This window comes from Prunus mume, linkage group LG6 (genome assembly GCF_029339155.1).
Source record: "Prunus mume cultivar Tortuosa linkage group LG6, ASM2933915v1, whole genome shotgun sequence".
Lineage (NCBI taxonomy): Eukaryota > Viridiplantae > Streptophyta > Magnoliopsida > Rosales > Rosaceae > Prunus > Prunus mume.
The window spans coordinates 454,883-526,378 of NC_142703.1; the positions used below are offsets into that span (position 1 = coordinate 454,883).

The 71,496-nt window shown below is 38.3% G+C and overlaps 6 protein-coding genes and 2 pseudogenes across 14 annotated transcripts; 4 read left to right on the forward strand and 4 right to left on the reverse strand.

Moving 5' to 3' along the window:
• Window positions 1-13,224: 13,224 nt before the first annotated feature.
• On the reverse strand, window positions 13,225-17,832 carry LOC103336038 (forkhead-associated (FHA) domain-containing protein). The gene is given in 8 exon segments (XM_008239075.2): window positions 13,225-13,654; window positions 13,742-14,127; window positions 14,229-14,258; window positions 14,261-14,366; window positions 14,509-16,743; window positions 17,050-17,252; window positions 17,377-17,557; window positions 17,559-17,832. Coding segments are annotated over 8 exon segments (3,501 nt in total). The 5' UTR covers window positions 17,685-17,832; the 3' UTR covers window positions 13,225-13,420.
• A 1,074-nt stretch (window positions 17,833-18,906) lies between these two features.
• Window positions 18,907-21,820, reverse strand: LOC103336022 (Tmem18). The gene is made up of 4 exons (XM_008239057.3): window positions 21,475-21,820; window positions 21,276-21,381; window positions 19,317-19,465; window positions 18,907-19,212 (listed from the first exon to the last, which is right to left on the reverse strand). The coding sequence occupies exons 1-4, from the start codon at window positions 21,613-21,615 to the stop codon at window positions 19,117-19,119; spliced, it is 492 nt and encodes a 163-aa protein (XP_008237279.1). The 5' UTR covers window positions 21,616-21,820; the 3' UTR covers window positions 18,907-19,116.
• Window positions 21,821-26,216: 4,396 nt separating this feature from the next.
• Window positions 26,217-27,992, reverse strand: LOC103336039 (GRAS family protein RAM1-like). The gene has a single exon (XM_008239076.2). It carries the CDS (start codon window positions 27,730-27,732, stop codon window positions 26,326-26,328), a length of 1,407 nt encoding a protein of 468 aa, XP_008237298.1. The 5' UTR covers window positions 27,733-27,992; the 3' UTR covers window positions 26,217-26,325.
• A 4,092-nt stretch (window positions 27,993-32,084) lies between these two features.
• On the reverse strand, window positions 32,085-36,552 carry LOC107881312 (uncharacterized). Of its 8 annotated transcripts, XM_089054870.1 has the most exons (6): window positions 36,393-36,552; window positions 35,981-36,204; window positions 34,616-34,676; window positions 33,613-33,774; window positions 33,180-33,270; window positions 32,085-32,642 (listed from the first exon to the last, which is right to left on the reverse strand). In XM_089054870.1, the coding sequence occupies exons 4-6, from the start codon at window positions 33,749-33,751 to the stop codon at window positions 32,174-32,176; spliced, it is 699 nt and encodes a 232-aa protein (XP_088910996.1). In that variant the 5' UTR covers window positions 33,752-33,774; window positions 34,616-34,676; window positions 35,981-36,204; window positions 36,393-36,552; the 3' UTR covers window positions 32,085-32,173. The 8 variants fall into 8 exon arrangements, with proteins under 8 accessions (XP_088910996.1, XP_088910995.1, XP_088910997.1 ...); XM_089054869.1 differs by lacking the exon at window positions 34,616-34,676; XM_089054871.1 differs by lacking the exon at window positions 34,616-34,676 and having other exon boundaries at window positions 33,224-33,270; window positions 33,608-33,774.
• Window positions 36,553-41,271: 4,719 nt separating this feature from the next.
• Window positions 41,272-42,741, forward strand: LOC148915743 (uncharacterized). The gene has a single exon (XM_089054173.1). It carries the CDS (start codon window positions 41,272-41,274, stop codon window positions 42,739-42,741), a length of 1,470 nt encoding a protein of 489 aa, XP_088910299.1.
• Window positions 42,742-44,704: 1,963 nt separating this feature from the next.
• LOC103336040 (uncharacterized) lies at window positions 44,705-45,951 on the forward strand (annotated as a pseudogene).
• A 2,832-nt stretch (window positions 45,952-48,783) lies between these two features.
• On the forward strand, window positions 48,784-49,844 carry LOC103336023 (NADPH-dependent aldehyde reductase-like protein, chloroplastic pseudogene; annotated as a pseudogene). Its single transcript, XR_016128177.1, has one exon. The product of XR_016128177.1 is annotated as an NADPH-dependent aldehyde reductase-like protein, chloroplastic pseudogene (transcript).
• Window positions 49,845-58,466: 8,622 nt separating this feature from the next.
• LOC103336088 (NADPH-dependent aldehyde reductase-like protein, chloroplastic) lies at window positions 58,467-59,548 on the forward strand. The gene has a single exon (XM_008239123.3). The coding sequence runs from the start codon at window positions 58,591-58,593 to the stop codon at window positions 59,407-59,409; it is 819 nt and encodes a 272-aa protein (XP_008237345.2). The 5' UTR covers window positions 58,467-58,590; the 3' UTR covers window positions 59,410-59,548.
• Window positions 59,549-71,496: the final 11,948 nt, after the last annotated feature.

Consider the following 71,496-nt stretch of genomic DNA (forward strand, 5'->3'; position numbering starts at 1 on the left):
GGAAAATTTATTTTACGACGGTTGTGGGAAATGTTGTGACGTAGTAGGTGTCAATAACGTCGTCTATTATGATTGTAAAGACGTCGTATTTATATTTGTCATCTGTTTCCTTTTTAACGACGTTTTTTTTGTTGGAGTTGGTCGTCTATTCTCATCCTCGACTATTTTTTTATGTCTTTTTGCAGCACAAAGACGTCGGTTTTTATTTTTTGATGACGTTTTTTGTTTTAACAACGACGGTTATTCACCGTCGTGGTTTTGTTATGGAAAAGATGTCGGTGGATTCCACGACCATTTGAAAACAGAATACACGACGGTGAATTCCCGTCGTGGTTTTCCTTTTTTGTAGTAGTGCGGATTGAGAGACTATGAACATTGTGGAAATTGTGATGTTGTTCTAGGGATTAACTTGTTGACATTAAAGTTTGCTCTATCTTCTGTAGTGGGCTCCTACAGTCTACACGGTTTCCTACCTACTTGGATTTTTGGATGAGTGTGGACTTGGTCAAGATCAGTTAGTCATAGCTCATGGCCCGGTCGAAGAAAGCAGATGATTTCTGTAGTCTAGTATTCCCATTATATCATATGCGCGTATATGTTCATGTTGATTTCTAGGTTGGAAGAGGAATTCTCCATAATCTTGGATTGGATGTTTGGTCCGACCTCAGACACGAAGATGTTGAAGAAATTTCGAACCAAAGAGCTTCATAATCTTGGATTTAAGTTCGCACAATGCTTTTAACATTATATAACTGTTAAGAGTATTTGTCCCACATTGAAAAATTAAGAGACTAAATCTGGATTTATAAGAGCAACTCCAGCAATCAGGCCAAACTCGAGGTCGGGGAGCCCAAGCAAAAATCCAATTCCAGGCCATTTTGCCCGAGTGGAGGCGGGACCCATGAAGACGGGCTAGCGAAGGCCCTCTCGCTCGAGGGGGATGAGCGTCAGCCCTGCACTCCACCAACAACTAGAAGACATGTGTTGTCGTGGGTGCTCCGATCGCCAACTCTCCTCCAATCCAACGTAGGGTTTTTTTGCTATAAAATTATGAAAAAAATACCCAAAAAATTTGGAATTTTTTTCTATAAATACCTACCAATACTCTTCACTTTCAACACTAAATCCTCATACATTTTCTTCTACTTCTACTATTATTCACTTTTTACTCAACATTTTATTCACTTTTAAATTATATTTTTATTTATCATCTTATCCAAAAAATTTATCCGATTGATATATGAATTTTATAATAAATATTTACATGTATGAACCCAAAAATATTATCCAAATTAATTGTTTAGGTAAACAAATTTGTGAAAAAAAACAAAAAAATGAATAGTATTTGCCATTTGCCATGACAACGGGCGGAAACACACATTGCTTTTTGTAAGGGCAGACACTATTCACGTGAATAGTAGCTGTCCTAATTCCCCATTTCCCATATCAAATGAGTGGAGTTGCTCTAAGTCGTTGGGCTACTTCCCCATTGCCAATTGCTTTTGAGGTCCCTCAACTTTCTTCAATAACAACTTTGCATATCATTTAGTTTTACCTACCAATATGCTTCACCCTATCAAAAAAGCAAAAGTGTAGTCAATTATATGACATCGGACCACTTTTATTTATTTATTTTTTTTTCTAACTTCCTTCAATTAACTAACTACTATCAGAAGAAAAAAAGTGAAAAGCCAAGTTAAAGACTTGTTAATGGTAATCATATTCATTTTCATATGACGCATAATCTATAGATTGAGAATTTAATTTTCTAAAAAATTAACGTGATGATCTCCTTAGTGGTGTGGATAATCTTTCAAAATTTAGTTAGAAAATTTGCATATAGTGATTGTATTATACACATATTTACAAATTATTCACATTTAATATATGTATCTTTTTACCAAATTTTTAATAATACAAGTAAACTTCATGTATTATACACATATCTTTGCACATATTATTAAGTAAAAAAACTATACTTTAAAATTTTGAACAATTAATATTGAAATACTCTATATTTGTTCTCTTTTTTTTGGTTAGATAATATGTGTAAACATTTTATTCGTATTGTTTATATCCCATATTTTACTAACTATGCTTTTAAATATGGAAGTAATTCCAACTATAGATTTATATTAAAATCCACGTGATTGAGAGCCAGTGCTAAAATTTGGATTCTAATGCTCGTCCAAATATTTTGTAGAGTTGCATCTGTTGCCGTTGTAACCATGATTTTATTGGCGGTGCTTTATGCATTGATTTGTTGACTTTGAAGTCTTTCTACTGGGCCCGGCTACAATCTACATGTTGGTTTCCAGATTTCGTAGTGAGTATTGACTTGGTCCATTTCACCAAAAAAAGAAAAAAAAAGAAAAAAAAAGTATTGACTTGGTCTCTAGTGGAAGAAAGCAGATGATTTCCGTGGCTTGTGCTCTTGTATGATGTTGATTTCTGGGTTGGAAGAGGAATCCTCTATAATCTTGGATATACGTTGAGGAAATTTCCAACCAAAAAGCTCCATAATCTTGGATTCAAGTTCACATAACAATCTTGCATGTCGTTTAGCTTTACACACCAACTTACTTTCAGTCTTTTATCATCCCTACTTACAATTAATACTGAAATTGAAATTATATAAAGCGAAAGACAGAGAATGGTGAAACATTCAAAATACCGAAAAATATCATTAGTTAATTCAAACATTAAGAATTGAAATTATTAATTAAATGAGGATAATATGATAAATTCACATTTTTCATATTAAAAAAATTAAAATTAAACAAAATAAGATAATAGGTCCTACTTTTATGGAATATAACTACCCATATTATCTTTTCTTAATTCTAAAATAAAATAAACGATAAAAAAGAAAACCAATTGGCACATGCATGAGCATGTGCCAAGGGGCCAGTTCATAGTAAATAGAAAAATTAAAAATAACATATTAATTGTAGGTTTTGTTGCTCCCAAAAAAATGAGCGGGTTTAATACACTAGTGCAATATCAACTTGCATCATGCATGCAGTACTTCTGCTTACTTCCCAACCACCCAAGGGCGGAACCACACTAAGGGCTATAGTGGGCTGTAGCCCAGTGTGGTTTTTTAAGAAAAAAATATATAACTTATATATATATATTTAACTTATTTTGATTAGTCAATTGTACAGATTACCTTATTTCTATTTTCAACATTTAAGTAAATGTCTTTGTCATTTTACTTTTATTTATTTTTATATTACTCCATTTACTTAAGTTTACAATGTAAATAAGGAAGTACCCCATTTGGATTCAAATAAAAATACTAGAAAATCAAATTCCCGAAATCAAAATATGAAAAATCAGTTTTAGTGCCAAATACGATTTAGGCTAAAAATGATGGCTCATTAAGTCAATATATACTTCATACTAAAATCCCATAAAATCAAGTTTTCTTATTTGATGTGTGAGGAATAAAAGCCGCCAAAAATTATCTTAAGAAAATGATTATTTCGAAAACCCATTTTTCATATATAGTCAATATTTTTACATAAAATAACTTTTCATCTATAATATGAATGCATGAAAGAACCTAAGGTCAATCTAGGTAAAAAAACCTTAGATGTTCAATCCACTATGGTGTTAAACCTTATTTGGTTTATGTTGAAACTTATTGAAAATTAGTCTATGGAGCTATGAACTAGCTTGGTTTATATATTTAATGTTTACTTTTATTTCTAGAAAGACTATAGAAATTGTAAGTACCAAAAACAAATAATCACTAAATTTTAAAGCTAATAACATTAGCTAGCCCACCCATTGAAAAATTTCCGGTTCCGCCCTTGCAACCACCAGATTTTAATCCATAAATTTTCAGTGCAATGGACCCGGCTACAGTCACGGTTTCCTAACTACTTGGATTTTTGGATGAGTATTGACTCGGCCAAGATCAATAGTCATAGCTCATGGCCCAATCGAAGAAAGTAGATACTTTTTGTGGTCTAGTATTCCCATTATATCATATGTACGTATATGTTCATGTTGATTTCTGGGTTGGAAGAGGAATTCTCCATAATCTTGGATTGGACGTTTGGTCCGACCTCACGAAGATGCTGAGGAAATTTCGAACCAAAGAGCTCCATAATCTTGGATTTAAGTTCACATAATGCTCATTATATTATATAACTGTTGGGAGTATTTGTCCCACATTGAAAAGTTAAAGACCATGCCTGGGTTTATAAGAAGTTAGACTACTTCCCCGTTGCCAATTAGTTTTGAGGTGGAACCTCAACTTCCTTCCATAACAACCTTTTTTTTTTTTTCTAACTTCCTTCAATTAACTAATTACTATCAAAAGAAAAAAAAAATTGAAAAACCAAGTTAAGGACTTGTTAACTAATTACTATCATATTCATTCTCATATGACGCATAATCTATACATTGAGAATTTCATTTTCCAAAAAATTAACGTGATGATCTCCTTAGTTGTGCGGATAATCCTTTGAAATGTAGTTAGAAAATTTGCACATATATTAAATAATACAAGTCAACTTCATCTTTTTTTTTTTTGGTCAAAGCAAGTAAACTTCATCTATTATACACATATCTTTGCACATATATGAAGTAAAAATACTACACCTTAAAATTTTGAATAATTAATATTGAAATACTCTATATTCCTTTTTTTGTTAGATAATATGTGTGAACATTTTATTCGTATTTTTTCTGTGTGGTATTTTATTAATTATACTTTTGAAATATGGAAATAATTTCACATATAGATTTATACTAAAATCCACGTGATTGAGAGGCAGTGCTAACAATTTGGATTCTAATTCTTGTCAAAATATTTTATAGAGTTGCATATGTTGCCCACTCGTCTGTAACCATGATTTTATTGCGGTGCTTTATGTATTGACTTGTTGACTTTGAAGTCTTGCCCTATCTTTATTAGGGGTGGCATTTTAAACCGAAAAACCGAAAAACCGCAAAAATCAACCGATAATTTACCGCAATGAAACCGCAATCGAGGTAAACCGAACCGCATTTGCGGTATTAAGAACCGAACCGCATTTGCGGTTGCGGTTGCGGAATTTGATTTTCAAAACTTGCGGTTACCGCAAACCGCAAAGTATAGCCGCACGGATAATGAGGTTCTACAAGGAAATGGAACATATGACAACTTGTAAGTAATTAGTTTATTTATGTTAATGTTATTTATGCTTCTTCTTATAATAAAATGTATTAAACTATGTTGTTTTATTTGTAGATAACATTGGTGCTCAAACAACACAACGGGGTTCTTCAAATCCACTCACCACCAACACTTGAGTTTGTAACATTGGTGCATTACATTTTCCTTTTAGTTTGTAACTTTAATTAGCTTTCAATTGGATTTTTCTTTTTGGTTGTAACTTTAATTCATTTTGCTTTACATTTTCCTTTTGGTTTGTAACTTTAAAGGATTTGGAATTGGAATGCTTGAGAAGTTTAACTTTAATTGGAATGCTTGTAATTGTAACTTTAATTTTCTTAGGTTGTGAATGCTTGAGAAGTTGAAGAGATTGTGAATTTATATATGCTTGAGAAATTGAGGTTGTGTATTTATTTATTTAGGTTGTGAATTTATATTTTTGTGAATGCTTGAGAACTTGCGGTTTTAAACCGCTAATTTGCGGTAATCGACCGCATTTTGCGGTTTACAGTAATGTAGTAAACCGCAATACGCGGTCGGTTTGCGGTTTCAAAAATCACTAAATCGCAAATAGTCGGTCGGTTTGCGGTTTGAGTAAAAATTCGCGGTTACCGAACCGCAACCACCCCTAATCTTTATTGCGATGCTTTATGTGTTGACTTGTTGACTTTGAAGTCTTGCCTATCTGCAAGTGGGCTCGGCTACAGTCTACACGTCAGTTTCCTACTTGGATTTTGTGGTGAGTATTGACTTGGTCCATTTCGAAGAAAAGAAAAAAGAAAAAAAAAAGAGTATTGACTTGGTCTCCAGTGGAAAAAATCAGATGATTTCTGTGGCCTCTACTCAATTCATGTTGATTTATGGGTTGAGGAGGAATCCTCTATAATCCTGGATTGGCCGTGAAGATGTATGCTAAGGAAATTTCGAACCAAAGAGCTCCATAATCTTGGATTCAAGTTCACATTATGTAACAACCTTGCATGTCGTTTAGCTTTACACACCAACCCACTTTTAGTCTTTTATCATCCCTACTTACAATTAATATTGAAATATGATTGCTTCTTTTTTGGTCAGATAATATGCGTACATTGTACTCTTATTTTTTGATTTCTTGGTTGGAAAGCAGATGATTTCGCTCAAATCAAAGATTCCGCGTCCAAAGAAAGAAAATGCACTTTAGACAAGTGTCCAAAATAATCAAACCTCATCTAAACAACTCCAAAATTTTGACGTACGACGTCAAATCAGGACCAATGACACCCATTGTCCAAAAAGTCACTTTGGGCCTCGCCCACACGTCCAACCGACACTCTAAAAATCTCCCTCGAGCCCACAACCTCAGCTTTCCAATCTGATCACACCAACAGACTCTAAATAGTCCCGACATGACCATGCATCAATTTGGGCCCAATTCAATGGTCGGATCATTCTTGATTGCAAGATCAAACAATAATCGCTCGCCTTAACTTCAAAACACAATAACTTCATATCGGGATATACGATTTCTTATCAGTCTAAACCTACAGACTCACAACAACACCAACTACAACATACATAAAATTGGATACGATCCAATGGTCCAGAATTTGCTAGGCTCTGATAGTCAGTCCAACGACAAAATCTTGCAATTTCGAGCACACCACAGTGCTTAGAACGTCGAGGACATTAACCTAACCTCAAAATATGAAATGGCGACTTATACCTTCAAAAATCCACTATTTGAGCAATTTCAAAATTTGCAAGAGAGCCATCGAAATTTACCTTAGATTGTAGAGCTCGTTCTCACGATCACGTCAGCAAAAATGATTCAACAATCCGAACTCAAGAACAAAATATATGAATTTCCAAAGTTTTTTTTAACAAAAACTTCCTTTTCTTTTTTTGTTCTTCGTTGCAGAAATGAGAGAGGAAGAAGATGAAGACGCACAGAGCGGAAGAAGAGGAAGAAAAGGAGAAAAGCAACCCACGTATGAAGCACAGTAACATTTTATTTTTATTTTTGTTTTTCCATTCAGGAATCATAATTTTCTCACTTCAATTCCTCATACGTCCATCGAAAAATCATTAAATTAAACGTAAGGGCAATTTAGTCCAAATTGATTTTAAAAGGTCTAAAATCCATTATTTCCACATCAAACCAACTTCATACAATGCCCACACATTTTAATTAACCTTGTATGATTTTTCGGAAGAGTAATAACAATAAAATCCCGAATTTGAGGTTATTACAAAATCAATCAAATCTCATCATTCGATCGTTCAAATAAAGCCTATGGTTGATCATAATCGATACTTAATAAATTAAATCACTTCATGGGAACGATACTTTACTTGACTCTAAACTATGTGTGATTCGTATGCTTGCAAAATTGCTCAACAAGTTTTAGCGCCATTGTCGGGGAGTGTTTTAATTTTTATTCATATCGATATAGATTGATTCATATTTTAATTTGAATTTTATTATTATTATTTTTAATTTAATTTTTTTTGGTTTTCAAGTACTTCACTTAGTGCATGAGTTTTGGGAGACGTTCGCAGAGTCTTAAGCTTATACTACTAAATCCATAGATCTAACAAACGCTTCACAAGCTTAACAGATTCAACCGGGTGAAGAGGAAGGATGAAATATTGGAAAAGCCATCACCTATGGCTGAGGAACTGAAACCATTGAGGGACTATGTTGTCCCATCTGTTAAAGCATCACCATCGAGCATTTGTTTGTCCAACCATTGATGCCAATAATTTTGAAATCATACCAGCCATAATTTCAATGATTCATCAATCATCCATCTTTTGTGGTTTACCTCAAGAAGATCCTAATAGCCATATTCTACCTTCTTGGAGATATGTGATTCATTTAAGTGCAATGGAGCTACAAATGATGTTGTCGCTAAAGGCTTTTTCCTTTCTCATTAAAGGATAAAGTAAAGGCATGGTTGACTTCTCAACCACCTAATTCTATTACTACATGGGACGACTTAGCTAAGAAATTTTTGGCTAAATTCTTTCCTCTGCAAAGACCGCTAAACATAGGAATGACATTATGTCCTTTGCTCAAAATGACATGGAGCCTTTTTATGAAGCATGGGACATATACAAAGATATGCTAAGGAAGTGCCACATCATGCGCTACCTACTTGCATGCAAGTTCAATCATTCTACAATGATTTGAATAGTACAAGCAAAACAATGATTGATGCTGCAGGTGGAGGAGCTTTGATGGGAAAAACAGAAATGAGGCTCATAATTTGTTGGAAGAGATGGTGTCTAATAACTATCAACGGTCTAGTGAGAGATCAACACCATAGAAAGCTGGAATTCATGAGATTGACACCATATCTGCGTTAAGTACATAAATTTCTACTCTTTCTAAACAACTTGGTACTTCAAATGTTAATCCTATTCAGTCTATTTAAGTTGTGAAATTTGTGCAGGACATCATCATAGCAATTGTGGGAACACATATTTCTGCAACCAATAGATGGGTGACACGTAGAAAAGGAATATTCTTTAGGTCAATTGATCAGCCTAATTAAATCCTATTTAATTAGGGCAATTATCTTTGATTTAATATGAGAATATCTCCCCAAATCAAGGATGAGATTTCCATCAAATCTCCTTGATTATTTCTAAGCTCTTATTTATGGGTAGGAATAATCCTAACCAAATAAGGATTATTCTTCAAACCCTAGCAGATAAGGAGTCTATAAATACATGGCTACACAAGACATTCAAGGTAATGCTTTCTCACCCGAAAAACCCTTTCCTTGCTGCCACTCTCTCTCCTCTCTCTCCCACACGACTAAGTGCCACTCAGCTCTCCCCTTGAGAGAAAACTTCATCCACTTTAGCTATTATCGTATCTTCATCAAGATCTAATCGAACATATTTGGTGCTTTCATTGAGAGATTCGAGATATACTTAATGCAATGCTCTTGAATCTTTATCAAGGAAATCCATTTTCTTTCCATCATCGGTTTCATTTGAAACCCTCAAATTATCATGGTGAGCTGCATCACCAGCGAAATTCTCTCTAACCACCCATGGCCTATCTCAGCCTATTTTGGCTCGGTGGAATTAATTCTGACTTCATCTCCCATCATCCAAGGCCTAATCTTTGAGTATGATTTGTTGAGGGGTGACTGCCTAAGATGACATTCACTGGTTTTTTGCTACTTGGACTAGCAATCAAGAACATGAAGATAAAATTGCAACAACAACAACAACAACAAAACCACGAAGAAGCAGCTTGCTCTGTCACCGGCTCCGATCACCAAGTCATCGCGTGCAGCATGGGCTATCCTACATTGACTAGAGGTCTCCGACCTCCAAACCCTAAACTAGTCGTTCCTTCTCACGACAACAATGGTGTCCACGCGGAGAAGGCTCTTTCTCTCTCTATTATGTGATGACCTATAAGATTTTTCGGGGAATACTTGTTCCTGTCCCTGTCATGAGGTTTTCACCTTAAATTTTCATTTAACTCAGTTACATTCAATTGAATTATAAAAATGAACTCATTGACTCAAAATCATCTTAAATCAATCTGATAAAACTAAATAAATATTATATCATATTACAATCATGGGTTTTTACCTTAAATGGTCCTCAAACTTATACCCGAGTTGCGTTTTGGTTCAAGTGGTCCCCAACTAAATTATTCGTTCAAATGGTCTACATACTCTTTATTATTCGGAAAATTGGTCCTATCATTACATTTTATGTTGTGGGGGTAAATAAGACTTTTGACAACTAACAAAAAAAAAATACAGTTAAAAATTAATACAAAATTTTCTTTATTTTTTAAATGAATTAAAAACCATAAAACAATAAAACAATAACAAAAAGTAACCCAAAACCCAGAGCCTCTCTCTCTCTCTCTCTCTCGATAGAGGGAGATAGGAGACATGGAGGAAGGGAAAGAGAAGGTGGGTTGTGGGGAGATAAGATGGGGCAATGGTTATCGGGCTAGGGGCTAGGAGGTGGGGGAGGGAGAGAGGTTTTGTTTTAGTTTTTAATTTATTTAGTATTTTGTTTAACTGGACTGTTTTACCCTATATTTGATGGCAACATTGACAAAATGTAACGATAGGACCAATGTGCTGATTAATAAATTGTTGGTGGACCATTTGAACGAATAATTTAGTTGAGGGACCAAAATGCAACTCGAGTATAAGTTTAAGGACATTAAAACCCTATAATCATACATGGTTATATTATATTATAAACTACTTAAAAATAAATATATTACTTATTAGGCTCGGGGATAGGAATAACAATACCATCTTCGGCACTTCCCCGATTGAAGCTTTTTAAAATTCGGGGATCCCCATGCGCCCTCAATTTTCCCCCAAAATCTACCCCTATTAGGGTCGAGGACCCGATGAGGACCTAGATGAGAGGACTGTTGGATCCAACACCCTCCATTGGACATGGTTTTTATTGGTGCTTTTCTTAATAAAAACTGAAGTAATATTGCAGATCAACGGTGCATGTTAAATCTTAGTGATTTCAACCGGAAAAAAAAAAAAAAAAAAAAAACCAACAACCCAAATTTAAATCCAACGGTCAAAATAAAATTTTTAATTTATCAAAATCATATCTTAACCCAAAAACTCATCCCAAACTTTACAAAAATTCATTCATTTGTTAAATAATCATGCAAATAGAATTTCAATTTTTTAAGTTAAAATGTTTGAATAATTAAATCACAAAGGTACAAACAAAAACAAACTCAAGAAAAATTAACCACAAAAAATAGGAGTTAAACATTCTTAAACAATTGGGTTTTTCGCAACAATGGTCCCTCAACTATACCCATAGTTGCATTTGGGTCACTGAACTCAATTATTAGTTGCAGAAGTCACTCAACTGTGTGTTTCATTACACCAGTAGTCCTTCGTCAAGTCTAGCTAACGTGGTGTCAATTTCATAAGCAGATTTGTCTTTTGAAGTCTGGCATGTCCAACCTCCCATCTACAGCAACTTCCCTCCGAAAAATGTCAAATCTGGCGCCAAATAAATTCCCAATTCCCATTTATATTCGAAGAAAGCCACATAAAAACAGTAGATGTGCTGAAATTTTGGAAATTCGAAGGAAATCTGGGAAGCCCACACAATGCATGCGCAAAAATGTCGCAGATTTCTTCTTCATCAACAAATTCGAGCCCTAGTGCAAGGAAGCTAGCAGGTGCGGTGGATATATCAAAACCTGGACTTCATGGACTAATTTAAATCCTGGGAGAAGATTTGAGGCTTGGGAGATGAGTCAAGTAAGTTAATCTGTGAAATTTTATTTTGTTGCTTGATGGGTTTAGCTTTGATGTTATGAAACGTACTTTGCAGAGAAACAGAGGAAATGGGCATCATTGGGAGTGGCTAGATGCACTGACCTGTGCAAGAGGGAAAATAACTAATTCTTGGGTTGCTGAGAAGAATGAGAGCAATGGAAGAGGACCTAAAGCTAATATAAGAACAGAAGAAAGAAGTGGAAGATAAGCTGAAAATGGTGGAGAGAGAAAAGAAGGAATTGGATACGAAGTTGGAGAACTAGGCAAGCAGAAAAGACTGTTGGAAGAGAAAAGAACAAGCCAACAACCAAGAGAGAATCAGATTTGGAGGGTTTCATTTCTGTCATTGGGTATGCTTACAAACAATTTCAATGACAATGAGGACAAAGTAAACAAGGAAGACAAAGTGCAGGCATGTGCAAGTGTGAAATCACTTCCATGACAAACCGACAGAAATGAGACCACAGACAATAATAAAGACTCAAACTATATTTTTTTCCACCTTAAAGCCAAAACTTCATTGTTAACAATAGGACCACACATTTTCAATAATATATTGCAATATAAAATGCAAAATGAATATTTAGGTTATAGTAACTTACCATACTTGGGGGGTTCTCCAGACCACCGAAAAATTGTCTCCATTTGAAGAAGCCTCCACACACTGTAGACCCGACACTTTTCTCTGTGATTTCCACGAAACTGAAATCATATATCTGTACTTTATCGATTTTTTAACTCAAAATACTTCGCTACTTAGTCCATTAATGCATAATGTTGAGATAATGTTCCAAAATCCCCCAAAAATCGAAGTCCAATGCCTCTCGATTTGAAAACCCTAGACGCGATTTTCTCCTTTTGCTCATATTGCCATTTCTGTGCAACTGTCGTTCTCTTCAAAACCAAAAGATTCGTTTTAATTACCTGAAAAGTCATATTTGCCCCTCACGAATCTATGAGATTCTCACAGATGTTTGTCATGTCATCATTTTAAACGAAAAAAACTAACGGACTTGACGGAAGGACTACTGGTGCAACGAAACACACAGTTGAGTGACCACTGCAACTAATAATTGAGTTCAGTGACTCAAATGCAACTACGGGTATAGTTGAGGGACCATTGCTACGAAAAACCCTAAACAATTTAATAAAGTTGCTGGCCTAAATTTTGAGTTTGCAGGATTTGAGGAAAAAACTATCTTACATTTTAATAAATGGTCCATATTATCAGGGTGCTATCTAGAACCTATAATGAGTTGTACTGTTGGTTTTGCTGACGGTTTCTCACACACACTACCAAGGTGTGCCATCGGAGTTTGAACCTAAGTCTACTAGTCTACACAATACCATTTCCTATTGAGCTAGACCTTATTGGCAGCCCAATTATATTTTTGGTCTCCACAAAAGCCACGAAATTAGCCACTATTAATTCAGGCTCAAACAAAAAAATAGCAGCAAAACATAAAATTATGTTTTGAATATATCTAGTCTACTATTATACATAGGAAATTATGCAGAAGAATTGGTTGGACATGTAATATCAGGGCAATAGTTTCATTGCATGTTTCATTTTCAACAGTAATTTTCAAATGTTATTGAGTTTTAAAATTTATAAATCGTGAAGAAAAAAACGGGTAACATTGGAAACCACTCCATTCCAGAATAATCAGGATAGGGGGTACAATTCTATTTTCTATTTTAGCATTCCAGCCAAGCAAACGTGCAGTAAAGTATAATAATCAGAGGTCATTCATTTACGCATTGTTTTATTTGAAACCAATGTTATTGAATGTTGCAATACTTCGATGATAACAGAACTTGGATGGCATAACACAGAATTTTGAAGAATTTTGAAGTGATTGATAGAGCCAAAATTAAACCAAAAGGAAATCCAACTTAGTCATCATTTTTCTCTACAGAAAACTATGACACAATGCAGGCTAAATTATTTTTAGTTTATCTAACGGATCTGTCCATAATGAGAATTATGGCGCAAAATGAGCTTCAAACCCTTTGCACCTTCTCCAGTTGATGACTTCTTCAGAGGGCAGCTGCTGTACCTTTCTCTCAAAACTGCATCGGGCACGTATGACCAAGTGCGCCCACGGGGAGAGCTATCAGGCCACATAAACCTCTCAGATATTGGATTCACCAGACTCTCACGGAATTCTTCAGCTGTCTCACAAAGCAAACCCTGAAACAAAGCCACAATCATTTTTAAAGCCTGTATTAATGTGACAAGGGTGGAAGGTGTGACTGGTTATAGTAATTGTAGTGGTACCTCTGCCATGGCTTTGATCTTCAAGGTGACATCATTACTTAGAAGGACAAGTTGTCCATCATTCTTCATCTTTCTATGCAAAAGAGCACAATCAAGGATATGGTCTTCTGCTGTTGGTGATACAAGGTCCATCAAACTCCATCTTGAAAAAGGCAATGAGCTTGTTGCCCCAGAAGGAAAGGCCCAGCTCTTATCACTAGATAGAGACTGCGGAGAAACAGGAGGGGTTGGAGCTATCAGTCTTCCATCTTCCATGGAGCTCTGGACATGGATCCACCAATTTGTTTTTACCATGCAATCTTCAATCCATTTGAGCACCAGACAAGCCTCTGTTTTCCTTCTGAAAAGACTTCCACGTTGCTTCAAGCAATCCAGTTCCCTTAAGACTGTTTACAATAGAAACATTCACAATTATTAGGATCAACTGTAATGAATGAACAATATGATCAGGCAACTGAAAGGATGTACGTAATTCAAATTTTGTTACCCATTCTTGGAATTATTAACCGAGTCCCTTAAGACCTTGTAGAAGCTGCAATGACTTCCTTGATTCCTTGTCAAGAAGGGTAGTAGTGTCTGCAACCATAGTCCAGCCCCTCCTCTTTCCTTCTCCAAAAGATTTATTCTGAAAAAAAGCTTTGAGTTAGATGTTTGTACTTGATAAAGCTAGTTAGACCCATTGAAATTAATTCCTGAACAAATGTAACAGCTAGTTAGACCCATTGAAATTAATTCATGAACAAATGTAACAAGGGTTGCCAACTTACAAGGAGTGGATTGGCGACCTTTCCCGTGGTTCTAGTACAACTGGAAGATGCGCTGCTTCTTGTGGCTGTGTTTGGGACCGAGGTTTCTGATATGTTCTTGCCTCCAGAATTTTTAAGTAGTGATTGAAATGGCATCCTTTCTCTTCTTTCTTTTGTTTCCGCCAAGTTTTTTTCCACCCTAGCTTGCTTTCCAGAAGTAGTTCCTACTGATTTTCTTTTTCGGAGTTCCTTCAATTTCTGGTTTTCTTTTTCTGGGGATACAATCAGATCTTGTTGACAGATACTGGAAATTAAACTTAGTTTCGACGAGGATGATCTACGTGACTTGGAATGCTTAAATTCTATCTCACCATTCCTTTTCAAGGACCTCAGTCGAAGAGTATTTGGGGTCAAATTTTCCTTGTCTGGTGTAAAGATTTCCTCCTCTAGTTCAATGTCATCACCATATCTTGCCTCCTCTGTTTTCCCTCTACTCTTATCTGTTTGAAGCTGAACAACACTAGCACGTTTACCTCTTCTTGCCCAAATGCTTCCCCTCATGCCTGATTTATTCTCTGATCTCAGTGGAGGGCTTTCACAGAGGTCTGATTCAGGCTGTCCTACTGCAGTAAAGAGAGATTGTGGGGTCTGGCTCTCTCTGTCATCTATTAACTCTGACAGTGTCCCATCTAGTGTAGATGAGTGTATAGATTCTTTCATACGAGGTTCAGAATGGAGGCCTGTAGAATCCCTCTTTTCATGGTCTTCTGGTGACACACTTTTGTTTTCAGTTTCTCCAGTTCTTTCATCCACTGGACATTCTATTACATCAGAATGTTCAAAATTCAGGTTAACCAGCCAGTTTAGTTCTGGTTCCAAGGTCAAGCTTTCTTCTTCAACTTGTTGACCTTCGCTCTTGGCAAGGACTTCCCCAAATGGAAAGGATAAGTTCTCCATCACAAGAGGAGACGAAAGACACGATACATCAGTCTGTCCATCATCTTTTCTCAATGGACTTTGGCTGTCAATTTTCTCAGGTACTTGAGCAGCAGGATAAGCTTCCTCTTCCTTTTCTTCTAAATGTTCAAAATTCAGGTTATCCAGCAAGTTTGAAATTGGTTCCAGGATTTCTTCTTCAACTTGTTCATCTTTGTCCTCTCCAAGGACATCGCCTATCGGCAAGAATAGGTTCTCCATGACAAGAGGTCCATAATTTTTTCTCAATGGACTTTGGCTGTCAATTTTCTCAGGTACTTGAGCAGCAGGATAAGCTTCCTCTTCCTTTTCTTCTAAACGTTCAAAATTCAGGTTATCCAGCAAGTTTGAAATTGGTTCCAGGATTTCTTCTTCAACTTGTTCATCTTTGTCCTCTCCACGGACTTCACCTATCGGCAAGGATAGGTTCTCCATGACCAGAGGTCCATCATTTTTTCTCAATGGACTTTGGCTGACAATTTTCTCAGGTACTTGAGCAGCAGGATAAGTTTCCTCTTCCTTTTCTTCTAAATGTTCAAAATTCAGGTTAACCAGCAAGCTCGAATTTGGTTCCAGGCGTTCTTCTTCAACTTGTTCCTCTTTGTCCTCTCCAAAGACTTTGCTGATCTGCAAAGATAGGTTCTCCATCACTAGAGATCCATCATCTTTTCTCAGTGGACTTTGGCTGTCAAGTTTCTCAGGTACTTGAGCAGCGGGATAAGCTTCCTCTTCCTTTTCTTCTAAATGTTCAAAATTCAGGTTAACCAGCAAGTTCGAAATTGGTTCCAGGCTTTCTTCTTCAACTTGTTCATCTTTGTTCTCTCCAAGGACTTCGCCGATCGGGAAGGGTAGGTTCTCCATCACTAGAGGTCCAGACGGACATGAAATATCAATCTGTCCATGGTCTTTTATCAATGGGCTTTGGTTCTCAGTTTCCTCAGGCACTTGAGCAGTAGGATAAGTTTCCCTTTCCGTTTCAATAAAAGAGGAACTGTCTGGGTTTTCATTTGGATTAGAACTAGATTCTTCCATATTCAAAAATAGGTTCACCGATTCAGTTCCAAATGCCCAGAAGCTTGAGAATTCATTCATTTCATCAATACCTTCTTCAATTTGATCAAAAATTGAGTAAATGCCATTTTCAGGCATTGGAGGTGCTGACGGGATCTCTTCCTTCCCAATTAGTCCAAAATTTTCATCAGGCAACAAAGATTCTATACCCACAGAATTTGAATCCGGAGATTCAATTTCTTTATTTTCAACTGACAGAGAATTCTCACCCTGTACATAACCAAAGAGCAAAGCAAAAGAAAATTCTTATAAAGTTCATTTTCAAATGGAGAAGATTTCTGACCCAATTCAATTCAATTTGAATAAAGAGATGCAGAACAGAGAGAACCAAAAAAATTAAGAAACATCTTTTGGGCGTTCCACAACTTCATGTCCAAAAGAACCAAAATGCATAATTTAATTTTACTCAATTCGCATAAGAGAAAACAAAGAACAGAATCAAGAACAATTCAACAAACATATTTTGCGCATTCAACAAATTCACGTCTAAATCAAATAAAATGCACAAGAGATTACCTGGACTACTCCTTCTGCAGTTTCATCTTCATCATTATTTGTCAACGGAACAAAAGACGTTTCGAAATCATAGGCTCGACTCAAAGGTATCCAGTGAAGGCTGTAGACCCTGCTGGAACCACCAACCCTCAGTATGTCCCCTTCCCTCAGCTCCACCCTGACCCCTGGCTCAAGCCTCTTCTCCGAAACCCAAGTGCCATGCACTGCAACCAAAAACCCCAATTAACCCAATAAGTCCAAGAAGAGCAAGAAGCACACAAATTTCGGGGTTCTTTAAATTTAAAAAAAATCACTGAAAGAAACATGAAACGAGAAATAAGAAGCTACCTGATGATAAATCGGTGAGAGAGAGCTGCTGGGAAGAAGGGTTAGAGAGGATTTGGAAGTGGAATCTGCTGATGCTGGGGTGAGTCAAGACGATGTTGCAATCGGGGTGGCGACCGACGATCAAGATTTCTTCTTGGGTTTGTTGATGGATGGAGGAGATTGGTTTATTGGTAGGTGGGGGTTGGGGGTTTGTTGACGATGAAGATGTTCTTGAGAATCGCCCCATTTTTAAGGACTGTGAAGACTGGGATTTTGGGCTCGTCGTCTTCTTCTTCATTGAGTTTCTTCTTCTCATTCTCGTTGGCCATGGTCACTGGCTGTCTTAGCACAGAAAGGGAAATTATGCTCAGTTTTTGTTCAAGAATTTGGATTCTGAGTAGGGACGACGATTTTATTTGAGAGAGAGAGAGAGAGAGAGAGAGGATTTGACCAAATTATTGTAATTGCTGGACCTGGAGAAAATGTTTTGAAGGTTGTGGTGGTGTTTTATTTTGAAAAGGCGACCGTTGGGATTTTTTCAATTTTTATAACGGCTACTTCAGCTCAACTGACGGCGTTAATTTGTGCTCTCTCTCGGATCATTAAAACGAACAATTAAAGGATTTTTATTTTATTTTATTCCTTTTTTCGAAAATAGAGGTCCATTCCTATTTATTATTGTAAAAACATTTTTGTGTCAAAAAAAATAAAATTCCTGAAATCACATTTGATCACAACTTTACTGAATTAATGACAGTTTTGTTTTGTGAAAATTTTTAGTTAAATTTTGAATTATCACAACCCTTCTCTCTTATTTGGTCTCATTGGTTGTTACATCAAAGTTCATTTCAAAGCTTCAAAAAATGAGTCATTTATGTAGGTTGGGAGGCGTAAGCCTTGACACGTTAAAGCATAAACTTTTTGAAATTTTTTCTTATTTTTCATTTTATAGGTATATAAGTAATTATATAAGAAACTATTCATGATTTTCAAAACTAAAAGTAGTAAATTGCCAGTATTAATCAACCATTACTCTAATAAGCCTAGACTTTAAGAGGCCTCTTTTTTTCTTTTCTTTTTTTTAATAAAACAAACGATAGTCTAAATTATTTTAAATTAATATAATATACAATAAAGAGGATTCGAACTTGGGTACAAGAGGCTGCCACTGCACCACTGCCACACCAAATTAGATATGCCAGCCGCACCACCGTTAGCAGCTTAGAGCTTATGACAGTTGCGAGAAGCTTCTAACAGATACTGATCATTGTTAGCAAACCTAAAATACAAGGCCATATCAAGTTGAGGTTTTGTTATTGGTCAAAGACTGACCCCAAAACAGTATTTCACTCAAATAATAATGAAGTTCCAATTGCTTCTGTGAGCAGCAATCAGACTGCTTTTCACATTTCTACCATTGGAGATACCAAAAGGCTTTAGGAACTGGGGAGAATTGCTATTATCTTATTGTATAGAATCCAATCCTCATGAGAAACTAAGAAACCAAAACTGTAGGAGATCAAAAGGGGGCAATTATCGTACAAAAAGTAATGTTACAAAAAGAATAATGGTATAGGAATCTTGCGCATTGCTGAGTTGGTTGGTCATTTACACTATTCATGACTCGAACGGGAAACTTATCCCAACTCGCATCTAACTTGTACGGTACTGAGCAAAACCTAGACATAAAGATCTGAAATAAAAAGCCAAAAACAGCAAACCCCAAATTCATTTTGGCTGGCAATCCAGCATAGGAGGAGCTCAATCCTGCTTATTTTGAGAAAGTCTTGCACGATGTCTTAGCTCAGCTCTTTTCCACCTAACAATCAGGCAACACAAGGACAAGAGTGTGTTTATCTGTGAAAAAAAATAGAGTTCATGTTAAAACAACCAATTGCAAAGACATGATCAGATAAGCAAAGAAAAAGAAACCGGATAAATAAGCAAATCCATATACTAACCAAAATTATGATTGCAATGATGAGAAGAGGCCCAGACCAGACTGATGAGAGAAAAACTCCATTTGGATCAAAATAATTCTGAGTGGAAAAGCTCTTCCAGTTCTCACCCAGTAAACTATTGAGCCTCTCTGCAAGATATACTCCAGCCACTGCATAAAATAGTTGCCCATATAAGTATCTGGATAAGCAGCAAACATCCATAAATTATATTTTCCATTTTCCTTTTTCCTGTGCAATGGATGTACATATTCCTACAACCAAAACGAGTTTATGTAAATTCACATGCTCAGTTCCACCCTTGTTCTGAAAACAAGCTCCAAAAGACATGCTCAGTTCCCCACTTCCCTCACTAGTAGCACACAAGAACAGACCGTCAACACTTAACAGTGATGTCAATTCTATAAGCCCATAAATTTTACAGACCAAAACAATAAAGATAAACAAGTTAAAAAATTCAATAAACCCATATGAGAAGTACTGATGACTGGTTGGTGACTGATGAGTTGGCAAAGTAATCAACTCAACTAGTCTACAAATTATTACAAATCTACATTGCAAAGCTAGCACAAAGGGAATGAGGAGCATGAAATCTTAATTATACAATTTATACCCAATTTAACTAAAACATCAATCCACTGATAAAGAATGAACAATTGTCCCAAACTCAAAACAGAAGCAGATAGAGTAGTATACTATTCTTTGGAGTGCAAGTCTTGAACTCTGAAATTAGATGTTTCAATGGCATTTCCTGAAGATTCAGAACTTATAACGAAAATGATACCTCCATATTAGAAAGAAATCACACAGCACATGCAATGCAAATATATTATATTAGCAGCTTCAATGAAAGAGCCTAAGGTGATCAATAAGTCGCCCAAAATATTGGGTATTGTGCCCCCATTTCTTAAAATAAGTTGTGTCCAGTACAGGCAAAGGAATTAGGGAACAACTCTTTGGTACCTCATCCTAAGTAGGGTATGAAACTTGGTCAAAGTTCCTATAGCATCTTGCCTAACAACTAGAAAGAGTCAAAGCTTGATTGAATTTGTTCCTCAGTTCTATGATTCCCTCTTCAATCCAGAGATGGTAACAAAAGTCATCCATACAGCCCAATTAAACTAATAGACAGTGAAAAACTTTTATCATTGGAGTCAATCAATCATTTGATTTCAACTACCCAACTTCCAGTAGAATGAGTTAGGCTACCATAACGCCCAATTAAACTAATAGACAGGACATAATTCCAAATTGTTTTAATGAAAATGCAAGCAAATAAAAGAGGAGCTCTGCTACCATATCACAGTGAAAGAGAATATTTCCTCAGTATCCCCATTGAAGCATCCGTACTCGGCAACCTGTTTCTAATGTCCAGTGAATGAACTGTGGGAAAAGATAATGGCCTTGTGCAACCATATAATTATCCACCAACTTACTTGCTCTGGATCAGTAGTGTAGTAGCCACTGAAACCTGATGGTCTATGCTAGAATAATAATTACTTCCATAAAACCATCTTGCAGTAAGACATGCTGCTTATATCTTTGAGGGGCCTTCTCAAATTACCATTCCCAACATGCTTCTAAAATAAGCTGTCAAATTACTTCTGGAATCATCAACTATTCTATTCCTGGAAGTCTACGAAAGGAGACCAGAAACATAATCATCAAAGGTCAATCCACAGCCCTAAGTTCCATTCACATCCATTAACACCATTTTCTATAGCTTCTTATGATGAAAGATTATTATTAAATCTAAAAATTGTTGTCAGCTGGGAAGAACAATCCTTCAGGGATCGACTGAAGGAGCAATCACACATTATACAGTCCAGAAAATAAAATCAAACATTACATGTTGTACCAAAATATACAAATTATATGTAATATTAAATTTATTACTATATCGGAAGCTACAAAGAGAATCTAGTTGGAAAGCATATGAAAGCAATAATATACGGAACTTACATGCCAAAAGGAACAAAAACATTTGGAAGTTAAGATTCTTCCTGGAAGTAATGGCCACTATCAGCAACATAAAATGGATGCCGATTAAACCCATCAACCAAGGTTCCTGCACATAACCCATTAATTTAAATTAGATCTTCTTTTGCACTTTGTTTGATTTCTAGAGAACCAAACAGAGCGAGAGAGAGAGAGGGCGTACCTTCCAGTTGATAGCGTGGAAAAAACCCAAGAAATTGTCCAAAGCGGGTTTAAGACCAGAACGTAACTCTGCGGAGAGTTTCTGGACGAGATCTGCCATTTGCTCCATGTGCTCCTCCATGGCTGACCGAAGCTGCTCCATTGTTTGTTGCTCTAAAATAAAGAACGGCGCCAAATCTCGTTCTCTCACTGTCTCTTGCTCTCTCTTTCTTCTTTTTCTTCAAGAAAAATTATTGAAGGAACCGTCTCAGATCCAAAGCAAAGACTTTGCTCTTACTTTTGAGTCCAAGGTTGCACAGAGAAGAGAGAGACGAGACGAAGAGATGGAATACAGTTTCACCTCGTTTGAGTGTTCAATCAACTCGAACCAATAAAATTAAAACGGGCCGGCCCATTTGTATTCCGGTAACTCTAGCTTTTCCTGTCAACCCACAAAACAAAATGCAAATGGGCCGAGAAAGTCTCAGTCCTATTTCTATTTTGGTTTTTTTTTTTTTATAAAGGATTTCTATGTGGTGGCAAGTTCCACAATTTGATTCCTGTAGATTGATACCTATCGCAATTTAAGAATACGTTAAAATTTTCGTCCAATTTGGTAACATATAAGCATGTGCCCCGTACGTACAGGAATATTTTATTGGCCACGACGAGATGAGCCACTTCTTCAACCTACGATTCAAAATTTTCTCCATTTACTTGCCCTCATTCTAAACCCTCTGAAAATGGAATGAAATCTCAATCCAGTAATTGGCCCACATGCTTATTATGTCACAAAATTGGACAAAAATTTGGATGTGTAGTTGAATTGTGATTGGTATCAAAGTTCATGGATCAAATCCTAAGAATTGAAATCACATGAAGTAATGTGGAAAAACCAACCAACTACAGGGACCAATGTTGAGGCTAAATTTTAATTAAGGTTGGTCCATGTATATTTTATGCCCAATGCATTATTGTGCTATAAAAGAAGCCTACCCAAGGTACATGGAGGCCCACTAAATACGGCTACGAGGTGCATGTGCAAGCTTTGATATCCACTCCATACCAAGAAAGACTATAATTTAGCATGTGGAGAGGTCACGGTAATGGTTTAGCCATTTCACATGTCCAAGCTCGCCCACCCTGTTACTTCATCAAGCATTATCTAACACGACCCCAAATCATTGTGTTATGAGCACTGCTACGTAGTCTGAGCATGAGGATGCAATAACACACCAATGAGTAGCAAAGCTAGTCCAAGGTTTTCTAAGGCCTTGGGCAAATTTCGAAAGTGTGTCCCTTTAGACAAAATTAAACACTAAAATTACAATTTTTATCAAAATTAAACATTGCTAAGATGCATTTGATAAATTTTCAAGTGAAGCATTGGTCTTTTTAACAAAATATTTATTCAAAGATCCTCTTACACTTGGATTTTTTTTTCTTCTTTTTCTTTTTTGTCTTTTGAGATTTCCATGGCCACAAAGTGCTTCCAACGGTTTCAAACACTTGCCATTGAGGCACTAGGTAGCTCGCCAGCTGGAGGTGGTAGTTTGATTTTTATAATAAACACAACACAATAACAAATAAGTAATTAACAAATAACAATAAAACTTGGATTTGAAGCATCTTTTCTTTAACTTGAAACTTCAATTGTAAAGAACAAGAATCTTTACCAAGTTTTTTGTTGAATAAAATAATAAAGAAAAAGAAGTTAATAAAGATGTGTATAATGTATTACTAGCCTCTTGGCACATGCTCACGCATGTGGCAAGTGGTTTTATTTTTTTACTTTTTTATTTTATTTTTAGAATTAAGAAAAGATAACATGGGTAGTTATGTTCCTTGAAAGTAGGACCTATTAACTGGATTTTTTTAAATTGTAATTTTTTAATATGAAAAAAGTGAATTTTACCATATTATCCTCATTTAATTAATAATTTCAATTCTTAATATTTGAATTAACCAAGGGCATTTTCTGGTATTTTGAATGTTTCACTATTCTCTACCTTTTGCTTTATATATATAGATAAAATTTATACATCTATATCTATCTATAAAAAAGGAAAAACCTTGAAAGATATGATAAATAAATAAAAACTTTAAAAGAAAGACACTAGTATGGTCTTGTGGAGGATTGTTTTCCAACTCAGTGTTGGAGAAGAAGAGAATCACAAAAAATAAAAATAAAAATTTGTTTGCATTTGAGAGTTTTCTTGTGTTGTGTTTGAGAGCCTTTTTGCTTTTTGCTTTTTGATTAGAAAAAAAAGAAAAAAAAGAAGCATGTTGGTTTATCTTTGTTTAATTTTCCAATGTTTTGTTTTTCTTTTATTATATTACTATCCTCTTTGCACGCGCTTCTACGCCTGCAAGAGACTTTTTTTTATATAAAATTTTAAATTTATTTTAGAATTAAAAAAGATAATGAGTAGTTGTGTTCCATAAAAATAGAATCCATTATCTGATTTTTCTTTTAATTTTATTTTATTTTAAAATGAAAAAGTGTGAATTTATCATATTATCCTCATTTAATTAATAATTTCAATTTTTAATGTTTGCATTAACTAATGGTATTTTCTGGCATTTTGAATGTTTCACAATTATCTACCTTTTGCTTTATATATATATATATATATATATTATATATAATATATATTTGACTTTGTTTTCCAAGTAAGGAAGTTTTCTTGAGAGTATCAAAAAGTGATTTGTGACATGCCACCACACCATATTAGGAACGACTCCTTCTAGTTTTGAAGGTTTGGTTCCTTTTTATTTTTAATATACACATCTATGGGCTATAAAAAAAACTGTGTGCCCCTCTTAGGTTTGGGCCCCAGGTTGTAGCCCTAGTCATCCTGGGTCAGGGTCGCCTCTGATGTGCAGTGCATCTACCATGTCCAAGCCGCAACACCTCAAAGAATAGTCTCACAAGATAAGGCACAACCAAAGCCAGCCCAGATATGAGACAATAAATTTGTCATAAGAAGTATAAATCAACATAGGTCCACCAAAAGTTAAAGAACATCGAAGCTCTAACGGGATCCAAGGAAAGCTTTCTCTGTCTTTGGTAATTACTTTTAATGTTATATTTAAATAATAAAATATGTGTTTATTGTTGGTTCTGCTCATGTCAAACTCACTTTTTTCTCTCTGAAAAAACATGTGAAATTCACTTCTATTTGAAAAGACCGCCATTCGAATTTGATTTGCTTTTGTTCACTAAGTAACGATTGTTCAAACCTGCAAAGCATAGTATTGGTGTCAATTACAAGAAAGTTCAACTTTGGTCGTAATTAATGAAATGTTTTTAAGACCTCTTGCTCCTCAAGGAACAATGAGTTTCGAAAGATCAAAGTAATTAATTAGTATATTCTTGACTAGCTAATTGACTTTTTCAATGGTTTGTTGCATGTTTCACACCATATAAATTTTAATATTTCTCATTAATTTCTTTTGTGTACAACAGAAAAAAATATATATATATATATATATATTCTCATTTCTTTAGTTAAAAAAAAGGGGGAGAGCTCATAGAATTAGCTGGTGAGCTTTTTCTTTGAAATAGCCGTTTGAATGAGTCCCATGGAGTGTGAGGTTGACATATGGCAAATTCTCCCATGTTTCTCTATCAAATACAATCGCCAGGTATTTTCGATCATTTGTTTGTTCCACATATTTTTATTTTCTTTTTTCTTTTTGTTTTCAAAATGGACATGATCCGCTAAAGGAGGCTATGCAGTCTCACATGAAAATCTGGAATTTTTTAGGAAGCCTGCATCATCAGATTGTAGCAGTCTCCTGACCATACTCCATGCTGGTTAATTTAAAAATTATTTATTTATTTAACAAAGAAATAAATAAAAATATTTTTTTGTAGGTTTTTTTTATACAGATTTATAAATAAACTCAATTCTAGACATGTATTTATAAAAAAAACCCAAACACTATTTAAATATAGAAATACACCCAAAATCAACAATTGTATATTTTTTGAGTGTGTTTATAAATAGGTTTTGAGTGTGTGTAATGATGGGTTTTAGGTGTGTTTATAAAGTGTTTTGGGTGTTGGATTTTTTTTTATAATTTCAGCCCCCATTTTGAGTGTTTTACTGAAACTCCCGTTTTTTTAGTAGTTAACATAGAAAATATTTACACTCATCATGATCTGTACGTAGTGTTTTGACAGACATCTTGAATACCTCACGACATCTGTCTCCATCCCCTCCATCTCTCTATAACAAAAGGGAAAATAAGGTTTTAAATCGAAAACCAGAATTAGTAGAAGACAGAAAACAACTACTAAGGGCCTGTTTGATCATTATTATTTTTTATTTTTTATTTTTTGTGCTAGAGTTTAGAGAAAACTGAGATTGAGAATGAGAGTAAGGATAAGATTGAGAGAGAGGGATGAGAGGGAGGAGTAATAAAAGTGAAAACAATTTCAAATAAATTTCAGTTTTATTTTTTGTTTTCATTTTTGTTATTCCTCCTTCCCATCCTCTCCTCTCATCTTCCATCTCAATCTCATCTACACTCTCATTTACTTCCATTCTCACTCGATTTCCTCTATACTCTAGCACAATAATGATAAATGAAAAAACTAAAAACTAAAAATTAAAATTGAAATAGTTATCAAATAGGTCCTAAGAAAATCTAAATGGTACTTTTCAATAAAATGTTAAATGTACATTGAAGAGAAGCCAAGTCCTAAAGTGGACATGAAAACAAGAGATGGTCAATTTCTTGTTATGGGATATAATCTGATGTGTATCAGTAAACAGTATTTGCTTAATTCCAAAGTTATTGTCTGCAAAAGGTTACAAAAATGATGATGAATGTGTTAGAAGAAGATATATAAGAGTATATATATTTATGGTACACAGTTCCATGCAGAAACTGTAAGCAGATACCTGTCTTGCCACCCTAGAGATATTGTTCTTCCATCATCTCTTTCAAAAACCTTGAACCCAGCAGTACTCCCCCCACTGCTCTCTCCATCAAACTGAAGGGGACAATAATGTGTCCTGATTTTCAAAAGAAGTCTTGCTTGTATCTTGGACTTGGAGCTTAGATTAATTCCTTCAAAACCATGGCTCTCCATCCTAGCCTTCCATGTTTCCATCTTTTCGATTTTCGAACAATTTACATCGTCGTTGTCGTAATTGAGCATGGATTTGATCTCTTTTCCAAGATGGTTCTTCTCAATGCTCAACCTTTCAGCACTCTCTAGAGGTAGGCAATCATCTAAAGAATCAAACATGGCTGCAAAGTAGTGCAAAGACTCCATGAATCTTGACAAGAAACTTCTAGGGCTTCTGCTTCCTTCTTGTTCAACCAAGATTACAATGGAAGGGTTAAGTAAATGTACAGCTTTTAATGAGTCAGATATCTTCAAACCATTGCTCAAAGTGTTCAAATGAAAAACCAAATTCACTGCAATCGTTTCGTTTCTCTTCTTCCTCAAGTTTATGAGCTTTGAGCCTCTCAACAACCCTTGGAATTCGAAAATAAGATTGCGAAAACCCTTTGAGAAGCTCATCAGTCTGTTCTCCGTCTCGCGTAGTTCATCCAAGCTTTGTCCAAACCCCGTTATTCTGAGTGATATTCGATTGCCACTGGTTGCCTTTTCGGAGAGAGATTGTATAAGAGAAGGCCATTGAAATCCATACGAGACATCGAAATCAATAACATGTAACGCACGATTGTTCTTCTCTTCTTCCTTCTCAAATGCCTCAATGATTGCTTGGTTAGCAGTGAAATGAGCAAACTGGTAGTATGGAGAAACCCGGTAGAGAGATGTAAACGCCACGAACTCTTCTTCACTTGTTGGTTCCTTCGTGATCATGTCAAAAAAGGGTGATTTTCGGGTGAGAAGCCTTGCAGCCAAGCCATCTGCAAAATAAGCAACTACTCGTTGAACGGAGTCGCCGCATAAGGAAACACTCTTGTACAACTCACTCAGATTCTCCAAGGCTGAGCTCACATTGTTTTCATTAACCGCAGTGGCTGTTATGAGCAGCATGTGGATCAAATGGAGGCCTTTTCCATCTTCATCGAGCACATGAGCTCCTTTCTTCTTGTGGTCTAGCTTCAGCATTTGTTCCCTCATTTGAAGCAGCCTGAATATCTTCCCTTCACAACCTTCATATGAATTTAGAGGACTAACCAAAACATTTTTGTGATCTCTTCTCTTCCTCTTCTTCACTCTTTCACCCCCTGAAGTTGTAACAATTGCCAGGCTAAGATTCAAAAGCTCCTCCTCATCTATGTCTTCCATCTCTAGAGAGAGAGAGAGAGAGAGAGAGAGATGAATGAGTGAGTGAATTTAGTACTAGATTGAGAACATATGAGGGAAAAGATGATGGAAGAGCATTTATGGAAGGAGGTGGGGATGGAATATCTCGTAGTGAAAATTCCTTTCTGTCATCACATGGGAATGGAACAAAAAACAAGAGAGATATTGGAGAATAAAACCTTTTAATTTTTAATTTTAACTATGAGATGGAGAGACAAGATGGGTATCTTTTTATTCTTGAGAATCAGCGTCTTTGATCAAGAAAACATATTGATCCTTTTGATCAAGATATTAAGCATGTTTTTGGAAATTTATGAAAAGTATTTGATTTTTAGTCCTTAATTTAATCCCATCCTTTGGTATTTCGGAAAGCTAAGAAGATGCCGTACGCATTCGACAAAAAACAGCGGGGAAAAATTAGGGTATCAAACCTACCGTCCTTGAAGACTTGTCGCCATTGGCAATATTGGTTCTAGATACATGCCCTAACAAATGCTAGTTTCTAGTTTTTCCCCCACCAAATCAACCATGATGCAATATTCCCTTTTACTTCCTTTTTTTTTCTTCTTCCTGAAAATGACTGGCATTTTGATGCTACAAAGAAAAAGGGTAGCTCCCATTTTTTCAAATAGATTTTGATCATAGTGGACTCCAATGGAATTAAACACATCAGGGTGTTAAAAAAAGTCTACATGTGTCTCTATAATGTTGTTGAAAAAGGTATTTGTCAATCGTTAATGTCAATTATAGTTAGGCTTCATTTGATTCATGGGAAATTATTTACTTTCCCTGGCAAGTCTACTCTTGGGAAATTATTTACTGGGGGAAAATGAAACCCTCCATCCACCTTGAGTTTCATTTTCCCTCATCGTGTGTAAATCTATCGTTCTTTGGCCTCTGATGTGTTGGCCATGCAGTTTTGGGGTTGATGTGGTGGATCTCCATTAGACCTTTGTGTTGAGTTGTGGAGCTATTTGATTTTGTTTTTTCACTTGTAGGTGTTTCACATCCAAACATTCCAAACCAGTAGAAAGTTCTGATCTCTCACGTGATGTTCCTGCATCACTAGATGCAGTGGTTCTATAGATCCTCTTATGTCCTTTAGTTCCTATAGTGAGGTGAGTCTTCAATATGGAACAGTTTTGCTTATTGTCTTGCAATGGTTGTGTTTATTGTTTGTATCTTATTTTGTTGTTTCCAAGAACCCTTCATCGGGCTATGTTCTTCATCTCTCTGTATTTCCCCTCCTATTAATGAAATTGCATTGGCTATCAAAATACAAAATTTAAAAATTCGGCTAGCGTATAGTATTTAATGTGTAGTTTCTTTATTCCATCATTTGTGAAAATGTGTGTCTAATACGTGAAGTTTACAGGTATAATTCAAAATTTGTAAAAAATATCTTCTTCTTTTTTTTTTTTTTTTGGTTGAGAAAAAACATTAGTAATTATTGGTGAAACATATCATAGTACAAGGCCATAAAAGAGTAAAAATGGGTACAACATCTCCAGTGACCAAATACAACAACATGTTGATTTGATATGGAGAAAATTACGCCTAAACCAACAAATACTCAACCCCTTGATTTAGTATCTCAAAGGACTCGTACTTAGACTAACAATATATCTCCACCGCGCAATGGTAGAAACGGCATATCTGTATTGCAGTCGAAAACTAGAATACAAAACACATCAAACTCCCAAAGAGTTCCCAAGAATTCAAATAAAAAGTACAACAAATTTCTAATGAGTTAAACAAGAAACAGGAAAACTGCTCCACATCCTTTCCGGCAATCGAAGAAATCCATAAAGCCATACCGGCTAAACCCTTAGTGCCGCATCGGCTAAACCCCAATCCACACAAACCAATAACTTTCATTATTGTAACTCTAAACACTAAGCTAGAGTCAAAACCCTGTATATGTGGGCCAAAAACGGCAACTAAATCATAACGACAATGGTGTTTCGCAGTGTCTGCTTCCACATCATATACAAACCAGCGTAGCAATCATTACTACCTCTATCGACGTCGATGCCACTGCCTCCGCTAGGATAGATAGCACCATTTGCAACTCTTATATACGTACGTGTATAATACATGTATTGTATGCTTAATATTAAAGACATATTTTATATATCTGTGAAAAGTATATAATTTTTTATATTTAAAAATACTTAAACTCACTAGTTTTTTAGCGTACGTAAATTCACTATTAAAATAAACGTAAGTTTAATTTACTTATTGTCACTTTCTACTTGATCACCCTCTTTCATTTTACGGGCCCACTTAATAAGTTCATCACATTACATTGCATGCGCGTAATGCTTCAAATATTATAATTAGTCTAAAAAAATATGTGTTTGTTGGCTCTGTTAATGTCAAACTCACCTTTTCCTATCTCAAAATACTTGTCAAATTAACTTTTATGTGAGAAGACCGCTATTCACATTTGATACTATTAAGAACAAAGATTGTTCAAATTTGCAAAGCACCTAGTATATATGGTGTAAATTACAAGAAAGTTCAACTTTAGTCATAATTAATTATATGTTTTGAAGACCTTTCTCTCATCAAGGAACAATGAGTTTCAAATTAACATTTTGAAATGTAGATATAGATCAAAGCATGCATTTAAAATAAAAATAATAAAAAATAAAAATAAAAGGGGAGTGGGTGTGGGGTGGTGGCTCAAAGCTCAATGGAATTAGCTGGTGAGCATTTTTCTTTGAAATAGCCGTTTGAATAGTCCAAAGGGACCTTCAAATCCTCAAGAATGACATGAAACATGCAAGCATCAAAGCTCCCTTGGTTGTCTTGGTTATGGAGGACATGTACGGTAGTTAATAAAATGGAATTTATATTTGGTTTATGAGGCAATGCCAAAAATATATATAATTTATTTACAAGCAAGCAGATTCTCTGTCCCATGGAGTGTGAGGTTGACATATGGCAAATTCTCCGATGCTCTGTCAAAATACAATCCCCAAGTATTTGCGGTCATTTGTTTGTTTGTTCCACATATTTTTAAATTCTTTTTCTTTTGTTTTTAAAATCGACATGATCCGTTGAAGGAGGCTAAGCAGTCTCATGAAAATCTGGAATTTTTTAGGAAGCCTGCATCATCAGATGGCAGCAGTCCCCTGACCATTCTACATGATCGGTATTTTAAAACTACAAAGGGATATGAGTTTTTCACACACACAATACTACAGTGTCATGGGGGTTTGAAACTAAGAGCACTGGCCTGCAAATCAGGACCCTTTTCTACTATCCTTGCAGTAATTTTTGTAGTTAACAACATAGAGACCATATTTGCTCATTACCAACTGTAAGTAGTGTTTCTACAAACATCTTGCATACCTCACGACATCTGTCTCCATCTCCTCCATCTCTCTATATAACATAAGGAAAATAAAGTTTTAAATAAAAAACCAGGAGTAGAAGGAAAAAAGTAATTAAGAAAATCCAAATGTTGTACTTTTTTTGTGTTGGGTTAAAACCATATGGTACTTTTCAATAAAAGAAAACTACAATTGTATGAAATGTACATTGCATGCAATTCATAGGTTCAAGAATCTGTACTGTTGTAAGACAAGGTATATGATGCAAATCAGAATAGAAATGTGTAACCCCAAATGGTGCCACAATTAGATGAGATAATCAACAAAACCTACATCATCTCCTCCTTTAAAGAAATGAGTCCCAATTCAACAAACTAGGGTTGGGCACTCAAACCGACGAATAGGAAATCCAAGCCGAACCGCACCGAACCAAACCCCAAAAAAACCAAGTTGATCAAAAAGTCAACTACCGGTCAAAAAAATCAATCATGTCTTCAAAAATGGACCGCGTTCCATGAAATTATCTACACACACTCAAAACCCAAAACACACCAAAAAGTTGACGATTTTGACCGGTACAAATTAAAAAAATATATAATTTCAATATATAATTATATTTAATACTATATTTTTAATTTCAATAAAAAAAAACTAATATTTATCCAAGTTCAATTTCAAAATATCTCTCTTTTCTAACTTTAATATTTATTTTTATATGAAATTGAATAATTTGTTGATTTTCAAGTAAAATAATAATATTTCAGTTGAGAATTGTATTAAAAAACAATTTAAAACAACAATTTTTATAATCCAATTCAAAACCAAACCAGAATCAAAACCGGACCAAAACCGGTTCAAACCGAACCAAACAATTTTTGAATTTTTTTGAATTAAAACCGAACCGAACCAAACCAAATGAATAGTACCAAATCGATTCTAATTTGAGGCAAAAACTGATTCAAACCGAACCGTGCCCACCCTTACAACAAACTATGAAGAAACTATCTCCATTTATCATTTAACTCAACGATCACTTAACCTATGTGAAAAGGTGAAAAATAAACAAAATAACACAACTCATTTCATTCCAATACCACAGTAGCACCCAATTCCTTAAGCTTGTCAACAATGGGCCCCGCCTCCTCTTTGGTCACGCCTTTCTTCACCACAACAGGGGCCTTCTCCACCAATTCTTTAGCCTCCTTCAGTCCCAGGTCAGTGAAAGTCCTAACCTCCTTTATGATTTTGATCTTTGCCGCTGCGTCGAACTTCTCAATCTTTATATCAAATGCAGTCTTCTCAACGACCTTGGAGTCTGCGGAGGCAGGCCCAGATTCCGAAGATGCTGAGCCAATCCCCGAGACTGCTGGGCCGTACCGATTGAGGCCCATTTTCAGCCTGAAGAGGATGGAGTAGTCGTGCCTCTCGATCTTTGTAAGGTCGAGGAGCTCGTCTGCAATGCGCTCGAGCTTCTGGGTCTGAGTCTCATTTGCTGAAGTTGCGGTGCTAAGGACACGAGAAAGAGTGAAGGTGGCAAATCTTGATAGGGACCTGCAGGCAACTATTGTGGTTATGTTGGACATTTTGTGAATCTTTGGCATTACAAAGGTTTTGGAAAGTCTAAGATTCACAACCTAGCTGTAACCATAAGTTGTAAATTATACTCTAGAAATCAAGTAGTTTGGTTTTGGTATTGCCTCTAAGAAGAGGGGCTCAAGTATTGTCAATGTGCAGTAGAATACATAATATCACTTCTAAGGGATCATTTACATTGTTCAGCAGAAAAATTCTGGTTCAGAAGAGCATGTTATCTATCATTATTTACCATAATAGAAGACATCCAGAACACAATGACTTGTAACAGATCATTTACATTGTTCAGCAGGAATTCCTGCTGCTCAAGATTTTGTTAAGCAAACAATATTAAAACCTTGTCCTGAATAGAAGATATCCCGAACACAGAAATCCTAGGAATCAAAACAAATCCAAAGTCTACAACCAAATTTCAATCCCTAATAGCCAAAATACTCCTTTCTATAATAACTATACAAATAAAAAACAAAAACAAAGAAGAATAAAGGAACATACTTTCCATGTGGACGTAAAGTTTGATTTTGCACCGCCCAACTTACCCTGGTCCTTGTTGAGTTGCAGTTCTGACAGGTAAGCCTATTACAAGCTGCCATGGATGCCAATAAAATAATTAGAAGGAAAAAACAAAAGAGTAACAGATAAAGCAAAGCTATCACTTTTAAGAAAGTAGAAAATGGCTTGGTAACTACGCAAAAATTGTGGGTTCATGGAAAAAAGAACAAATTCAGGCCTAAAGATTGTTATTTTCACACAAATATAAAGAATTGTGCAAATGACCCAAGTGGATTGCCATACCAAAAACAGTTGCCATAACATACGGAAGATTAATTTATTGAAATAGGACCATGCACCCCATAGAAGACCAAGTAAAAATTATGAGTTGATAGAATTCAATTGCAGAACCATAATGATGATGATTGTACCTTACTTTGAAGTTGTTCTTCTGAAATGCCAGGGACCCTCCTGACCTCGGAAAATGTGTCCGTCAGGAAAGGTTTGGACCCTGGGACAATACTTGCTCGAGAAAACCAAGCAGGGCTGGAGAAGCGTTGTACAGAGCACGCCATCGGTGGAGAAACAAACTTGCACCCTGTTGAATGCAAAATCATCACTAAAGGCAATAATGCAAATCATTGTATGACTGTCCTGTTTCATAACTAATTGTAGTAAAACTACTGTTTACCTTTTCATTTAGTTTTGGGTATTACCAACATTCCATAACTTTAATCTTTCAGCAATTTTTTTTCACAGCATAAACTCAAGAGTCAAAACAAATAAGAACTAAAAATCCTAGGAGTTCAATTGGTCGATAATTGCTATGGGTAGACACACGATGATGGATATAAGTAAGAAAAATATATGCCCTCTTGAAAGGTAAATGGTGCTTGACCAACTGACCATGCACAATGATTGTCCACTTAACTATCAACTAATTAACCCAATCTGTAAACTTCTTTCAAGTGCTTAAAAGTTCAACCATTTTAGTAGAATATTCAAGTCACATTTAGAACTCCTCTTGAAATGTTAAATAGCAAATCCTTTGGGCAGTTTTTCAAAAAGATACTACACCACATATCCTCATCTATAGACTAAAAGTCTGAAATTATATTCATCAACAAAACTGAATACAAGAGTCTCTAATAGCCCTATTTATACTAGAGTGCAGAAAACCTAATTGAAATAGGAAATTAAAAACCAAAACAGGAAAACAAAAGAAGTAACTAATAATTTAAAGGAACTAGAACCCTAGCCCAATTGACTAAAGGGCCCAAGTACTCTTGAGGAGACCTGTAGATGCTCCTGCATCACTTTTCCCCAGCAACCAAAGGAAAGCAAAAACAAGCCCTGCAATCCAAAAAAACCTACTACCTACACATCTGTGCAACCCCATAACATTAAATTTCACACAATGTTTATAACTGAAACATCACCTTGCAAGCCAAAATGGCAGAGAAGAGCAAATCTCAACCGATAGGCAAACAGCAAACATCTCTGGAAGAAATTAACATACATGTACAAGTCGAAACACAAACAACCAACATTAGAAGCCCCAAATTCAGGGAACACAAACAATTGCTAAAAGTGCAACCCTGTGAGTTAAGATGAAAATGTTTCCATAGCAAGATATCATATTTAGTGATATATAAGAACCTGCATGTAGAAAAATAAAAGACAAAAACAATAAAGCTCAGCAACAGCAAAGCAGCAAAGCAACTATAAGGTCAACTTATGTTTCCCTTTAAAACTCAGCAGCAACAAAGCAGAAAATTATTAAGCATACGCCATTACTTATTTATTTTTTTGGCACAAACCCAAATTTCGCTTAACTATCAGCTGAGCACTTCACCTTTCCTCATGTAAAATTGTTTTTTTAATCTTTGATCAAATATATTACCCTTAATTAGATATATAATGCAGCTGTCATCACATTTAAATACAATCAGCTTGAATCACAAACCCAGACTTACAACCAGCATTAAGCACAATAAAACAGACATCCTAACATAGAGGCTTGGTAGCCACTACCACAAATCCAATCGTTTAAAAGAAATAAGAAAGCCTTTATCATTTTTCTCAAAGCTCATAATTTTTGAAGAATAGCACGCAAGAGCCATGGTTTGAAATCATTCACAAACAATAGGGAGGGCCTTTACAAGAAAAAGATGAGTTTCTTCAAATGTTATGCTTAGAGACAACTATGGTTGGTGCGCACTTAATTTTTCCTTGTGACTGTGTGATATGGTAAGTGGCATTCAAGGAAAAAACAGTATAATCCATTAGGTAATGAATTTATGCATCTCTACGAAATGAGCCAAAAGTCAATTAAAACTTCACCGGCAACACTGAATACCCAACAGCCTCTGCCTCTGGAGTTTAAATCAGCCTTGCTACACCAGAGTGGAAAATTTTCAAAGTTACTACTAAATAAAATAAGAAAAGCTTAGAGTGGTATCAAAACCTTGACCCAATATCCATGACAAACCAAAAATTAGGCGTTAGAATTAGCCTTCCAATTCCAGATCTTCAAACCCCCCTAACTTGAATACTATTCTCATTTTCTAAGTTGTAAACACGAATAAGAGCAAAGCTTTTTACCTTGTCCTCTTTTCCAGCAAAACCCAGAAAAATTTCACATAACTTGCCCCAATTTCTATATAAGTATAAAATATTTACGAAAAAGATATACTACTTACAATTCAATACACAACAAATTTAACCCTATATCAAATTAGGGACATAACAATTGTTTTGTTATAATGAATAAATCCTAATCCTATGAAAATGAGAATTACTACCTGTCACATAGCTTGAGATGCTGGGAGAGAGAGCACAATAGCGAGCCAGTGAGAAAGATAGTGCGAGCCAAATAAACAGATAACGAGCTAGTGAGAGAGAAAGACAGCCACCATGAGAGAGAAAAAGAGTCAGAGCTAGACAGAACCAGAGGAAATTCGAGCGAGAAAGAGTGAGCCAGTGAGAGCGATAGAGAAAGAGTCTTTTTAGCCCAGTTTTCTCCTTGCTGCAGGAAATGTATTTTTGTCAAATCAACCCAAACACAAAGCCATTCAATTTTGCAAGAGCAAAATATGACTAATCAGTGCAAACCCAAGTCAGAAATCACACAGACGGCTCAAAATTTTAATATTGATACAAATTATTATCTGAAAACAACTTTCATCAATTCCAGAATTTCAACAAGTGCTTTACCTGTTCGACAAACCAAATGATATGGCAAAGACGAAGCTCTTTGCTTCTTGCTTCACACTTCCCAGGTCGCTCGCATAAAGAACGAAGGCCAGCAAAGGAAAGAACGATGACGCAAATATTTTGGGCTGAAAGCCCCTCCATTAAACTTGTCTAAAATAAGCCCAGTAGCGTTTCATGAATACCCATATAGAACTGATTTGAAGAGAATAATCCAAAATTAGACACTTGTCATTTTTAATTGGTTGTTAGAAAATTTTAACACACAAAGAACTAATTAGGAGATGACGAGTTTCTAGTTTTGAGTTTTTCTTTTCAAATAGATTCTATATAGGTATTTGCATAATATATCATAAATGGACATTTTACTAAACCTATATTTTGTAAGAATCCGTGCTCAAATTTTTTATGCCCGCATGTTTCTTCGCATAGCATTTGTTTTTCTTTTTAGCGTTTTGGCTTTCATTTTTTTTTTTTTTTTTTCCAATAAATCCGTATCTTTTGTAACACTTTTGTGAAAACGCTATGTTGTAGTGCTATTAATAACAGACTGTGTTGTAGTGAGAAAAATGTAACAATTTTTTTATTTATTTAAATAGTAATGTGAGAACTTTTAGAAACTAACATCACTAAATCAATTTCAGGCATAAACCTGGTTCAAGTTATTGACACTTATTCTAGATGAGGTGAATTCTTTAGTGTGGATTAGGTTGATCGGTTGAGCAGAGGCACTTGTGTTTATATGCATTTGGCTAGGAGCCTTACCCATCAAGAAACTCTCTAGCAATCCTTTTTGCATTTAGGAAAATAAAACCCTAGTCCATATTAATTAGAAATCCCTTTAGTCCATGTATTTAACTTAGACACGTATTCAAAAACTACAGGTCGAGTAGTAATTGAGTCATTGATCAATATTGAGCCCAAGAAAACCCTATGATGATTAGAATACCACTTAAGTAGGTATATTAGAATAATCCAAACATCTTGCAAAACAAATCTTACAAGATGTATGGTTGTTTGGGCCTAGTTGAAATTTGACCAGGTGATCAGCGCATAATTACATATCATTTTGTACACTTCTAGCTTATGATTTGGTTATGTTTTTAGATTAAACTTGTGCTTTTGACCCTCTTTTATCTTTGTTTCAGTGTATTAAGCTTTGGGACTCATTTAATGCATTTTGAAGTAGAGTTAGCTCAAAATTGTGTTTGCAGATCAGTCAACTTCACAGATTCGACTGTACGTGCTCAGGAAAAACCAGCTAATGAGCCATACATCACTCAAAAGATGTGGAAGTCTAGTTTTTGAAGTAATCAGTCAAGTTTCATGGAGTGTTAGAAAATTGGGTAAATTTCACTTTACTACCCGCAAGTTTACCAAAATTTAGACTTTAATACTTAAAGTTTTTTTTTTTTTGTGTCAACTTCGTACCCAAAATTTGATTTTCCTACCACTTTCATACATCAGTTAGTTAGATTGTCAAATCTTTCATTAAATAATGATGTGGCAATTAATGGATCCATGTATATTCACCATATTATGCCACATGGATTAAAAAATTATTAATAAATAAATTAATGAAAAATAAAAAATTAAATCATGAATATGTATTTAATTAGAGTACCTCCACCCAAAGGGCAAGGGCAAGGTAAAGGCAAGGCAAGGTTTGTCACTATTCAGGTGAATAGTGGCAGCCTTGCTTTTTTGGTTTCACTCCAAAAGGCTAGGACAATGGCAATTATTATTCACTTTAATTTATTTTCTATTTTTTATACTTAAACCATTAATTTTGATAAGTTTTTCGGATAAGATTTTCAGTTGCCACGTGTCAGTATTTATTATAAAATTTTTGTTGCCACGTGTCCATATTTATTGTAAAATTCACATCTCACTCATCATACAATTGAAATAACTACTCACTCATCATACAATTGAAATACTCCCGGTGCTCATAGACCGACACAATCGAGTACAAAGATGACTCAATCATTGGTGGAGGCAGTTCCACCGAATCACGACATGGGGGGAGTATTTTCCTTCGGATGACGTAATAGTGCCATTATTTCCAACATGGAACGCACCACTGGAACCGATTACGGCCACTGTTCACTTCAGGAGCCATGTGTAATGGTTTTCCTCTTTTTTGTTTTGCCTTGAATAATCTATTAAAAAAATGAAATTGGAAATGCAAGATATATATATATATATATAATGACATTAAATTGAATAAAACAACAATTAATTTTTTTTTTTGCCTCGTCGCCAATATTTTGACCTCTTCGAACGTTTGTCCACGACCCTCCGACTTTGATGGAAGAGACCATTTCTATTTTTACACAAATGCAATTTTGTTGTAAAAAATTTGGTGTGGAAAGTGAAAAATATTGGAAGGAGATGAATTTGTATGAAGATTTGGTGTGGAAAATGAATAATATTGGTATGTATTTATAGAAAAAAAAATTCAAAATTTTTTGATAATTTGTTAGATATTTTTTAGCAAAATATTGGACAGTCGTTGGATTGGGCAAGATTTTTTGATTGGAGGCTCCAGGAGATGTCACGTGACTTGTAGCCGTTGGGCTATGTGGGTGGTGGGTCAGTGAAGGTGGAACTTGGGCCTGGGGTGGTCTGTTTCAGGGCAAGGCCCTAGCTGCACTTGCTTTTAAGGGTGGTGATTTTCCCACTTTCTTTTTGTCCACTTACACTTTCTTTTGTTTTTAATAGTTTTTACTATAACAAAAAAGGGAGTATAAATGGACCAGATATGAGTGGGAACATACAATTTCTAACAAAGAAAGTGTAAGTGAATAAAAGATGAGTGAGAAAATCAACTCTCTTAATTAATTAAAGGCTTTTTATCACAAATGGTCCTTCACGTTTACGAAATTATCACGAATGGTCCTTGAGATTTTTTTGTGACACTAATAATCCTTAACGTTTGGACTTTTTATCACAAATGGTCCATACCGTTATAAATTCTGTTAAGTGTCTGAGGTGGAAGATAAGTGGAACCCACATGTCCAATCACATTGTGACATGTGGATTAAATAAATAAATAAATATATTTTTTTATGAAAATCCATTAAAAAACCATTTAGCCTCTCTCTCTCTCCCTGTTTCTCTCTCATTTCCTCTGCCCTATCTCCTCCCTGTGCTTTCCCTCTCCCTTTGTTTTTTTGTTGCCTCTACAACCCAACCACCCCATGCCCACCTGCTTCACTCAAGCTATTAGGTTTTGGTCTGCAGCCAATGGCGAAGGTATTTGAAGGCCTGAAGGGGCCTGGGCCCCCCCAAAAATTTGATAATATTTGATTTTTGGGCCTCTATTTCTATAGATTTTAGAAAGTATACATAACAATTTTGCTTGTGGCCCCCTCAAGATGTGTTTCTCTTTCCAAATTAAGTATATATAATAATAACCACTTGACTGAAGGTTGTGAATGTTTCTGTCCACACGCCAGCTTTGATTTTTAAAAAGTGGAATCTAATGTTCATCAATATATTAATAAAAAATTTAAAGCATCCAATCAAATAAAGTTCCAAAAAATTTCCTTTATCAAATAGGAAGTAGATTTTTACCCAAATAAAAAAGGATTGGGATTTTAATTTTTGTTCCTATATAAAGCAACATGAACTTAGTTCAAAGCAGCGGCACACAACAAAAGAAAATAATTGAAATTGGTTGTTTGCTCTCCAACCTCCTGCTTCAGAATTTTTAATTCCAGGTTAGATAACTTTACATAGTCATAGTTTTTTTCCTTTGTTTATTTATTTTTTATGAGAATATATTTGTATATGTTTATGTGAGTGAAAATTGAAGTTTTTATTGTTATAGTTATATGCTTCGTATCTTATATGTTCTATGCATAGAATATGATTTTTTTTGGTGGTATAATTTATCATGTCTTGAATAAAATTTGTAATTGGTTTGTATATGAAGAAACAACCTAAAATTGATGGATTTTTCAAAAGAAAACATGTTGAAGTTACCTCATATGTACCTGATTATAATATTGAGGCAAAAGCATATGAAAATCGTTCTAGATCTCCAAGAATTGAGACTACTGACAATGCAGTTGATATTAGTACTTTAGAGCGCGACCCAGGGCTACCTCGGCAAATATGGAATTATCCTGTTAATCAACGTGACGAAATTCGACGAGCTTACATTAACGTCGGTCCATACCAACCTATACTTTCCAAGTATCCAAAATCTGGATCAGTAACTCATCAGCGTAGCTTTCAAAGTTCATGGTTCAAACTATTTCCTTCGTGGTTAGAATATTCACCTGTGAAAGATGTAGCTTTTTGTCTACCGTGCTATCTTTTTTACAAACCATCTGGACATTCTGGGAAAAATGCTTTCACTCTTGATGGATTTCAAAGTTGGAAGAAAGTTAGAGATGGAAAAAATTGTTCCTTTCTAAATCAAGAGGGGAAAGATCCTAACTCCCCTCATAAGATTGCTGAAATATCATGTGTGGATTTGATGAATCAATCCCAGTATATACAGAAAGTCGTTGAGAATTATTCTTCCCAACAAATTGTAGACAATCGACTACGACTTAAGGCAACAATTGAAGCAGTCAGGTGGCTTGCATTCCAAGGATGTGCTTTTAGAGGCCATGATGAAAAAAAAAATTCAAACAATCGTGGAAATTTTCTTCAAATGTTAGAAATATTGGCTGCATATAATGAAAAAGTTGCTGGTGTTATCTTAGATAAAGCTCCCAAAAATGCCTCTTACACATCACCACAGATCCAAAAAGAAATTTTACATGTTTTTTCAACTAAAGTGAAGAAAGCAATCTGTGAAGAAATTGGGTAATCAAAGTTTTGTATAATTGTTGATGAAGCGCGTGATGAATCCAAGAGAGAGCAAATGGCTATAGTGTTGCGATTTGTTGACAAAGAAGGTCTTATTCAGGAGCCTTTTTTTGGGCTTGTTCATGTGTCAGACACTGAGGCATTAACTCTGAAAAAAGGTATCTACTTTATATTGTCTCATAATTCACTAAATACTCAAAATATTAGAGGACAAGGATACGATGGTGCAAGTAACATGCGAGGTGAATGGAATGGGTTACAAGCTTTGATTTTGAATGATTGCTCATATGCTTACTATGTTCATTGTTTAGCACATCGATTACAATTGGCATTAATTGCATCATCAAGAGAAGTTATTCATGTTCACCACTTTTTCACTAAATTGACTTCTATTGTCAATATTGTTGATGCTTCATGCAAGCGTAATAATGAACTAAAAAATGCTCAAGCTGCTGAAATTGAGCACATGATTGCAATTGACGAGCTTGAGACTGGGAAAGGAATGAACCAAATTGGCACCTTACAACGTGCTGGTGATACTCGTTGGGGTTCTCATTTGAAATCAATTACTAGCTTGGTAAATATGTTTAGTGCAACATGTATAGTTCTAATTAATATAATTGATAACGGAACTACTTATTCTCAACGAGGAGATGCTGATGCGGCTTATGAGGCAATGACTTCATATGAATTTGTCTTTATCTTACATCTAATGAAAGAAGTTATGGAGATCACTAATGATCTTTGTCAAGCTTTGCAATGTCAATCCCAAGACATCATAAATGCCATGAATCTTGTTTCTTCCACCAAAGCACTCATCCAAGAATCAAGAGATGATGGATGGGATTCTTTGCTTACCAAGGTGAATTCTTTTTGTGAAGCACGGAACATAGATATTCTAGATATAAATGCTCGTTATGTTGCAAGAAGAGGTCGAGCTCGCCATCAACAAGATGATTTTACGATTAAGCATTATTACATGATAGATATTTTTTATGCTGCAATAGATTCTCAACTTCAAGAATTAAATAGCAGATTTAGTGATCAAACAACAGAGCTGTTTATTCTAGGGTCGGCTTTGGATCCTTGTGAAGTGAATAAATCTATTAGAATTGATGATATTTGTCAATTGGTAGATAAGTTATATCCGCAAGACTTTGAAGATCATGAGAAGATAGGTTTGAGAAGACAACTTCAACATTTTGAGAATGACGTCGTTAGACTTCCAGAGTTCAAAAACTTGTCAACAATTTCTAATCTATCTCAATGGATGGTAACGACTAGAAGATCAACAACATATCCACTTGTTTATAGAGTGGTTGTACTTGTGCTTACTCTTCCTGTTTCTACAACAATTGCAGAGCGATCATTTTCTGCTATGCGTATAGTAAAAACTAGGCTTCGTAATAAGATGGAAGACGAATTTCTCACAGACTCTTTGATTATGTACATCGAAAGGGAAATTGCAAAAAAGTTTAGCATTGACTCAATTATAGATGGTTTTCGAGATATGAAAGAACGATAAGTGTTATTTTGATATCTAATTGAATAAACAATTATTTTTTTCCTTTAATTTTTCCAAACATTGTTAAGGTTGAAAATTTGAATTTTTTTAATGTCTTGTTTGGTTTATGTGTTAGCCCCCCAACACATACATTCCTGGCTCCGCCACTGTATGCATCATTCTTATGTTGTATGGGAAGCGCCGAGACCTCCGTCACTAGAGGAAATGAGAGAGATGGCGCGAGAACTAGCTAGGAAAAAAATGCCTGTCGATGCTTTGTTTGGGGTTCTGTTCTTTTGTAACTTGTAAGTGCTTGCCATAGAGAAAACAAAAAAAATGTTGTGTTTTGCATTTAGATTTCAGTCGAAATAATGGTGAGGCCAAGTGGGTTTTATTTCAAGTTCAAGTGTGGCCTTGTAATGTTCCACAATCCCAGGGACGTACCCACTAGTAAGCTAACCTGGACTAAAGCCCAGGTAACTTTTTTTAAAAAAAAGTTAAATTAATACTCTAGCCTAGGTCAGAAAACACACAAATAAAAAAAGAAAAAAAAAAGGAAAAGAAAATTATTGGTTCTTTGCCATCAATCAGTGGCTGCAAATGGCAACCAATTTTATCATAATTACTTTCAATTTCAAACAAACCTTGATCCAAATAAGTATTATTAACTATTCCCATTAGGACTAGGCTATCTAAATAAAATATTATTAACTAATCCCACTAGAACTAGGCTGACCAACAAATAAATAAAAAGAACTAAACCCCACACCCCACGTGAAAAAAATTAGACTCCCACTAGGCATAGACATTCCCTCTCTCCTTTATCCAAAAAAAAAAAAAAAAAAAAAGGAAAGAAAGAAAAAGAATTCTCTCTATTGCATCCGCTAGCGGCTAACTCCTGCTCTTCGACAAGAAGGAAAATTATGCATGCCCTCGGACTTAATTAAAGCAAACTAAGGTAATCTTCCATTCTTCATCTTCTTTTCTTTTGAAATTTTGGGGATTATTTAGGGTTTATGAAGTATCAATTAGGGATTTACAATTAAGGTTTATCAATTAGTTTTTGATTTTGGTGTTCTTGCTTGCTTGTATGAATTGTCAATTGGGAATTTTAACTAACTATTTAAGTATGTAATGTTTTCTTGAAATTTTTGTTGGTGTATATGTTTACATCTTCTATATATTATTCAATAGGTTATACTTTATAATGTCGGGTCAACATCGTAATGTTAAGAGATCAAGGACCATTCAAGATTTTTTTAAGAGAAACAATGATGAATCATCAACTAGCATGCCTTCGGGTCCTTCTCTGTCTCCTCCAATTTGTGAGGAGCAACCTCCTTCTCAACCTCAAAGAATTGAGGATGAAACTGTAAGAGTCGAGTCTCATCAAGAAGTTACTACCAATTCTCTTGAGCGTGATCCCGAATTACGTCCTCAAATAGACACATATCCACTTAATGAACGTGATAATGTTCGAAGAGCATATTCTTTTAGGACCATGTCAACCACAATTAAAGGAATTTCCATCACACTTAGAAGGGAAACAAAAGCGTCGATTTGTTGGTAGTTGGTATAAGCAACACCATTGGCTTGAGTATAGTGTTCATAAAGACAAAGTGTTTTGCTTTCCATGCTTCCTTTTTGACATTGATCACTTACATAAGGCATTCACTGTAGAAGGATTTAGAAGTTGGAGAAGAGTTGGTGGAAAAAGTGTGTTTTCCTTATTCATATAGGCAATATAAATTTACCACATCATTTTACTATGCAAAAGTGGATGGATTTAAAAAACCCGACTCACCATATTGACAAAGTAGTGCAAACCCCGCAAGAAGTTGCAAAAAACAGGTTAAGGCTTACAACCACAATAGAGGCGATTAGGTATCTAGCAAATCAAGGAATGACTTTTAGAGGTGATGATGAATCTTATGACTCCTCTAATCGAGGCAATTTCATTGAGTTGGTAAAGGCTTTTGCAAGAATGAATGTAAACATTGAAAAAGTTGTGTTACAAAATGCTCCCTTGAATGCCCAATATATTTCAAATAAGATACAAAAGGAGATCTTAAGTATCTATTCTACCAAAGTGAGAAAGAGGATATGCGATGAAATTGGGGAAGATGAGAAATTTTGTATTCTTGTTGATGAAGCGCTAGACGACTCTAAGAAGGAACAAATGGCTATTATCATAAGGTTTTTTGGTTGTGATGGGCATATTAAAGAAAGGTTTTTTGATATTGTGAGTGTTCATGACACCAACTCCTCAACTCTTAAAAGTGATATTTGTAAAGTTCTTGGCAAGCATAATCTTTTAGTGAGCAATATGCGTGGTCAAGGATATAATGATGCTAGCAATATGCGTGGTAAATGGAGTGGCTTACAAGCATTATTTCTCAATGATTGTCCATATGCATATTATATACACTGCTTTGCTCATCGTCTTCAATTAGCTTTAAATGGTGCAGCTAAAGAGGTAGGACTCATTTGAAGATTTTTTTCAATGTTGAATAACATTGTGAATTTTGTTGGTGCTTCTGCCAAACGTCATTCTGAGTTAAAATTAACCCGACAAGCTAAAATTGAAGAATTACTATTGCTGCTGGAAGACTTGGGACAGCTAAAGGGGCTAATCAAATTCGTTGTTTGCAACGACCTGGAAGTATTCGTTGGGGGTCACATTTTAATTCTATTAGGAGTTTGATTGATTTATTTGGTGCAACCAAGACACTTCTAACGGATATCAGTCATAATGGACCTACCTCACAATTTCGTGGCGAAGCAGAAGGTATTAAAATATCTATGTTATCTTTTGACTTTGTTTTTGCCTTGAAATTGTTGGACAAAACTATGAGATTCACTGATTTTCTTTGTTAAGAACTTCAAAGAAAATCTCAAGACATTGTAAAGGCTTTGAAATTGATTGCAAGTACAAAAAAGGAGCTCGATGAGTTGAGAAATAATGGGTGGAATGATTTTATACAGAGTGTGCAATCATTTTGTGAAGAACATGATCTTAACATGCCTGATATGGGTGCCCGTCATACAATAGGCACTCGCCGTTCTTGTCAACAAAGAGATTGTATCACAGTTGAGCATTATTATCATATTGATGTATTCAATGAGGTAATAGATTATCAGTTGGGGGAGTTAAATACTAGATTTCTAGATGAGACTGTGGAACTCCTTTCTCTTAGCTCAGCATTAGATCCTCGTGATGCTTTCAAGTGATTTAACATTGATGATATATGCACTCTTGCTGAGAAATTTTACCCTTTAGATTTCACTACAACTGAGTTGCATGCTTTAAATCAGCAATTGGGATTTTATAAGATTGATATGGATCGCATTGAAGCCTTCAAGAATATTGATTCCATCCCTATATTACTTGAGCGCTTAATTGAAACAAAATTAGCAGAAACATACTACTTGATTGATAGATTGATTCGTTTGGTGCTAACTCTTCTTGTGTCTACAACAACAACAAACGAGCATTTTCATGTATGAGACTTATTAAAAATCGACTTCGGAATAAGATAGGTGATGAGTTTCTTGCTGATTGTATGCTACTTCATATTGAAAGAGAATTAGCTTATAATATAGATAATGAATCAATAATTAGTGATTTTATTACTGTGAAGACTCAAATGGTGCAACTTATATAAGTGTTATTTAAGGGGTAAGGCTCATTATGTCCCGGGTGTATTTTTTTGTTATCAATGAAATTTACTCGTATCGTTGAGTTTTCAATAGGTTTGTACGTAAGCTAAATTTAGCCCACGCCATTTTGAAATCTTGGGTCCGTCCCTGCACAATCCTACTTAAATTTTCAAATCCACTTTGCCCATTTCATGTTGTGTGTGGAGGACGAAGGAGCATTTGTGACTCATGATGTAAATTATATGTTGTGATAAACCATGGATGGATTTGAAAGTGACCAAACATCTACAATATTCCTCATGTACTATTGAACCTTCATTTTCGTGTTCTTTGTGGAGTTGGAATCTACTTGAAAGTGAGTTCGTTTGGTTTGCTTTTCTGGGTTGTGCTTGAGTGAAGCTGGAAGGTTGAATATCTGGAAGGTTTAATAAAAAACAGAGGAAGAGAGCAAAGGAGGAGAGCAAAAACAAAGGGAGATGGTAGGGGAGTTGGGCATGGGTTGCGAGTTGCGAGAAGAGACGGAGAGCAACTGTATATCTTTATTTTTTCTTGCAGGTGACAGAGGGAAAAAAACAGAGGGAGAAGAGATGGAAAACAAAGGGTGGAGAGCAAGGGCAGAGGAGGAGAGCGACAGAGCAAGGATGGAGATGAAAAGTTGTAGAAAAATAAATGGAATTTTCATTAAAATTTTATTTAATTATTTTTTATCCACATGTCGCAATGTGATTTGACATGTGGGCTCCACTTATCTTCCACATCACACTTAACAGAATTTATAATGGTAAGGACCATTTGTAATAAAAAGCCTAAACGTTAAGGACTATTAGTGTCACAAAAAAACCTCAAGGACCATTCGTGATAATTTCGTAAACGTGAAGAACTATTTGTGATAAAAAGCCTTAATTAAAAGAATAAAAGTTTATCTCTCCTTCATCCCGTCACCACCCTCCTTCTTTGTCTTCTCCCATTTTATCATGATTCATGCCATGCCTGTTGCCCCTCTCTCTACCCCATCACCATACCTTTCTCTCTTCAACAGCAACACCTCACGGCCAAATACCCAATACGCACCAAGCCCCCTACCTCGACATCCCCAGTCAAACCAAACTCAATACCACCGCCTCGCCACAATTAATAATGATAGAGAACTCAGAGAATTTACACAGAAAGCAAAGAGGAAATAGAAGAAAGAAAGAAAACCACCGTGGCTAGCCAACAACATCTTGAAATCGCAGGTCTTCTTGGTGATCCAGATTTATTCCAACTAGATCCATGTTGTACGATCTCAAAGTGGTAGGAACCATTGTTCGATAATGGCATAGGCCGTACTATCTCAAAATGGGTACATTTTAGAAATTTGGGGGTTTGCAAATTTGGGTTGTTGATTTGTAAAACATCATAACTGGACCCGATGCAGTCTGGAAATTTGTGGGGTGGAGTTCGGGTCAAAGCTAAATTGGATTGGATGGGGTTGGTACAAAAGTAAGTAGAGCCATAAAAAAGCAGATCACCAAGAAACTAAAGTAGAGATATAAGAGCATGTCCACCTTAAAAGGCTAAGGCAAAGGCAAAGGCAAGCAAGGGCTGCTACTATTCATGTGAATAGTGGCAGCCTTGCCTTTTTTAGTTCCACCCCAAAAGGTTAGGGCTAGGGCAAGGGCAAGAAAAAAAAAGAATATGCAACAAAATATAAACTTGTTATGTATTTATAGGGAAAGTGAATAAAATTGTTATGTATTTATAGGGAAAACATCCATAATTTTTTGATATTTTTTTAATAAAAAAATTGAATTTTTTTCAATTTTTTGATTTTTTTGCTCGCTAACGTCAGTGAAGCCTGTAAGATCTGCCTTTGGGCTTGGGCTAGATTTGCTTGCTGGAGAGTGGATTGGGCTCAAGGGGGGCCTTTTGCCCTGGTAGCGCCCCTACGCTGGAGATGCTCTAATAGAATTGAAGAAGAAGCTCTTTGCTAGCATTAAAAAAAAAAAAAAAATTAGTTTGAACTTGGAGATGGTTTTGTTTGTTTAGTGGAGATGGATCCGATCCGAAACGGGGGTAAATAACTAATAAGCAAATGAAAATGGTAGGAAAGTTCAAATTTGGGTACAAAGTTGACACAAAAAAACGTTAGGTATTAAAGTCTAAATTTTGATAAACTTGCGAATAATAAAGTGAAATTTACCGGAGAAAATTTATACATAACAAAACTTATCAACACATACTGTTTTTTTTTCTTCTTAAATCATATAAACTTGTCACGTATGCAGTGTCGCAATTCATTTGGAATAAAATAACAGGCATCTTCTTAAATCATATAAACTTGTTGCGTATGAGAATATGTATAATGTAATCACCAAATACAATGACTTGATGTGGCTTATGTATGTGCCTTAGAAATAGAAATAGAAAATATCAAAATCGTCATCCATGATGTGGCTTATGTATGTGCCTAGAAATATTATTATATAAACCTTGCACACCACCCAACACCAACAGAACTCATACACACAACCTCAGCAGAGCAGATCCATCTCCATCAAGCCACCCATGGCTGCTCAGATCACCGGCACCGAAGCCCAAAACTCCTCTTCCTCTTCCCTTCCCCTCAACGGCCGTGTGGCAATCGTCACCGGAAGCTCGCGCGGCATCGGCCGCGCCATTGCAACCCAACTCCACTCCCTCGGCGCCAAGCTGGTCATCAATTACGTCTCCTCAAACTCAACGCAAGCAGACCAATTAGCTTGCGAGCTCAACAGTTGCGAAAATACCCAATCCAAAGCCATTGCAGTTCGAGCCGACGTCTCAGATCCCGAGCAGGTAAAGCATCTCTTCGACAGAGCAGAGCAAGAATTCGAGACCCAAGCCCACATCGTCGTGAACTGCGCCGGAATTTTGAACCCAAAGCTTCCAACTTTGGCCGAGACGAGCGTGGAGGATTGGGACAAGACCTTCAGCGTGAACGCCAGAGGGGCATTTTTGGTATCTAGGGAGGCGGCGAGAAGGCTGAGACGCGGCGGCGGCGGGAGAATCATCGCGATTTCGACCTCGCTCGTCCGGGGGCTGAAGCCAGGATATGGAGCCTACGCGGCGTCGAAGGCGGCGGCGGAGACGATGACGAAGATTTTGGCGAAGGAGCTGAAGGGGAGCGGGATAACGGCGAATTGCGTGGCACCGGGGCCCGTTGCGACGGATTTTTTCTTGGCAGGGAAGAGTGAGGAGACGGTGAAGAAGATTGCAGAGGCTTGCCCTCTGAATCGGCTGGGGGAGCCCAACGATGTGGCTCAGGTGGTGGGTTTTTTGGCGGGGGATGCTGGGGAGTGGGTCAACGGCCAAGTCATTAGAGTCAACGGTGGATATATCATCTGATCAATCAAAGTCATATTAATTTTTCTTTTTCATTTTTTTTACTGTCTTTCCTTTTATTCCAGCCCACTTTTGTGATTATAATAAGAGATTTTGCCAAATGTTCAGTAAACAAAGCAAAAGCCAAAAATTAGCAGTTAATTAGTTACACAATCAGAAGATCGAGCCAAAAAGAAGGAAAAAAGGCACAGTGAATCACAAACAAAACCAAGTTAAGGAGATGCAAAATTGAATACCAAATACAAAGCAATAGAATAGAACTAAAATAATAAGAGAAGCACTTACTGGAACCCTAGACTCATCATTCTCAACATGCATCCATGGTTTGATGGTGAGTTATGTGGCTGATTCTCCTGTAACGTATAAAATGTCATGTTAATAGTTATCAAGAAAATATAGTTCAGCCAAAGTACCGAGAAGAACATTACGTTGAAATGACTTTTCTATTCAAGTCTTTGATAAAAAGAAAAACAATTTTACTTTCACTTATAAAATTCTTGTATTAAATATTTTTAACCATCACACCCTAAAAATTATTTTAATAATAAAATAAATACTGTGTGGAAAACTATTTTGACTGTAAAATTCTACACTATTATAATTTGTAAGAAAAATTCCATAATTTTTAATTTTAATTTTTTTTTTGAAAGGAAAGACTTCATTCAATTAATCAACATGACAAAGGAATGTCGGCATGGGTAGTATGGCCTCATTAAAACCTCCCTAAAGAAAACCCGAAGGGAAAAACTTCAGGGGAGGAAAAAGAGTGCCACATATGCCCGATTACACATGAAGATATTAAATCAAACGACAGTAGGCTCGTGCCAATCATCATAAACAGCATCCATAAGCCACAAAGGACCCACATCCAACCAGAGCGACAAACTTTGATCGCGCAGACTGAAGCGGGCAATGCGATGGGCAGCCTTGTTCGCTTGGCGAGGAACATGTCGAACAGCGATGAGACGCGGACGACGCGTCGCCTCCATCCACTGACCTCCCTCAGCGAGCAAGGCATTCCTCCTCACTGTTGACCATAGAAACTGCCTGCAAGGAATCAGATTCAATCTCCAGAGGCAGTAGAGACACATCCAACGCAAAAGAGATTCCAACTTTAAGAGCATACAGCTCTGTTGCTAGTACAGAGATCCGACTTGGTGCCCGCATAGCTAGAGCCCCAACCAGATTTCCATGAGAGTCACGGACGATGGCACCAGCTCCCCTAGCTCCCGTCTCCATGTCAGTGGCCCCATCTACGCCTCCATTTTTAATTTTTAATAGAACAAATATCGACACGTCTTTTTTTTTTTTTTTTTTGTCTGAAAACTAATATTGGAGTTTGGGACTTTATGCACTCAATCTAGCATTGCCAAGCTATTGGATGGCGAAAAGAATTGAAAGAATCACAACATGTGGAATAGAAAGTAGCCAAGAGGGCATTTTGTGGAAATTGTGAAAAAAATAAGGCTATAGTTTGCAAAAATTCATTAATGTCTTGACCGATTCCAACCTGATTCTCAAGAAAGTGGAAACAAAAATCACCTCCACTCCTGCTTTCCTAAACTATTGTAATTGACAGCGAATTTCTCAAATAATCACATTCTTCTCTTTTTACCAAACACCCTGGCACTCGCATCACTTTCAAAGAAAGTGATTTCCCCTTAAATAATCAATGCTAAATGGTTACTTAGTATGAAGCTTAGGTTACAAGAATTTAAATAAATATGAGGAAACCACCAGGCATGGAAAGCAAAAAAACTTCCCTGACACGGGTATGTCAGGTTAGCAAACCACATCAATATCCCAATGCAATCAAATGCCGCAACCTATCAAGCATTTTGACATCTCCATTCCTATTCCCTTCCATTCTCTCCTCTGAAATGCTCCTCCTTCTTTCTTTTCTTGGCTGAACCTTCAATCCTTCCCATCCCCCATGAGTGACCTCCCTTCAATCCTCACCTGCAATCCACATTTTCTTTTTTTGGTCTAAACCTTCAGTCTTTCGCTCCCTTTTAAATCTCAATTCTTTAACTCTCTCTTCGAAATTACAAAGCTCAAATAATTGAGAATGAGGAGAACGATGAAAATGAAACAAAGAAAAAACTTGAATCATTACCCATCAAAACAAAAAAAACATAACCTAAAAAACCCATTAGATGAGGAAGAGAACTATGGTTTTGGTGGAAAGGCTATGTGAATTAAAAAAGGGACACTGCTTCCCTCATTCCCTGGAAGGAGGCATTCTTATTTCCTGTAAATCACAGTTTAACACAAATGCAAAAATAATTTATCAAAAACACCAAAAGAAAATTTATAAGAAAAACTTTGAAATTTTTATTGAAACTTTGGAGGATGTTTATTTAGTCAATTATCTATTAGTTTATCACAAAAAATTGGAAGGAAATTCATTACATGATGAGTTTAACTGATTTAAGTTAATTATATAGCAAGCTGACAAACACTGTGAGTGTAGAAAATATGTAATAATTAATGAAAGAATATTAAAACACCATAATCATTTGTATATAATGATTTACTACAATATTTAACACCTTATACATTGCATGGTAAGATACATGAGTGACTATGAGGTTCAAAATTTTCAGTATCTTCATCATCTCTATGTGTAGAGAAAGTATTTTTTGAGTAGTCATCAAATGATAAATCCCCAAAATAGTTTTTCACGTAATTGTTAACATGCCACCCATATGGATCCGAGATTGGTTGACGTTGTCCACTAGCAAAATCATTTGAAGATTGGGTCTCGGATTCTTTCTATGAGCAGCTCGATTCCATCCCAAAAAGAAAAGTCAAAGACTCACATTCTCAAGTGAAAATCTAATTCTTGCAAAAACAGTTCAAAACAAAACAATATAAATATACATATTTTAGCATATTATTACAAAAACATAAGCAACATGGCGGTAAAGGCATTGGAGGAGTGAAATAGCAAGGGTTTGAATCCCCTTTGCGTTGTGCTTTATTATTATTATTTTTTTCCATTACATCGATATTTTCGATATTATAGCGATATTTTGACAAAATATTGCTGAAGTGTGAGTGAAATTATCGAAATCGATATTTTCCTATATTATCGATATTTATACAATATGTGTATAGATAAGTTCCGAAATATCCGTGACCCGAAAAAACGATAATATCCTCGATATTTCGTTGATATTATCGATATTTTAGACTATGGACGAAAGTCATTTTGGTCTCTATAGTTTGACACTTCAATCACTTTTGACCCTGTAGTTTCAATTCTGTCAATTTTACCATTGTAATTTTATATTTGTAGCAATTTAAGGACAATCTTAATTTCTATCAAATTAGTCTCCACTTTTGTTATCAATTCAGGGGGATTTTGGTCTAAACTTGCATCCCCTCCCCAACAAGCCAACACTCAAGAACAATACCACCCAACCCTAGCTAGCCACCATACCCCTGTAATTGATCGCCACCACAGCCCCCCAAGGCTGCCCTAACCCCATGATATCATGGACTCATAGATCTATCTATATTTAACAATTTGTGCAAAAAAAAGTAGTGAATGTTAAAATAAATAAAGGGTGAAGTGCCGAAAACCTCCCTGAACTATAACGCTTATTGAAATGTCCACCATGAATTATTTTTTCAGCCAATTTAGCCCTTATAATAAATTTTATCACCAATTTAACACCTACTGTCAAGTTTCTACATTTCCATCCAATTTTTCATCAATTATAAGGGTAAGTTTGTCATTTTACAAAATACAATATTAAAAAAAATGTAAAAACAAAAACAAAAAAAATTCAAAATAGAAAAAAAGAAAAAGAAAAGTAAACACGAGCATGCTGCAGAACCTTATCCCCTCCATATGTCGGCAATTACAAGTAATGGTCCTCCCCCACACACCCCACTTGTTAGGAGCCATGTCGGTACAATTACAAGTAAATCAGAGCAATGGAGAGAGAGAGAGAGAGAGAGAGAGAGAGAGAGAGAGAGAGAGAGAGAGTGTGTGTGTGTGTGTGTGTGTGTGTGTGTGTGTGTGTGTGTGTGTGTGTGTGTGTGTGTGTGTGTGTGTGTGTGTGTGTGTGTGTGTGTGTGTGCGCGTGCGCAAAATAACATGCCTTTATTCCAATGCCAAGGCAGCTTTCATGAGTATATCCACCAATTTTTGCATTGCCATTGAGTTGAAGAATGTATCTCATATATGATATAATAGTGGGAACTCATTTGGATTTGAGGTTAGGGTTTAAGCTTATTTGTTGTTAGGGTTCTGGGAACTCAATTTTGGCATTGCAACAACTCATCAATAGAATGAAGACTTCTGGGATTTTTATAATAAAGACAAAATAGAGGGTTATGTGTAACGACCCGATCCAAAATAAATAGGTGAATATTAAGTTATTCAGATAAAAGACCATTTCACCCCTGGAATATTTTATTAGGTTTAAAGTTGACTTTTTGACTAAGAAGGAATTTTGGAATTCCGACTGTACTGTTGCGTAGAGTGCAGCGAGATGAGTCCGTAGACACGTAGTGGACTCGAATCAGAGTTGTAACGAGAGAGATACGATCAAAATACCCTCAGTGGCAAAATCGTAATTTTGGCAAAAAGGGTTTGATAAAATCTGATTTTTTTTTCCTCTCTCTCTCTCCTCTCTCATGACAGAAGCAACAACCGCCACATTTTGGCCAATCGTTCTCTCATCCACCACCAAAGTTGATGGCTGGTACCAAAATGACCGCCATCGTCCTCTTCCAACCTCAGCCCTTCGCCGCCTCGATCCGCCGTTGTAGCCTCCGGAAAAAGCTGTGAAAGGGTCGGTTTTTTGCTCGATCTTCGCCGGCTTCATTCTCCGTCATCCGGCAGCCATTTTTGGCTATCTAGGTATGGAAATTCATCCATTCTTCATAATCTAGCTGATGGTTGAGGATTTCATTAATTTTGAGTGTTGATGGTTCGATTTACGGATTGAAATTCGGCCGATTTTGATATTGTGATTCCGGCCACTTCCGGTCAGTTTTTGGGGTAGGTGAACAAAAGTGGTTCCAAATAGGGTGTTATACCTAGGGTAGGAGTCAGTGATTTTGAGATTTTCCAGTGAAGCGTAATCGCTTTGGACACCTACGCGCTAGGGGCGCGTGAGCACTATAGAAAAAGGGCATTGTGTCCCAATGTAATCTCCTGGTCCTTACGAGTGCGTAGGTGTGCTTGGATTTCAATTTGGATACCGTTTGAGTCTGGGATGGATATCGCCTATTGCGCGTTATCCGGGGTTTGCTAGGTTTGGACCGTTGGATGGTCTTGAGTTTTTTATAGGTTAATCTAGACATTCTTAGGATCGTGTAGGATTCGACGGATCCTAAAACGGAGTCCTGAATACTCCTAAAATGCCAATCTTAGGGCTAGGTTTACAGTAACTGTCCGATTGTGGGATCGTGAGTGATCCGACCGTTCGATATGGATCAAACTTGCAGGATGTGTGTCCTAAACCTTGTAGGACCCATGTGAATTTTCTGATTGGAATTTGGAGGTTGTGGGCCCCGTGGGCCCGTTTGACCAAGTTTGGGTAGCTTGACCCTTGATTGACCATGGGTCTTTCGGGGTAGTTTTACCTTCATAGGAGGATTAAAATGACCATATGGACAGGTCTTGAGCGTTAGTTGAGTTATGTTGATATGGTGGGATTACGGTATTAGTTATTGTCTTAAACTAGGGGAAAACGGAAATGAATATTATTTATTGGGGGAAAGCTATATATATATATATATACACACACACACACTAAAGAGATAAAGATGTTGATTACACTGTGTAAGTACCATGCTTTGAGATGAAAGGTCACACGTGGCGTTGGATTTTCTGACGTGTTGACAGACCCCATATGTGGTGTTGGATGTTCCGGCGTATGAGGAGATTATGTGATATGAGATGAGAGGTCACACATGGTGTTGGATTTTCTGGCGTGTTGACAGACCCCATACGTGGCGTTGGATGTTCTGGCGTATGGGGATATTATGTGATATGAGATGAGAGGTCACACGTGGCGTTGGATTTTCTGGCGTGTTGACAGATCCCATACATGGCATTGGATGTTCCGGCGTATGGGGAGATTATGTGATATGAGATGAGAGGTCACACGTAGCGTTGGATTTTTCGGTGTGTTGACAGACCCCATACGTGGCACTGGATGTTCCGGCATATGGGGAAATTATGTGATTGTTAGGTCCCACGTAGCGTAGGATTTTCCGGCGTGAGGACAAACTCCATACGTGGCATTGGATGTTCCGGTGTATGGGGAAATTATGTAATATGAGATGAGAGATCACACGTGGCGTAGGATTTTCTGGCGTGTTGACAAACCCCATACGTGGCGTTGGATGTTTCGGCGTATGAGGAGATTATGTGATATGAGATGAGAGGTTGCACATGGTGTAGGATTTTCCGGCGTGTTGACAGGCCCCATACGTGGCGTTGGATGTTTCGGCGTATGGGGAGATTATGTGATTATTAGGGAGATAAATTAAAGATTGTGTTTAGTGAGTCGTGATTTAAAATAAAGGGTTTTAGAGAAAGAACTTCGTGTGGCTTGATCCCTTAGTAAGGGTACGTAGGCAGCCTAAGGTAGTGCCTAGGTGCAGCTGCAGGCTAAATTTTACTTATGAACTTGTTGTTGGTCTTAAAACTCGGATGAAAACGAGGCTTGATTGAATAAATATTTATTATTACTTCGTTGGACTAAGCGAATGTGGTTATTGTGTGATTGTGGTTAAGTTAGGTTTGAAATCCGTTTTGGATCGTTGTATGATTTGGGCCGAGGCCTTAAACTACTTGTGTTTGGGTTTGGTTGTTAGACATCTCATGATGGAAATTGGGAAGTTAAATTATGTTGATACAGTGGGCATTTGAAAATTTTGGTTGAACTTATTATATGCTTGGTCTACGATGTATCGGAAGGCTGGATGCCGATTATGTAAATTGCATGAAATTATCTTGCGCATGTTGCTGGTTGAGGATATTAAATGTATTTTATGCAGGTTAAAATTTTAGGAAACGTTCAATTTACAAGGGAGACTCTGCCGAATTTTCGATAGAAAGTCTCGTGCCTTTACTCCTTTTTGGAAAAGGAGGTTATAGTTTTAGTGAGTGAGCCCGGTATTGGCATGATGCCGGGATTTCCACAGGATTCATCCCGGGTTTCGAGAAATTCGGGGTGGGTCCTGTCATTCTGGGTAGGCTAAGAAGAGGGCTTTTCGGGGATTCAATAGAAGAAGTTGTTCGAAGTAGCTCTCTTGTTCTTGGCTGCTAGACGAGGAGCTGGGTAGAGAGATAATAGATCCTCCCCCTAAGATGGTAGCATCTATTCCTTGATTGCCCTGTTAAATAAGGGATTCTCTCCTTTACCAAAAACTCAATTTAGCCCCCAACCTTTGAAACTCAAATCACCCAACCTTGATGCTGTCGCAAACCATCTAGCCATGGTTTGTAAATTTCTAAACCCAGAAAGAGGAAGGAGAAGAAATCCCTAAACCCAAATTGGTTTGCTTTAGAACATTGCAAATTGGTTTGCTTAGAAAAACATAGCAATGTTCATGGCAGTGTTGTAGAGGTGGGTATATCTTCAAGTCCTCCTTCTTCTCCACCTTTGCTGCTACTCTTTCACTAGAAAACCCTTGCGGATGTGGGATTGCAGAGATAGGGTTTGGGGGATGGGGTGGGGAATACGTTGATTGCTAGGTTTTTTTATTTTATTTTTTTATTTTTGTTAATTTTTGTTTTTTCAATTTTTAAAGATTTAATTATTTTTAATGGAAAGTTGGATGGAACTACATAGGAAATAACTGCTCTTGGCTGTTGGCAGGTTGGGGGAGGAGATGCAAGTTTGGACCAAAATATCCCTAAATAGATAACAAAAGTTAGAATAATTTGATGGAAATTAGAATGATCCTTAAATTGCTACAATTATGAAACTACAATAACAAAATTGACGGAATTGAAACTACAAGGTCAAAAGTGGTTGAAGTGCCAAACTACAGGGGCCAAAAATGACTTTTGGCTAAAATTGTAAGAAAGACTTGGAAATTTTTCTTGAAACTTTGAAGAATATTTATTTAGTTAATTATCTATTACTTTATCACGAAAAATTGGAAGGAAATCCATTGCGTGATGGGCTTAACAGTGGTACCATATCATTATAGAAATACAAATGTAAAATATAATCAGTCAAGTTTCATGGAGTATTAAAAAATTTATACATAACAATACTTATCAACACATAAATTTTTTTTTCTTTCCTAAATCATATAAACTTGTTATGCATGCGATGTCGCAATTCATTTGAGACAAAATAAAAGGCATCTTGTTAAATAAACATCTCCTTATGTTTCATTTTACGTTTCCACGGTTTTCTTTTAAATATAATTTTTTCTTCAAAATTTTACCAGTATTGATAACTTGTAAATATTTCTATAATTTTGAACCCTCGGTATTTTATTGAACACCAATACTTAACACATTGGTAGGTAACAAGTTAAAAACTGTAAGGATATGGTAATTGGGTCAAAATAAACTTGTGGTAAGAGAATATGTAATCATTAAACACAACGATTATGCTTAAATTTTCTTTTATGTTTTTTGTGGTTGTTTTTACAGCCTTTTCATTTTACATCTTGCACTTCTAAAAGCTTGTCTATAGTTTTCTTCTTCTTTTTTTGGAAAAAAATTAAATGAAATCGTCATCCATGATGTGGCTTATGTATGTGCCTAGAAATATTATTATATAAACCTTGCACACCCAATACCTACAAAACTCGTACACACAACCTCAGCAGAGCAGATCCATCTCCATCTAGCCACCCATGGCTGCTCAAATCACCGGCACCGAAGCCCAAAATTCCTCTTCCTCTTCCCTTCCCCTCAACGGCCGTGTGGCAATCGTCACCGGCGGCTCGCGCGGCATCGGCCGCGCCATTGCAACCCACCTCCACTCCCTCGGCGCCAAGCTGGTCATCAATTACTCCTCCTCAAACTCAACGCAAGCAGACAAATTAGCTTCCGAGCTCAACAGTTGCGAAAATACCCAATCCAAAGCCATTGCAATTCGAGCCGACGTCTCAGATCCCGAGCAGGTAAAGCATCTCTTCGACAGAGCAGAGCAAGAATTCGAGACCCAAGCCCACATCGTCGTGAACTGCGCCGGAATTTTGGACTCAAAGTATCCAACTTTGGCCGAGACGAGTGTGGATGATTGGGACAAGACCTTCAGCGTGAACGCCAAAGGGGCATTTTTGGTATCTAGGGAGGCGGCGAGGAGGCTGAGACGCGGCGGCGGCGGGAGAATCATCGCGATTTCGACGTCGCTCGTTGGGGGGCTGATGCCAGGATATGGAGCCTACGCGGCGTCGAAGGCGGCGGCGGAGACGATGACGAAGATTTTGGCGAAGGAGCTGAAGGGGAGCGGGATAACGGCGAATTGCGTGGCGCCGGGGCCAGTTGCGACGGAGTTGTTCTTCGCAGGGAAGAGTGAGGAGACGGTGAAGAAGATTGCAGAGGCTTGCCCTCTGAATCGGCTGGGGGAGCCCAAGGATGTGGCTCAGGTGGTGGGTTTTTTGGCAGGGGATGCTGCGGAGTGGGTCAACGGCCAAGTCATTAGAGTCAACGGTGGATATGTCATCTGATCAATCAAAAGTCATATTAATTTTTCTTTATTGTCTTTCCTTTTATTCCAGCCCACTTTTGTGATTATAATAAGACAATCATAGTGAATTAGAAATGTCTGTCCCAAACAAATCATAATATAAAAGAGGTTTGTACACATTTGGAAGTGTTTTTTGGTGGACATAAGGAGATGCAAGATTGAATATCAAATACAAAGCAATAGAATAGAACTAAAATAATAAGAGAAGCACCTGATGGTGAGTTCTGTGGCTGATTCTCCTGTAACGTATAAAATGTGATGTTAATAGTTATCAAGAAAATATAGTTCAGCCAAAGTACCAATTTAACAGTATTTGATAAGTCTAGTCGCTTTGTCGATTTTTAGTAATATGAACAAATTATAAAGTATTTGGTCGATATTTGGTGTACCGACAATGTATTGGTACTCGACATCAGTCATTTCTCTCCTATTTATATCTCTCCTATTTATAATAGAGCTATTTAGACACATTTATAATCTTAGTGTTTTTTGTTAGAATTTATAATTCTAGGGCGTATTGTTGTGTTGTGAAAATAATTATTTTTAGATTTGCTATGATAGAAATCAGCTGTTATAGAAAGTAGTTTGACGTTTGGTAATTTGTAAAAAGTGACTTTGGTACAATAATCAATTTCTCAATGTTTGGATAAATATTTGTGTAAAAGTGTTGTCAGTTGTGTATAATGACTAAAATTGACATTATGTTGAAATGACTTTTCTATTCGAGTGACCAGGATTGAAAGAATCACATCATGTGGAATAGAAAATAGACGAGGATTTTGTGGAAATTGTGAAAAGTAATAAGGGTCGGAGTAGTTTGCAAAAATTCATTAATGTCCTGACTGTTTGTGCCTAATAAATCACGGTCATAAAGCGACCGAAGGACTTCCTCCCGGCCTAGCACCTACTCATGAACGGCCACGCGTTTCATTAGACATTCGCCTTCACGAAAACAAAAGAAAAGCGCGAGAATCCTCTCGGCCTCCGCGTATTATAGGCCGAAGACCGTAAAGACACGGTCGAAGATATCGTGGTCAAATCGCCACGTGGCCTCGGGATCCACGCCCATTTAATGAAGTAATGCCTCATTATCGCAGAAACCCACTAGTCGCAAGAAACATTTAATGCACGAGGAAGAAGGGAAGTGGAGTCGGGATTTGGTGATGGAAATCAGAGTGGTTAGGCGCAAACATTCTCACAAATGTTCTTACAACTTGAGGTCAGATCACCAACCACCATACCAGGGCATTAAATGCGTTCCCACGGCCAAGGAGAACCCACGATCAGGGCGGTGGCCGAGATTTACCGGGATTTATGGGGGTCACACCACCATGCTTCAAGATCCCAAATGCCAATTCGACCATCCACTTGCCCCGATCAGGCTCCACCACGCAGATCTTTTCAGCCTCGATCGTCCCTCCAGGACTCCCCCTATAAATACTAAGCTCAAGACTACATTCAAAGGGTTCAAACACCAAACCAAAAGCCTCCTACGGAGCAAATTATATTTTCATGTAATGCACTTTCAATACCTTTATTTATTTTCCTAGGAGTAGTGGTAGATTGTAAGGAAAATGAATTCATCAATATATCATACGACCCTTGATTTTCAAGGCGCCGGAGCACCATCTCTGTTGTCGTCTCATTCACCCCATATATCATACGACCGTCGCTCTCTGAGCAACGCGCCGGAGCACCGCCTAAAACTCGCCACCAACACCATCACTAAATGGTCTTGTAGCTCAGGCCGTGAACCTGACGGTCGAGATTAGTTCCTCTCTCGGCCACAATCGTTTGATTAGGAGTCGAACTCAAAACAAGCGCATCATTTAACCATCTTCTACCCAAACCCCATCACCATTTCGACGACGGTAAACGTCGGGCACGCCCGTGCACAACCGCACAACATCCAAAAGAAGGGCGTCACGTGTTAACGCACATCCTCGCTGGAGCACGGGCCGTGAGATTTGCGTAGCCAACACTTTGGCACGCCTGGGACTCTTGTCAAAACTAATGGTGGAAACTAGACTTTGTCAAAACTAATGGTGGAAACTAGGGACATGCAAAGCTCAAAACAAAACAATCGAAATGACTTCCGAGGCTCTGAGTCCACCTCACCAATCACTGTCACCAAGACCGAACATGCGGTCGAATCTCGGCCGTTGTTCCAATAACGACGGATCGTGCGGAAGAGTATATGGAAAAGCAAGAGTGGAGGGTCGATGGCTAAGCAGGCCTACAAGATAGAGACATCCTTTATGGCCGTAATGGACAGATTCTCCTAAGAGCTACGGACGCTCCTTCGGAGAGGATGCCAGTAACATCGTTCGTGACGCCTCCCGAGCCGGAGAGAGAAGCCAAGAGCGCGAGAGGCTTGAGCCCTACGGCGAAAGCAGCAGCCTTGGCGCCTCTCGCCGCACCAAGCGTCGAGCTCGACCAAGCATTCTCACCGCCGACAAATAGTCGGGGCAATCCTAGCCAACATGGGTAAATCCTGCACCGACCGCCCGGCAGAAACAGATACGTACCACCTCCATACTTTGACCGTATCGGGCAAAGCAGCCCCACGATTCGGGTCCGGAACTCGGCTCCACACCGTGGCCGCCGCACTCCATCTGGCCCAAGCGTGAACGCGTCCGCCGATAGCAGACGGTCGAGCAATCCGACCGCTGTTTCACCATTATATGCGCCGTTATTTCGTGGCTCCTACCTTCAAGACGGTTCGCCATTCCAACAAAGAACACATACGCATCTACCAAACCTACGACGCTTATCTAGCGAACCCCATTCAAGCCGCCGGCTCGGTCGCAACGGCCGAACTCCCCGCTCATGGGCACATCTCCTTATGTCTTGACCTACGGCGATGACATTGATAAACTAATGGAGCTAGAGGTTTGATTTCTTCGAGTTTTCAAGCGACTTAGGCGAAAGACGAAGAACTACGCGCAAACCGTGCCCGGAGTTTAGACAATTTAGAACAGTCAAGACTCGACGCTTACAATTCGGTGTGAGTTCAAGAAAAAATGGCACCGAGGGCCTACGACAAAAAAGTCACAAAGAAAAAGAGGGGGAAGTAGGCGAGTGAGCTAAACAAACGGTGCGGCCAATATAAAACGAACAACATACATTCAATCATTCAGAGAAGAAGGCCCACGCTTTGTATTTAGATTAAGGGATCATTATTTTTTTACAAAAGAAAAAAGAACGGCCAGTCATGGCCGATGAAAGCAAAAAAATATATGCGTATATTTGTATGTGTCTATGTGGAAAAAGAAGAAAATGTTTAATTATTACATCCCAAGATCTTTAAACGGCCGCCCACCTAAACCCCCTTGCTGAACATCCCCCAGATTAGGCATGTTATCATTCTCCAGGCAATGTCCCCACCATCTAAATATCCGCCTGCCACCTTTCCCGGATCAGCTTCCTCTTGGCAAGTGCCGTCTTTTTCTAGATCGTCGCCTTGAGGATTTGCCTCGAAGACTTCAGCTCGGTTCCGACCGCGACCGCACCATCTCGGCCTGAAGGATGAGATCTCCACCGATGGGCTTGGAGCTCGGCAATCTGAACCTTGACCTGCGGAAGTTCCTCATTCTCTCTTTGGACAACGAGGTCATTTTCCTTCAAACGGGCCATGGCAGGTTGGACTTGTTCTTTTATCATTGACAGCTCTTGCTCAAGCGAGCACCCCTCGGTCATCCTCATGTTTGCCTCAACAGATCGATCGATCATCTCCTCGCCCTCGGCCAAGTGAGCATGTAGCTCATCCAGCTGAGCCGAGTCCAGCAGACCCAACGCCATGGCCGTATCCAGGCAGGACCTAAACTCCATGAATGCCTCGGCAGTGGTCATTTGGTGAACCCCAAAGAATAGGAACTCTCGGAGCCTTTCAACGACGGCCCTGGAATCCTTGTCTAAGGGAGCCGAGGCCGAGCTGCCTCCTTCTTCATGAAGGCTGGCGTATAACTCCTCGAGATCATCGGAGGAGGTGGTCTCCTGAAAATGGAAAATGAGATTTAAATGGAAAACAACCAGCTGGGACATGAGGAATGACAAGGTGAAAATCTAAATACTCACTTCAGCGGCCGACGGCGCCGAGAACTTCTGCAACCACAAGCTCGGTCAGGAGCATAGCCTCAACCATTGCAAGCTTAGTCACTATCGTTGAGTCCTGGGACAACGGCGCGGGCATGCTACGGACCGTGGAGAGCGGCAATGACGATCGGGAGGTGGAAGCAAAAATTCTGTCAAAAGCATGTGGCGCAATTCTAAAAATAAAACAAAGTATAGTGAAAGCAAACGCTTACCAAGTGGATCACAGTCGCTTGGATGACGAGGAGTGGATGGCAATGGCTCGACAGACGCGTAACGCCAAGGTAGGCACGGCAGAGGCGGCCAAGGGACTTCCACTAGGGCGGCCCGCGCTAGTTCCACGGCAAGGACCTCGTCTTACGGCATGTCCGCGGCGGCCTCCTCGCTGGTGGCGCCTCGCGATCGCTGCCAGATCCATCATTTCTACCACCTCGGTAGTGGCAGCCCCTCAACCGCCACCTCGGCGGCCACCTCCTCGGCCACTATCTCGCCCTAAGGAAAAGACCAGATTATCGAATGGATAAAAGGGGAGGCGTGGCTGAAAAAAAAGGGGTAAAAAGAAATCAAGGAGAAGTACTTACGGTCACGAGAGGGGCTTCACTCACGATCACAAGAGGGACTTCTTCCTCGTCCTCGCCCTTTGAAAGAACAAGGAGGACCCTTTTTCTCGGCCGCTCTAACACCGCCGTCTTAACCGCAACACTTTCGGCGCGGCCTCAACCTGAGCCTTAGTACTTGAGGCCTCTCGATCCTCTTGTGACCCGGGGCTACGTGTACAGAGAGAGAAGCAAAAGAGGTAAGAAGCAAAATAAACAAGGACAAAGGTTGCTCAGAGAGGCCGACGGAAAAACATAAAAGAAAGAAGGCTTACCAACGGTAGCGATCGGTCGAGCCGGCGGGGCGGATGGCACGGTCCTATGCGCCAAAGTTTTCGCGCCCCCACCACGGCGCCCGAGGTTAGGCCACGCTGAAGTCACGATCGCTACTCGCCAAAGGAGGGGCCGCCACCTGGTACGGCCTGCGGTGGCGTTCGGTCGAGAAAGCACGACCGATGCCTTCTTCCCTTGCCACCTTGGAAGGAGGGTCTCAATTTGCATTCTTCAACCTCCTCACGGCCTCTTCAATAGGCCGAATGAATCGGGTCGAGATGCACTCGCACTGCACTCTTCCATCCTCGCCATACGCATTAGAACGCAACCAAGGCCAGAGTGAGGAAGGTCATCCCTTTGAAGTTGGAAGGAAATGCCACCACGCCGTCTTTTGGCGGACGTCGACCCTCCAAGACGAGCCGGTTGGTTGACAACGGGGAAGCGGTGCCGCTCGATCGCTGAATTGCCGCGCCACGGTTCGGCAGATAAACCTCGCCCCACCTTGGATAGACCGTAGTGAAGGTCGCGCACGACTGTGAAGGAGCCCCAGATCTCCCTCGATCGTTCTCCGCTTCGCCGTCGGGAATCACGAGAGGTCGTGGCGCTAGGAACAAAGGATACGCGAGCAAGGCCCACTCGAATCGCGCCTCGGTCCTTGACCAAGCCGTAGAAAAATTTATGCTTCCGAGGGCCCGGCAAATGCATTGGCCATCGGCAATATTGACCGCCCTCACTGGGAAGTAAGTTGCAGCCGAATCGAAGGCCCATAGTGGACCATCGTAGCCGGCTTCATCCCATCCGTGACAATGTCGTGAAGCATCTGGCGGATATGACCAAGGAGGAATGGGTCGAGCGCCACCTTCCGCCTGCGAGATAGTCGGCCGGATGGGCGAAATCCATGGTGCCTTTGTTCGCCTGGGTGCAAAACACGAACTTGCATAGCCGATAAAGAAGAACGCGGCATGCTCGACCTCGCCCAAGGGAGCGATGGAATCATCATCGGCGCGTCCTCCACGCCGGTTTGTAGAAGCTAGAGTAGTTGATCATGTTCTTTGCCTCACTCCCAGCAAGCTTGGCGACCGTAGGCCATGCGCCTTAAAACTCCTTTCGGCCTCGGGCGACGAGCGGCGTTACTTCCACGCCAAGGGGGGAGAGGCCGAATAGGGCGGCCATGTTTAGAACGGTCGGCGTCATCATGCCAAACCGGAGGTTCATAGTATTTGTGGCCGACGACCAGAAGCATAGGGTCGCGGCCAAGAGCGACCGGTCCATGACGAGCGGCCGATTGAACAACTTGATCAAGTGGTAGATGCCTTGATCCTTCCATTGCTAGCAGAAGAAGTGCTCCATCCTGTTGGTCCGCCGCAAATCTCGCGGACCGGAGCCCGGGCCGAGGAGATGCGCGTCAACACATGACGTCCTTCTTTTGGATGCGGTGCGGTTGTGCGCAGGCGTGCCAGACGGTCTACCGCGCGCTGAGATGATGATGAGGTTCGGGTAGAAGATGGTTTAAGTGTTGGGCCTGTTTTGCGTTCGACTCCTAATCAAACGATTGTGGCCGAATGAGGAACGAATCTTGGCCGTCAGGTTCACGGCCGAGCTACAAGGCCGTTTAGTGGTGGTGTTGGCGGCGAGTTTTAGGTGGTGCTCCGACGCGTTGCTCAGAGAGCAACGGTCGTATGATATATGGGGTAAGTGAGGCGATAACAGAGATGGTGCTCCGGCACCTTGAAAATCAAGGGTCGTATGATATATTGATGGATGGAGATTTTCCTTACAGTCTACCACTACTCCTAAGAAAGCAAATAAAGGTATTGAAAGTGCATTACAGGAAAATATAATTTGCTCCGTGGGAGGCTTTTGGTTTTGGTGTTTGAACCCTTGAACGTAGTCCTGAGCTTAGTATTTATAGGAGTCCTGGAGGGGCATTCGAGGCTGATAAGACCTGCGTGGTGGAGCTTGACCGGGGCAAGTGGGTAGTCAAATCGGTATTTGGGATCGTGAAGTATGGTGGTCTAGGGTTGAGAAGCATGGTGGTGTGACCCCCATAGATCTCGGCAAATCTCGGCCACCGCCTTGGTCGTGGGTTCTCCCTTGGCCGTGGGAACGCATTTAATGCCCCTGGACTGGTGGTTGACATCGACCCTAAGTCGTAAGTTTACTTGTGAGAATGTCTGCGCCTAACCACCCGATTCCCATCACCAAATCCGACTTCAGCCACTCCCCTCGTGCATTGAATGCTTCTTGTAACTAGTGGGTTTTGCTGCGAAGTCGAGGCATTACTTCATTAAATGGAGCGTGGGGCCCTGAGGCCACGTGGTGATTCAACCACGCCAATTTTTTTGGACCGTGTCTTTTGCGGCCTTCGCCTCGGTCTTGAAAAGCGGTCGCGAGGCCGAGGAATTCTCCCTTTGCAGCTTTTCTTTTGCTCTTAGGAGGCGAAATGCTTGACGAAACGCTAGGTGCCGGGTTGAAGGGAAGTCCTTCAATCAGTTCATGACCGTGTTTTATTAGGTGAACACATCCTCGACAACCATTTTTCCCACCGGTCGAGGTTGGCCATTGGGGCTGCGGCTGGCGATATTCCAATCTTGGAAGTTCCCCGTCAAAGGCCGAAAGGTCCACTGATTGTTCTTCAAATGAGCCACTAGCCTCTCGGCATCCGCCATCTATACAGAGGGGCCGAGGACGCAGGAATCGGTGGCAGCACGCCATTATCACCCAAGGCGTGACAATGTTGGGTAGGATCGAGCCTCGATTTCTCGGCAAATGTCTTCAAACTCAGTCTGGAAGACTTGGGACCGAGCTTCAACAAATGTAAGGGTGATGGAGGCCATTGAAACAGATTGAAGTAGGGTATGTTAAAGGAAAAAGTCGAAGAAAGGGTGATGAACACGAAGGTTACAAAGGGAAGCGAGCACTCGGTAAAAGGGGCTAAGAGTTCGTAAGTTTTCGAGAAACACAAAAAAGCGAAGTCGTTGGTTACTAACAAAGGGATAATCTGGGCGAAAGAGGTGGAGGCTGAAATGTGAAGTTTGAAAGGGTTGAAGAATTGAGAGAAGAGTTTGGCAGAGTTTGGGCGTCTGAAAATTCTGCGTAAGGAAGGAATGAAGAAGGATATGCTTTTATATTGGCGCTAGAATTTGAAACGAAAGGGCATGGTCCTCTCGAGAGACGTAACGGTTTGACAGCGTGCTCAAGGAGCGCGATGACTTGTCGGAAGCCCGGAGGCGTCACTTCATTTGACGAGACGAAAATGACGGCTCGCGCAAGTCTGGGCAATGATGGCTGCAAACGTGCTTGCGCATTAAATGCGCCGACCAACCTACGCATTTAAGGCGCCAACTGTCAATCACTTCAGAAGAATGCAAAGGGTCCATCCCTTGGAATCCATTCAGCCTCTACCCAGGCCGCGACCGAATAATCCAGGGATGTTGGGGCAATGTTTGTGCCTAATAAATCATGGTCATAAACTGACTAAAGGGACTTCCTCTAGGCCCTAGCACCTACTCATGAACTGAAATAGCCACGTTTTGTTAGGCATTTCGCCTTCCTAAAAACAAAAGAAAAGCTACAAAGGCATAATCCTCTCGGCCTCGCGACCGCGGTATTATAGGCCGAAACCGAAGGCCGTAAAAGACACGGCCGAAGATACTATGGTCAAATCGCCACGTGGCCTTAGGGTCCCATGCCCCATTTAATGAAGTAATGCCTCTGACTATCGTAGCAAACCCACTAGTCGCAAAAAAACATTTAATGCACGAAGGAAGAAGGGAGTGACTAAAGTCAGGATTTGGTGATGGAAATCAGAGTGGTTAGGCGCAAACATTCTCACAAATGTTCTTACAACTTGAGGTCAGATCACCAACCACCAGACCAGGGCATTAAATGCGTTCCCACGGTCAAGGGGCAGAACCCACGATCAGGCGGTGAGCCGAGATTTACCAAGATTTATGGGGGTCACACCACTATGCTTCATGATCCCAAATGCCGATTTGACCACCCACTTGCCCCGATCAGACTCCCCCTATAAATACTAAGCTCAAGACTACATTCAAAAGGTTCAAACACCAAACCAAAAGCCTCCCACGGAGCAAATTATATTTTCCTGTAATGCACTTTCAATACCTTTATTTGCTTTCCTAGGAGTAGTGGTAGATTGTAAGGAAAATCCATTCATCAATATATCATACGACCCTTGATTTTCAAGGCGCCGGAGCACCATCTTTGTTATCGTCTCATTCACCCCATATAACATACGACCTGTCGCTCTCTGAGCAACGTGCCAGAGCACCGCCTAAAACCCGCCGCCAACACCACCACTAAAAGGCCTTGTAGCTCAGGCCATGAACCTGACAGCCAAGATCAGTTCCTCTCTCGGCCACAATTATTTGATTAGGAGTCGAACTCAAAAAAGGCGCATCATTTCACCATCTTCTACCCAAACCCCATCACCATTTCGACGCACGGTAGACTGTGCTGGCATGCCCGCGCACAACCGCACCGCATCCAAAAGAAGGGACGTCATGTGTTAACGCACATCCCCTCGGCCCGGAGCACTAGGCCTTGAGATTTGCGCAGCCAACACTGTCCAATTCTAACCTAATTCTCAAGAAAGTGGAAACAAAAATCACCTCCACTCCTGCCCCTAAATAATCAATGCCAAACGGGTACTTAGTATGAAGCTTAGGTTACAAGAATTTAAATAAATATGAGGAACCCACCAGGCATGGAAAGTAGAAAAACTTCCCTGGCACATGTACGTGAGGTCAGCAAACCACATCAGTATCCCAACCCAATCAAATGTCGCCATTTGTCAAGCATTTTGACGTCTTCTTTCCAATTCCCTTTCATTCTCTCCCCTGAAATGCTTATCCCTTTTTTTTTTCTTAGTCTGAACCTTCAATCCTCCCCATCCCCCATGATTAACCTCCAGTTAATACTCACCTGCAATCCACATTTTCTTTTCTTTGGTTTGAACCTACAGTCTTTCGCTCCCTTTTAAATCTCAATTCTTTAACTCTCTCTCTTCCAAATTACAAGGCTCAAGTAATTGAGAATGAAGAGAGTCACGAAAATGAAACAAAGGCAAAAACTTGAATCATTACCTATCCAAAAAAAAAAAAAAAAACCTAAAAAACCCATTAGATGAGGAAGAGAACTATGGTTTTGGTGGAAGGGCTATGTGAATTAAAAAAAAAGGACAATGTTTCCCTCATTCCCTGGAAGGAGGCATTCTTATTTCCTGCAAAACACAATTTAACACATATGCAAAAATAATTATTCAAAAAGCACCAAAAAAAAAATCTTTACACACATGTTTATTGATGTTGGCTCACCTAAAGATTAGAATGAGGGAAGGAAATATACGATCAAAAGAGTTGCATTAGTTTTGATTGGGCTTTCCCACTTGAGCGGCATAGCGATACTTCTCATCTAAACCCAGGTGCTCGAGTGCTTACTCGAGCAGCAGAACTGATCGAGGGAACATAGGCGCTCGAGCGGGAGGCATGAATCTAGTGCGTATCCCTGGCGAATCTGGACAGATTTTCTCATAGTTTTGGAGTCCTTTAAGTTTTCTATTCCTTATATAATTGTACTAAAGCCCTATGACATATAAATAGGCACCTTAGCTCTAGGTTATTGTAACGTGAGAAAGCTAAGGCATCAAATTAGGTTTGAGCCAAGGGTTGAGAGAAAAGAGATCTAAGGTTTGTGAGAGATCAAATAGGGTTCTTCATGGCAACCAAAGGGGTTCTTTCATACTAGTGAATTTCTTGGGGATCACCAAGAGGATGTACGCACAACGCTGAACCTCTATAAATTCTTGTGTTCTTTGTGTACATGTTTACTTTTAAGTTGGTGTGTGCTTTATCTTTGCATGGTTTGTGTGTGATAGTTGTGTAGTCCATAAACGACAAGGTCTTGGAGTGTTTTCACACAAGTGGTATCAGAGCCTAGTTGTGACGATATTTGTTTATGCCCAAGAGCTCTTTTAAACTTAAGAGCAACGGTGTGTTGATAATGGCAGGTGACAAGGAGAGAGAAAGTTCTGGTATGAAATCACCACGTGTTCAGTGCGAAGGTAGGGTTGAAGCCATTCACTCGACAAGGATAACTTCACGCTTTGACAAAGAAGGATGAAGCATACCCATTAGCAATAAGGTCTCAATAAAGTGTTGGCAGGCAAGGAAAATATGCAGGTAACCATGATAGATGCGGATTGGGAGGACCTAGATGAGCTTGCTAGAGGAGCCATTGAATAACATCTAACTGAGGAGGTGTTGTGTAATGCGATAGAAGACATCGTGAAGCAGACATGGGAGAAACTTGAAGAGATGTTTGCAGCCGAATCGTTTTCCAACAAGCTCTTCTTGAAGGAGGAGCTTCACTCTCTAAAGATGGAGGTGGGTGCAAGCGTGATGGAGCATGTGTGCTCCTTTAATAGGTGTATTATTGATTTGCAAAGGATGGATGAGGTTTATAAGTTGAAAGACAAGGTTATGATGTTATTGACATTCCTACCATCGTCTTATGGATACTTCTGCATGACGCTTATGTTTCGGGAAGGGAACCCAATGAAGTATGAAGAGGTCATGCAAGACATCCTGACGCATGAGAAAATGGTTCAACGTTCCAAAGGTGCATCTTAAGGTGAAGGTCTTGTAGCAAAGTTTGGAGAGAGAGGTCGATCAAGCAAGCGCAAAGGCAAGAAGAGCAATAGGGGATGATCAAAATCCAAGGCGAAAGACAAGGTTGTTTTGAATGTGGGTCAAAAGATCATTGGAAAAAGAATTGTCCTCCATGAAGAGAGAAAAGAAACAAAAGGAAGAAGCTGGATGAAGCCCGAGTCATGAAAGATAGAGATGGTAAGCTTTTATTTACTGATAGCATTGTTAATATTCATGCACTTGCTATCTCTTCCAAGGTTTCATCTTCTGATTGGATTTTGGATTTCGGGTGCTCATATCATATGTGTTCAAACAAATCTTAGTTTGACATGTGTGAGGTAGACTATGACTAAGTTATGATGGAGGGACGACTTGGTTTGTAGAGTTCGACAAAACGGGTACAATTAAGATAGAGATGCATGACGACATGGTTAG

What these genes read in the sequence shown, in the direction of transcription:
- LOC103336039 (XM_008239076.2), bottom strand. Translation starts at nt 27,732, where the DNA reads ATGGAAGACATAGATGAGGAGGAGCTTTTGAATCTTAGCCTGGCAATT.
- LOC103336022 (XM_008239057.3), bottom strand. Translation starts at nt 21,615, where the DNA reads ATGGAGCAGCTTCGGTCAGCCATGGAGGAGCACATGGAGCAAATGGCA. An exon ending in GTTTTTGTTCCTTTTGGCAT is followed by an intron (nt 19,466 to 21,275) that starts GTAAGTTCCGTA and finishes TATTTTATGCAG; the next exon opens with TGGCTGGAGTATATCTTGCA. An exon ending in TCATTGCAATCATAATTTTG is followed by an intron (nt 19,213 to 19,316) that starts GTTAGTATATGG and finishes TTTTTTTCACAG; the next exon opens with ATAAACACACTCTTGTCCTT.
- LOC107881312 (XM_089054866.1), bottom strand. Translation starts at nt 34,697, where the DNA reads ATGTATGTTAATTTCTTCCAGAGATGTTTGCTGTTTGCCTATCGGTTG. An exon ending in CTGCCATTTTGGCTTGCAAG is followed by an intron (nt 33,775 to 34,615) that starts GTGATGTTTCAG and finishes TGCATTCAACAG; the next exon opens with GGTGCAAGTTTGTTTCTCCA. An exon ending in TTCAGAAGAACAACTTCAAA is followed by an intron (nt 33,271 to 33,612) that starts GTAAGGTACAAT and finishes CATCCATGGCAG; the next exon opens with CTTGTAATAGGCTTACCTGT.
- LOC148915743 (XM_089054173.1), top strand. Translation starts at nt 41,272, where the DNA reads ATGGCTATAGTGTTGCGATTTGTTGACAAAGAAGGTCTTATTCAGGAG.
- LOC103336088 (XM_008239123.3), top strand. Translation starts at nt 58,591, where the DNA reads ATGGCTGCTCAAATCACCGGCACCGAAGCCCAAAATTCCTCTTCCTCT.